General features: G+C 31.5%; 1 protein-coding gene across 1 annotated transcript; it reads right to left on the bottom strand.

Moving 5' to 3' along the window:
* Positions 1-441: 441 nt before the first annotated feature.
* On the bottom strand, positions 442-42,804 carry LOC128162622 (polycomb group protein Psc-like). The gene is made up of 10 exons (XM_052825863.1): positions 42,671-42,804; positions 22,421-22,563; positions 17,669-17,765; positions 16,723-16,778; positions 15,762-15,806; positions 11,563-11,692; positions 11,059-11,119; positions 8,585-8,683; positions 7,150-7,230; positions 442-2,942 (listed from the first exon to the last, which is right to left on the bottom strand). Exons 2-10 carry the CDS (start codon positions 22,533-22,535, stop codon positions 879-881), a joined length of 2,748 nt encoding a protein of 915 aa, XP_052681823.1. The 5' UTR covers positions 22,536-22,563; positions 42,671-42,804; the 3' UTR covers positions 442-878.
* Between the last annotated feature and the right edge of the window lie 7,689 nt (positions 42,805-50,493).

Here is a 50,493-nt window from a genome sequence, read left to right as displayed (position 1 = left end):
GGTATTGATAGTGTATTTCTTTAGAGAAATGTTCGCAATGTAAATGTATACAGGTTGAACGTGAATGGTTTCACTCGAGGGAAGACTATAAAATCCCTTCTATAAAAATTCAGAGAGAAAGAGAGAGAATGAGTTTTTTTCGTAAAAGAAATGTCAAAATGTAAAAACAAACATAAAATCAATTTTAAGAAAAGTGAAATTTAATTAAAGCCTTAAATAATAAAAAAGTAAACTAAAATAAAAATGGATCGTTAAAATTAAGGTTTTTGGATACATGTAGTATCATAGATTAAAATTAAGTCTATATGACATTTTACTGCCTTTTCCTACACGCCAAAACCCCCTAAAATCAACATTTTGATTGACAAAAGTTACACTGAGGAAATTGTCAAAACTGAAAAGAGGACCCCCCCCCACCAAAAAAAAAAATTTAAAGATCCAGCAGTATTGGTAGTATGAAATACAATACGCAACGTGATTCCCACATATATCGGACACAGAAATAAAATTCGACATACATTGTACATCAAACATAAAGACGAAATAACAAGAAATATAATATTATATATATCTCCATCTATATACATTTGTCATATATATTTACAGCAGTTCAGATAAGCTATAATCCCACACACGCAAAAAAAAAAAAAAAATAGATCACAAGAATTGGAAATTCCATAAGACGATGAAATTCCGTACTAAATCCATGGCTAACACATGAACAAAATCGACATAGGCCGAATCAGCTCTCTCGTTTGTAACAAATCCCATCCATAACAATAACACAGTTACAGAGAATCATAGAAAGAAGAAAGAGAAGAGAAAAATCAAACACAGCTGCAATCTTTCACGTACTTTCTCTAAGCAAGCACACTAAATCAGGTTCCAGCCGATGGCTCAGCTTTTATCGGATGAAGCTTTCGGGAGCCTACGGGCGGCGAGGAAGCGATCTCTTCATCATCTGTAAACGCAAACTTATCGATTTCTCCGTTTTGTAGTCCATTGGTTTTAATTGGAACTTTTATTGGGATTTTCAGCGTGGTGGTAGGCGGCGGGGGTGGTGTTTCGCTTTCATCACTGGACGAGGTTTTCTTCTTAATGCTTAAGTCCTGCGGTAGGTCTCCGTTTTGCGGAGGCGCATTGCTGGAATACATGGACGACACGTTAAGTCGTAAATTTAGATGCGAATGGGCAGTGGGCACGGTGATGGGCAGATGGGTGATGGGCGGGCCTCGGTCTGGGAACGAAAATATCCTTCCGGTAGATGAAGACATTTGGCGGGCAAGAGGTGACGTTTGAAGCATTCTAGCAGCTGCGGGGTTGAAGGTTGAGTGGGGGGAGGGGGAGGTTGGAAATGACCGATTCGTGGGTGAGGGTGATAACGAATACAGGGAAGAGGGCGACACAGACGACCCTGGTGTTAGACGCCCATTGGACGTGGTCGTCGGTAGGCGACGAGACGGCGACGAGGTTTTCCGTCTTGTCGGCGATGACGACAGTGTCCGGTTAAGAGAAGAAGGAGGAAAGGGTCTGGGTGACGTTACGGTTGGCGATAGGCCAATCGGCGACGGTATGGTTAGTCCGTTTGTGTAGCAGGTATATGAAGAATATGGCACTGTAAGTTTCAGTTTCTGTCCGTTTGACGACGAGGGCTTACTAGGTTTTTTGGCGGCGTTCGGTGGTGCTGCCGCGGCAGCAGTAGCGGGGACGTGGTTCGTGGTGTGGTTTTGCGGCGATTTACCGTTGTGGTCATTTTTGGCATTTTTTGCGCTACCGTTTGACGGAGTCTTTATAGCGGAACCGTTTTGTGATGACTTGGGTTTTGCAGAAGAGGACGACGCCGACGACGTTTTGTTTGTTTGATCGGCAGTGTTTTTATCCGTCGAATTTTTCTTTGAAGGAGAAGAAGACTTAGCAGAATCCGATTTCTTTTCGACGTTATTACTTTTCGCATTGGTGTCTTGTGTAACGCTCATCTTTGCCATTTTTTCCTTCGACGGTTTTTCACTTCCTTGCGGATCCTTTGGTGACGCTGGCCGCTTCTGGATAGCCCGTGGGTGATATATTGGGGTTGTAAGGGTCGCGCTCTTGGTAACAATCCCCTGTGAAGTGTATTTCGACGTATTCAGTTTGAGTTTCGGGATACTGCGGTTCCCGTTTGACGTTGAGTTCTCAGTCGTCGGGACGACCAAAATGGCGGCGGTCGGTTTGGAGACAGTTTGAGACGATTGCGGTTTTTCTGGTCGGTGTTTTTCCTTTTTACTGGGAGACCTAACCGGTACACACGTCGCCGGAGAGGGTGATACAGAATTCTTAGGCATAACAGGAGAAAACACCTCCGTACAAGGGGTTTTGCTGGGTTCTGATGCTATAACGTTGGTTTTATTTGATCCGGTATCGGAAGCATCACACTTTCTCTCAATATTTGAATTTTCTTGTTTTTCTGATGGCGGTTTTTCTCCGCTTTTGTTTTTGTCTTTTTCCATTGAAACGTTCACTTTTTCTTTTCGTTCAGTTTTGGCTTCTGCGCGTTTTTCTACATTATCTTTATCAACATTATCGGTAGCTGCACTGTTATCATTTGTTTGCTTTGGTGACAACAGTAACTCTGCGGACTTTTCTTTAGAGTCCGTCGTCGAGTCGATTGTACACAGTTTCTCCGTTGTATCAACCGACGGGGACTGCACTACGGTTTTACAATCCTTTTCCTGTGTAGAACCAAACGCCTCTGTTCCCTTTTCCGAGACAGTTTCTGCCGATTTGACATCTGTTTCTGGTTTAACTTCGCCGTTTGTGATGTTTTCCTTCTTTTCCGTTGGTCCCAACGTTTCCTCCTCCGTGGCTTTTTCCTCCTTTCCCAAAGTCTCCGTGCACGTGATTTCGTGTTTTGTTTTTTTGGCGGGATTTGTGTAGACGGTGTAGTACAAGCACAGAGGTCCTTTCTAAAACATGACAATAAAACACGAGTTAAGTTTCTAATATTGTCAAAAACAACAAGACTTCAAAATAAGGTTATATGGGACACCTCCATATCGTGACGTACATTCCATCGACATAAACAAAAAGAATAAAGTATAATTTTATATAATTATTTACCACCAAAAATTGATTTTTAAGAGAGCAGCGCAAGAGGTTTTAGCGTTATATACTAAAATGAAATTCATAGTTGGAATCTCCTTGGACCGTTTATAATTTTCCCTTTCCAAACATTTTTAAACATATTTTTTATCAAATATTGAAAAAAAAAATCATTCTTAGACGGTAAAAAGTATTTTGATTAATATAATGTACTTTTATCCACATCAATATCGATAAGTGTCCAATACCACCTGAAATCGATCTTTCATTTACTGATTCGATTTGCGGGGTATCTGCTCTAAATCTACCGCACCTTGCTCTCATATGCCAAAAAAAATATTTCCTTCTTACATAACCCACCAAAAAGACTAAAATTAACCACTTTACGCAAACTCTATTTTTAACGCACTCTAAGATTACCATAATCTTAAATGCATAGAATACACAAATCTGATATTGTCTTATTTTCTGTTTTTAAGAACTGCACATTTTGCATAACAAAAAAAAAGAAAATTCTATAACCTGCATAAAAAAAACCGTTAGCGCATCATGCATTAAATGAGGGGAAAGAAAATGATGCGCAAGATACCTACAGTCAACAAAGAGAAGGCTTTAATTATCTCTGTAGGCGATTTGTATATATGCGGCTACACCCTTGCAGGCACTGTAATGGTTTCCTGGTCTCATGGATAGAAACCAAAGAAAATTAAAGATCTCCGCGTAAGCTGTCTCTTTCCGTTCGTCATGCTATTAGGGCTGCATGTGTGGTGTTTCAGTGTTGTGTTAATGAGTTCATGTTGATTGTTTGAAACAATCGTCTAGAAAATGGATACGCCTCTCGATTAGAATCGTTTGAAGTGGAAATTAACAATCTCGTAGGACGTGATTGGTTGCGATGGAAACGGAATTGAAAACTAATTGTGTTACCCATACACCAATTTCCGTAAAAATACAAAGAAAGGTTTTTAAGTGAGAATTTGTTGGTTCATTTTGCTTTCCACTATGCTTGTATATTGAATAAAGCATATAATAATTTAGTGTATCATTTTGGTTATTTTCACCTTACTTATCCATTTATTTTTATTAACAGATGAAAACTATTCCAGGACATGACACTGCATTTATTGCAAGTGCAACTTACAAGTCAATCAAAACACACTTTCTTCTCATTTCTGAATTCCACAATTAAATTGATTTCATGCAAAGATTAACATATTCGTGTCATAAAATTATTATCACTTATCGGTGCAGCGACGCGTGAAACGGAATATTTGCAGCATGTAAAGATATGAGGAAACGGGAGCTTGTTATCAGAATACGTTTTACATGTGCCTGACACATAACAGATAAAAAAGCAACATTTATTCATGATTACAAACTTTTCAAATCAATCTTGCTCTCTAGTAAAGCCGGTTAAAAAATATCTTTTATCCACGATTTTGCACTCTTCTTTGATCAAGAAACAAAACACCGATTTAAATTTTTTGAAACCATGTTTTTGCAATTTGTTTTTGTCGCTTAACGAAAAAAGAATAACATACTTAAATCTCACAATTATTTCTTTAAAAAACCCCTGGAATAATTAAATCTAACTATACAAGCATGGTTACTCAGAATTGAAATTGAAGTCTTGAAGGAACAGTTTAATAAAAGTGCATGTTTCAATCTCTTTAACAACAGTTTTAATGTTCTATTTCTTTAGTCTTGGAAATGTCGAAATGTCTGCAGCTTTTAACGGAATACAACAATTCTAGAGACACTTTTAAGCACTCTTAAAACTCATGTACGACTTCAAAGAGAAAAGATTTCGCAAAATTCGTCGTCATCTTTACGCTGTCTGTCCATAGAATGATTACCTCCAGGATATTAGCTATAATAGTGCAACTGTCAATATGTCTTATTTCCCCCAGTTTGAATTTATTATCTTAAAAAACCCCTTCCTTTTTAGTACGTTACGACAGTCATTTTTTCCATTTTCTGGGAAACTATTGAGTATACAATGTGCATGTATAAACCAATTACTATATATATATATATATATATATATATATATATATATATATATATATCATGTTGTAAGAGTAAAGCTGCCAATATCTCTTAATTTTACTCTTTATTCTATTATCCTAAAATAACCCTCTTCATATTCAACACGTAGTCTTTTTCTTTTTAAATTGTTGGGAAACTTGTAGGTGAATTCATTAAAAGTACGTATTTTCACTGAAAAAAAACCAGGTAATATTTATGACAAAATATGCTTTATTAGTGCAACTGTCAGTACCTCTCATTTTATTTGTTCGTATTTTTAAATTAAAAAAAAATTCCCTTCCTATTTTAGTAATTTTGTAAAAAAAAAAAAACCCGGGAAACTTGTTCGCAAAACCATTACATCTTTTTACCGATTAACAAGGAAATTAATATTTATAACAAATAATGCCATATCAATGCAATTGTCAATGTATATATATATATATATATATATATATATATATATATATATATATATATATATATATATGTTTGGATTTTCATAGTCTTTATAAAAATCTCTTTCTATTTAATACGTACTTTAAAAAATTTGAAAGTTTTGAGTAAACCATTAACTAGTACATATTTTCATCGATATTAATGACAAAATATGCCATAAAAGTGAGACTGTCAATATCTCTCAATTCCTTCGTGTACATTTTTTAATCTTCAAAAAAAAGGAATCTATTCCTATTCGTTGCCTTTTTGTTAAATTGATGAGAGACTTTAAACCCATTGCAATTCCTCTAGTACATATTTTCACCGAAAAACAAGGTAATATTAATGATAAAACTGTAGAACAGTACAACTGTCAAGTCTATTCATTCTCTATTTGTCATTCATACACGTTACCTTAAAAATATATTCAGTCAATCAGTTTTGTCTTTTGATTACCTTTTTGTAAAAATATGTACTAGGAATAGCAATGGGTTTAAAGTTTTTCATCAATTTAAAAAAAACAAAACTAAGACGTATTCCTTTTTAAATGCTATGTAGTTGTTACTGAGAGTAACCAATTACATATTTTCACGTATAAACAAGGTAATATTTATGACAAAATATGCTTTTGATATGTTGACAACCAGTGCTCGTTTAACAACACACTTGGTCACCTCTTAAACACGCAAATAAAAACATATTTGATATTTTGTTTTGTTATTCTATTGAAATATTTATGGCATTCGCTGGCGTCCGACGTGTTTAAGACGTAAAATTAAAATGAATTTTGCTTAATAATCCATCAATTTCATTCCTTCAAAATGTTGAGCTCCTTACATGTACAAAAAATCATTCTTTGAAGAATTTGTGGTCTTGAACAAAAGCGTTGTATACAAAGAGGTGTGTATAATTTAACTTTTCTGAAATGTTTTACTTTCTTGAACAGATTTTAATTGTTTGAATGTTTACTTAACTAACTTTCTTTAGCTTACACTGCTCAGAAATGCAAAATGAGCAATTTTCTTGGTAAAATTTGTATGAATTGTGAACTATTCATGTAAATTTAATGTCAAATGAAATGAATCAAAATCAAAATAGGCAGGCTGTCAGATATTTGTTTCCTGACAAAAAAAATCACAGTAATTATCAAAAAATAAATAAATAAAAAGACCGAACCCCCCTCCCAAAAGAGAGAAATAAAACCCCGCAAAACTCCAAAACCAACAACGCATCAAAAAATCCAATTTACTAAACAGTACTATTCAAGAATCATACAGGCAAGTAACAGATATGACACTTGCGTGTTGAACTATTTTCAATTTATTTATCTCACAATTAACGTAAATTAAAAAAATGTTCTATTTTCTTCAAGTAATAAAGTATTATTTCCTAAGCTTTGTCATGTCATTATAGCTTAATGCTGAAAATTACGAAAACTGGCTAACTTTAAAGCTAGTGTCAATTAAGATTTTCTTTTTTTTATTGAATCGTAACATAAATATAAATCGTCCCATTTTCATACGCGTGCATGTGCTATGATACGCCATGTTCTCAAATGGTTGAGTTGATATAGAAACAGTACTAGTTAGTAAAAACAGATCTTACCCTTCTCCACATGTAAATGTAGGCCACGTCTATCAGCGTCAAACAGTCGCCCAGAACCTCAGATGTGTGGTAGATGTCGATCTAATATACAAAAAATAAGGACAAAACAATAAAAAAAGTTTATCAACATAACTATTATGATATTCTTGTATTTGTGACAAATGCATATTTTTGGGCTTTTTTATGCACTATTTGCATGTGTATACGCCTAATTGTAAAATGGGCGACAGTCACAAAGTGCAATGGGACTTATCTAATCTTGTAACAATTATGGACCAGAAAGTAGGCACACGAACGAAATCTAACAAATAATTATCGAGTATCAAATCTGCTGAATATGAATGCTTAAAACTCAAATATTTCTTTTGTTTTTCTCTTGTTGGCATTTGTTATAAAGAATTAAAGTGATTTTCTAGACTTGTTTAGTCAACCATTTAAATAACTAATCATCTATCGAATAACCCATTCACTTCAGAAATCGGCCCAAAAAACCCCATAAAAAGTCTTATCGATTCATCAGTGACGCACATAAATACACATTTAAGTAATGTGTCTTGGTTTTGCTTTGAGAGATATTTCAGCAACAGGATACAAAGTAAATGAATGTATAAAGTTACAAGAGATTTAATGCGGATAGCAATTATAGACACTCGAGTTATAAAATCTTAACACCATTTCCGGCATGCACATGAAAAATGAACGTATCCCACAATATGTACACAAACTTGATGCAGTTAATATTTAATCCATATTTTCGGGGAGCACTAAATTTGGTGCCAAGTAACGTGATTCACGCAGTTAAAGTGTTAAACAATATAGAAAAATAGCATGGATAATTATTAGTTAATTCCATTTGTATTAATTTAGACACTATCCACGTAATTACGTACAATGTAAATAATCATTGATACTGTTTTTCTGAACAAAATTCAGAAAAATCCACGAAAATTTATGCCTGAAAAGCACATAATATTCTTTGATTTCGTTGGTTACCCTCATCCACGAATTTACATCCCCAACGAATAATGGGACAGAGTCTATGCAAGCAAATCAGAGAAATTACATCCTAACGATTTCAAAAGTATTAAACACCCATTAAAATTGATCACAACACATTTAAGAGAACTGGATGGTCAAGACCATTTTTAAACTTTATTAATCTAAATTGGAAGAAGAACTCGGTATAAAATAACATAGTTCTGTGGTTTCATCAATATTCGCTGAACACCAATTTTCGTGGATTTTGTTGCTGATTTGAACCACGAAAGACAAGTTCACTCAAGTGCAATACTAGTACTTATACTAACACAATGTATTGATGGAGTCATTTGTCACGAATTTAAGTTTTTTTTTTTAAAAACTAGGATTTGCATTAAAATCCCAAAAATGGGATGCCCCTCAAATATTAGAAATGAAACCAATCGCAAACAATTACCTGGAAACGGTCGCTAAGGGAGAATTTCATTCTGATGAATTTCTTCAATAGACCGATGGTCACCACCGCGGGACATAAAAGATATCGGCAGTCCCCGGCCTATATAAAAAAGAAACCAACAATTTTAATAACTATACATACATGTTCATTCACTTATCAATTACTAGTATATTGTCTGCTTTTTTACTCTGAACAATGCTGCTCCTTTTGATTAAAAACTTATAGAACATAATTACCTATAGAAAAATAGAAATAGGATTTAACTATAAACCATTTCCTATATGCATGCACAATACATGCACAATTTAGAAAAATAATATTATTCTTATCACTGTAACTAAATCATACATGTTCATGTATAGCCTGTGTCATTTTAAGCTTTTATAATCATTCACCACGTACATGTAAAGGAAAATAAGACGATTTCTCTTAATAAGCAATGTCATTAAACTGTACAAAAATCCCTTATTGACCGTAAAGTTAGTTGAAATTTTCTTTTACTCAAATCATTACTTGATGTAGGCAACGCCTCTTAAGGCACTTATACAATATGATTTTGTAATTATTTAATGCAATCAGTAGAATTTTTTTGGTGTCCTTGCAATTGTATCTAAATTCATTTTCGCATGTAGTATAAAACACTGTGCCGGATAACTATGCCAGTGTCAAGGTGGCATTTTTGCAATCGCATAAGATGCAATTTCGGAAAATCTATATATGTTAAATGATAGACCATTGTCTAGAGAGTATATAACCACTTTTGTTTTTAATGTGTTTCACCTGACAGGTGAGATTTTACTTTTAAAAAATTAATATCCCATAGGAAAATGATAATTCCCATAGGATAATTGATTCTCCTACAGGAAATATCGATAATCCTATAGGGTTTTTTAAAGTCCTATAGGAATTATATTTCCTATAGGAGAATGGTATTTTCTTGTAGGAATTTGATTCAGACATGTAGTTTTCCTACAGGATATTAAGTTTTCCTATCGGATTTTATCAAATCCTATCGGAATTGAATTTCCTATAGGAAGTTATTATATTCCGATTGGAAATTTCAAATTTCCTATAGGAACATTTTTCGATATATGCAGCTTAGACGGGTGCAAAAATGCCACTTTGGCACTGGCATAATTATCCGGCACAGTGTTATAAGCCAATGAACGTCAGCATCGCAATAGAAATTTCTATTTTCCTATCTAGCTTATTAATTTTCTCATGTACATGAAAGGAAAGGCATAAACACTGTAACTTAATATTGTTAATAATGTTTTACAAATAAATGACAAAATTAATATGCGGTCCCATGTCTGCAGGTTAACCAACTTTATTTTCTATATCAATCACGTGAAGAAGAGGAAAAATCATAAGACTGGTGGTTATCGTTATGCAACATGCAAATTTATCGATATATACGGTTTTAATTAACACGTATTCAATCCATTAAAATCCAAAGTTGTCTTATAACTATACAGAAAGCTGGCCTAACACTGAAGAAAATCGCAAAATAGATAAATAGCTCAGATGCATGTATTGAATGTTTTTCGCGAATTACAATACATTGCTCATTTTTTTTTTCAAACCAATGTATTATATCCTATTTTTCACAGTAAAATAGGCAAACGAGAAAATTTAACCTGAATTGTTTGGCCTTGAAATCTTGTGATATTAGTTTTTATTTTGCAATTTCTGTACAGAATACGGTGCAAAATCGTTATGTAATGCAAGTTATTAAAATCATCGACTCAAACCAAGGTATAATTCCATTCAAATAAATTCCATTGGAAATTTTTAACAAAACTGTCAACGCCGACAACGAAAACGAACAGAACGATTTTATTTTTTTACTTAATATGCAGTAGACATGCTTTTAAAAGACCTTACACATGAAGATAAATGGAATAATGTCTAACATTTCTTTTTATGGCAATACTTTTAAACGTAAAAGAATCCACTGCAAAATTGTGAACAATTATGAAAATAAATCAGTTCTGGTGTGTGTATTCATATCAAGTATCATGTAACTGTGTGTCTGGGGCTAATTAGCTCTAGTTGTTTTCTTGTTCTTGTTTTAATTGCTTTTGTTCTGTGTTTTTCAAAAATCTTCAATGAAAAATCCTTCTCTTGCGCAATTTTCATAACAGGACACCAGTATTGAGTGACTTGGATGGTCGAGACATTTTTAAAGAAAATTTTGATCTCTTTCAGAGAAAAAGCTATGCATAAATATATATTAAAAAACTTTCAAATTTTAAAGCAAAAAAAAAAAAAAAAGAAAAAGAAATTAAAAAAAATCAAATTTTTCTTCATTAACTTTACAAAATCATCTAACAAATATTAAGGTATATCCGGTGGCTAATTTGTTGACCTTCGAGCCTCTTAATCTAAATTTGACAAGGTGATTATAGGATTACATCTGATATAACCAATCGCTTCTTATCAGGGTTTTTAGATGATTAAAATGGGTTTACCTCGTCAACCGATTTCCCTTTCTTATCTGTAGATTTCACAGGTAAAAGAGGAGGTTTCCCGCTGAAAAAAAAAATACAAACCATGTTAAATATAAAACTCAATATATTTTCAGATTTAAAAATAGAATAAAAAGGTTTTATTAACACTGAGTAAGTCACATACAAAGACTTTCAATCTGGATGTGTCAAATTTGATAAGCATTAACCTTAATGTTTATAAAGAGACAGTTACATTAGTAAATAGGCTGGATGCTCATCTAACTACCATCAGATTCGCCTTATAAATTTAAATTTGAATTTTGCCAAAAAAATGTATGATTGAGTAAAGAAGAAAAAATCCAAATATTTTAGGTTTAAAATTTGAATATTTTCCTATATATCTTTATACAAAACTCTTCATTTCAAGAAAACAAATGTAGTCTAAAAATGACTGTGAACATCCAGTACTCTGTATAAAGAAGAGTAAATGGGTAAGCAATAGAACATTCAAGTAGTTTTAGTTACTCTGAACTAAGCTGAAGAGCCAGACTGATCTGTTCGTCCTCAGCAAAGATGACCCTCTCTCTTTGAATTTCCCCATCGTCATCCAAGTAGTACTCTAATCTGTTAGGATCGTCCCATAGCTTATCCACATCTATGGTTTGAACATGAGTTATAATTTTAAAAATCATTTACAAATGGGTCTGCAAGTTCTAATTCTAACTTAGTTTGTTCTTACTATATACAAATAATAAACTATTTGACGATTTTAAGCATTTATATAAAAAGTGCAATCCATATCTATATAAAAATAGAAATACACGATAGGGGGCTTCATAAAATTCAAGGACAGCCGTGCACAATTTTATGCATGATCAGTAAACAATTATGCTTTTATTTTGCACAACAGTATCTGTTGTTTTATATATGGTACGCACTGAACTGCGTTTCATATTTCTGCAGTAAACAGGACATGGTGACGCAACAAATATAACTAAGCAAAACCTTGTTTATCCAAATGACAAGTGGTGTTAAGGCAGTGTTCAAAATCAAAAGTCTACAGGGAAAATACAAAACAGGAGCAGAGCAAACACGGGCTTCTTATACAACCAGGGCCAGGATCAGGTGCCATTGGGAAGTGAGCATCCTCTGTCAACCAGTCACAACCCGTACAAAAAAGGCCAACAATTATTACATATCATATATGAATAAATTAAGTTAAAATCTTAATCTTAGGAAGAAAGACTTTTAAAAATTTTAATCAATCTGTTAAAAAACTCGGTTCAACATAAAAACTATTGGGTGTCCTTTCGAATTAAGGTGAGCTTCCTCAGAATATTGTTATTAACTGCATCGTGACATATACAGAATAAGGAAGTGGCCTTTTAGAAAACCCGAGTTCTATCTGAACTAATATTGTTTGAGGCATATATTTTCAGATGTACTCATTACATATTTCCACTAATTCCATTAATTTTCTCATTGTGTTATTTCTATTGTTACTATTTCTAAACAGTAATACAAATAGCTTGACACACATTCCGGATGATTTTAACGGCCTATTTACTCTGAGCGGATAATAAAGTATCTAATACGAGAAATCTCACATGAAAAAAATGTCTTGTATATCTGTTTTTTTTTTACCATTTCATCATGAAGAACAAATAAAAGGTTCTGTCTTTTAATTAAGTCATTTTTGTCACCTCAACCATATAGAAATACACTTGTATTTCACTTCTTTTAATGATGTAAAAAATGAAAACCATAACATCAAGTTCTTCTTTATTTACTAATACAGAATTTTAGTTTGACCATAATATTTAATATTTAATGTTTTTATTGTATATATTTGAATAAAATGAGATAAAATTAACGAAACCATATCAGATTTACAAACTGATATAACCATCAATATAGTGCATGTGATCTTTCTTTAGTAGGAAAATAATTCCTCCTGTGGAAATTACTAGTAATTGTTTAAATGGGATATTAATTTTCAAAGGTAAATATCTCACCCGTCTGGTGAGATACACTAAAAACAATAGTGGCTTTATACTCTCTTGGCAATGGATTATCATTTGGTATATTTGGATTTCTACGAAATTGCATCTTAAGTAGGTGCAAAAATGTCACTAATTTGTTGTCCAAAACGAGTTTAAACAACATATATATATATATATATATATATAAATATATATATATATATATATATATATATATATATATATATATATATATAAATTCAAACAACATATATCTTCCAAAAACCTACAGTTTTGAATTTAACAATATATGTGGAAGATTGATAAACCTATAGTTAATAAACATGTTTTCTTTTATCTTTTAAAGCATCGAGAAATCATTTGAAAAGTATAGTTGTTTATAAGGACATTTTTGCACTTTTATATATTAAAAATGTATGTCATGATTAAATTGTGTTATTTATGAAAATGCATGCAATATTTAAGAATGGATGAACTTACTACCAAATTTCGAATGAATGGTTATTGTTCAATATACAAATTCTAGTTAGGTAGAAAATTATTTTCTTTTATCTACAAGAAATAAAATTTAAATTCTATTATTCCAAGAATCTAAAGAGTGATAAATCAGTTTTTTATGTTAAGTAAGGACATATTATGCACAGGTGTAAACTAGTTAACACATTAGTTAATGTTTTTTAAGTTATTTCAAGTTCTGCATACAAACGAAGGCAAGACAAACGCAACGCGCAAAGAAAACATATAAATGGAATAAAAACGGAGTTTAAAAAAACCCCTTAATGTTTGTTATTTAAACAGAATTTATAAAAGCAGCCAGCAATGAGTATGTTGTATTTCAACCCAACATAATGAGAGTAATTTAGAAGCAGCAATTTACATAAAGGCAAATGGAGAAAAAAGACGTTGACATACATAAATAATGGCTTGCCAAGATCTATAAATCTCCGAAACGAACTTATTTCTTTGCATGAAGGAAATGGCTTCAGATGTTTCAAATGATTAAATTTATTACAGCGACGGGAGTCAACAGAACGTACGACAGTACTTCATATAAATATAGGTAAATAGGATAGCTTCGCATTATGTTAAGGGTTTACGTCTCTAGTTTTCTATGAAAAATCTTAATGACCCTTTTTAAAATCACTTTGTCAATTACTTCTTGTAAGTTTAATGAGTATTTTTTTGATGAGCTTTGATTTGATTTTAATTTAATGAAGGGAGGGTTTTTTCCTCCTACAATAGTTATATACTGTAAGGGCTAAAATTTTTAGAAATTATCTCTGCATAAAGTACATTAGTTTTCTATGAACAATCTTAATCAACCCCCCCCCCCCCCCCATTTTTAAATTATTGCGTCAATTATTACTTGTTGGTTAAATAAGCATTATTATGATGAGCTTTGATTTGATTTTAACCTAATGAGGGAAAGGTTTTTTCCTCTTACTATAGTTATATACTGTAAGGGCTAAAAGTTTGAGATATTATCGCTGCATTAACTACACTAGTTTTTTATGAACAATCTTAATGACCCTATTTTTAGATAATTGGATCAAATAATATTTGTTGGTTTAAAAAAGCATTATTTTCAAACATTGATTAATTAAAATTATCATGATCATTATTAAACATTCCATATAATAACTCCCAAAAGTGTAATTAGAATAATATCATTAATAGTCAACGATCTACCTATTATGCGTTTATATCTTTTATCATTAGTGGATGTGGATTTTTACCATTAATGATATAGTTTTGAAACTGTGTCATTAATAGACGTTGAAGTAGTTTGCAATATAAAACATATCATTAATGGCAATGATTTTGACCAATAATGCACTCTTAAATCATGTGTAGATACTGTTTTATTTGGGGTCATTACATTGCTTAACTTAATGACCAAGATATAAAAACAAACAATATACTTTTTAGTTTTACAGGTAAAGAAACCAAGAAACTGTTACACTATTCAGGCATCAAATGAGATGCTTGAGTGTTTCGATCCATTCGCTTACTCTGTCTTTCTATATTGTTGATGTACAATTATGATATACTTGCAAATTCCTTTTAGATCGAAGAGGACAACTCCAAAATGATACGCGTAATGAAATTAAACAACAAAACTTACGAAAGAAATAATCGAGATTAACCTTACCTTTACATTCTAATACCGTACTATTTATCTGCACAGCTCATTATTCAAAAAATGCGCCAGCTCCGATTTTGATTTAGCTTAGTATTTTTTATACTGATACCCTTTTTTAAAAAAAATCCTTTAAAGGAGCATAGTCAAGATTTTGGTAAAAATGTATTTTTCTACTTTCGTTGTATACAATGCTTTTCTAATGGTCAAACAAAATTTATGTATCAGTCGTTGAGTTATAAGCGAGATAGATAGCTCACAAACCTTTGTTGTGCAAACAAAGAACACTCAAATTTTGGTCGACTATCAGAAATGTCTTCCTAAAGCATTCTAAACATTTAAAACGCAAAAAAGTATATTTTGACGAAATCATGACCAGCCCCTTTAAAGCACTTCACTGATGATTTTCAATTTTGAAAAAAAAATTAAACGGTAACCACACCCTAAGAACAATATTCTCTCATCCATTGCAATAATTCGACATGAGCAATTCCCCATTTAAATGGCTACATAAATGGCAAGTTAATCAGTTAGTTTCGTGACATGTATATACTTTGTAAAGAAAAAATAAGGATAAATACCTTTGCCTAATTCTTTATAGAAATTTCTTCTTCTTTTCATTTCATCTAAAAGTAAGATGTTGTTGGCATATTACATATGGAAAATCAGAACACCTTGAGAATCAAATTAATACTTTCACAACATATTGTAACAATAGGATCGAAATTCATTCTACGATTAAAAGGAAGAAAAAAACCCATATGGTACATGATTAAAGAGAAAAACTGTAAAACAATGAGAAAAATACTTTCAGTCACTAGCAGAACCAAAGCAATAATTGAGCCACTGAAGAAATGTTAGTCATAATCATATCCATATTTCTAACATTATTACAGTGCATTTCCTGCACAAGAAATAGCGTTATTATGGCTCGCTATCTTGGATCGCATGATTCACATAATTACAGAAGATTTAAACAATGTTTTCTGTTCTAGTCTTTTAAACATTACAGCTCGAGTATGATACACATTTCATTTTAACTTCAAAACGAAGGAAAAACAAGATCCTTTTTGTTCTTGCTCGGTTCTGAGATTAGGAAAAATACTTTAGCAATGCAATCTTCCCTTAAAGCCTTGTAATGGAAGCTCGTGTCGAGTAGAACTAGCAGAACACGGAGGTATAAATGGGAATCAATACACGCCGTGTGAAGTCATTAAATAATTCATGCGAAATGTGTGATGTATCAGTTGTCAAGTTATACGAACAGAATGATGAACGACTTGTCCCAAATTTCCGGATTATTTCTGCTGATAATCCAAAACTTATTCCGTTTTTTTCACTTACACGCTCAGTTTCTTTTTCTTGATTTGATTACAATTTGTCTTTTGCACATGTACCATCTGACTGAGTTAAAAGTGATAAAAGTCAGATATTCAACAAACGTTCATTTTTATAGCATTATTACTGATGAAAAAAATTATGATATATCTTTCAAAATATTACGGGTTATTTGAAGAATCAAAAGGAAGAAAAAATGCTTACTATGGAAAAGTCCAGGAACTAACTTGTACACCAAATCTTGAAGGGTATGATCCAGCCTGCAGACACAAAAACGTTCATAACTAACCATTAATCGCCATTTTTACTACACAGAAAATTAAAACAGTCGACTTTCATAAAAATTCAGAATATCAAACACACAAAAACATGTCTTGATCTTATTTCCAAACAAAAGAACTCAATGTTAAGTAACTTTGATTTTTCGAGGAAACAAATTAATTTAGTTGAATTTGAGTCGAGTACTTTAATGTCGCGTGAGTCTGTTTTAATGCCCAAAAAGCGTCAGAAGCGATTATCTGCAGTATTACATCAAGCGTATTTTATTTTCCAACGGACCAGATATAATTAACCGAAATTCGCCAGAAGATATTAAGCTTCCTTTGTGCATTGATTTTCTCTCTGTAAAACAATTTCTATTTAGCCGTTAGCACGGCAACAGAGTCTGCAGAAAACGGTTTTGCAACGTAAAATTAAACTGAAATAACCAGTACCTTTGCGTTAGCAGCCAGTGTGTAAATGGGTTCGTTTTGTTCTTGCTTATAATAAAAGTTTGGAGCAATATTATTTAGTTTTACATTAATCTGTATTGCATGTCCTTGCTTTTTGGTGGTTTAAAATACAATTTATACATGTTTGCTTTACATTTTTACGATTATGATGTTTACAAAAATGATTATGATAGTCATGATCATCTAATCTTGTCATAATGGTACATTTTTTTTTATCTGGCTTAAATTACTGAAAAAATCACTTCGTATTGGTTAAATAATTTTTAATAATTTCTTATCAAATTTGCTAACATTCAAAAAACATTTTCTAACCTTAAGTTTATCAAAATTTGTAAATCTTTTATAACCACAAATTTGTCGACATTATTTCATGAATTCCTTACCACGACTTTATCAACATTTGTAAATCTATTGCTTACCTAATGTTGGTGAAAGGCTTCGTTTTGTGAACTTGAACATCACAGATTGGACAAAACTTGCTGGTTTCAAGATACCGAACGATGCAGGTTTTGCAAACTGAAATATAAAGTATTAAAATAATCCATATGCCAAACTTTTTCCATTTTTGTATTTATACAATTTTGTCACTTATTTATATCTTTTTGAATGAACACTTACAAACTTTTTTTTCGATAGCCTTCAATTTCTTACCCGGCATTCGAATTTTGTAACACCTTAAGTTCAAAAAACGTCCAAACTCAAAAAACGAAAATGAGAAAAAGAGAAAAAAAACCCATTAAAAAGGCTTCCCCCCAAAACGCTAATTTTCCCAGAATATATAAGTATATCTTACATGGGATTATCATCTGAAAGCCCTCATCATATGGCGTTACGATTTATTCTTATCGATATTTCACATTCACAGTGAATTAACTCGCGTTCAACAAGGGTTAATTCAATAATTTGAGACGAGACTTCAAGACTATCCAAAAACAGCTAACATAACCGTAGATCAATATTAGCAAGCTCCAAGTACTCGTGTACTTAGTGACCTCGTCTCATACCTCAACATGCATTATATGGAATTCGCTGCATAATCACTTTACGTTTTAACCTACATTCCAACGCGAAAAGAAGCGATAATTTAAAGTTCTGCATCAATAGGCGCCGAGCAGTTTAAAAACACTCTGACGTCATAGGGGGTTGTAAATTTCACACACAAAGATTGAGAAAAAAAAATCATTTTTCTTCATCGCTTGAGAGCACTTGGGCTATTTAAGAAGTGTTATGTGCCTTATGACTCATTGTGTGTTTACGTAATTGTAAACCATCTTCAAAGCTATTATATACCCATGTCCCGCACGAATTCTTAAGGCACTGATTACGATTTATCTAAAAAGTTTGATTGCACTTGCATGTGTTATTAAACACTCAGGCGACGAAATTGGAAATGAAGGAAATGAATGTGGTAATACTCTAAGGAAACAAAATCTATAAACTATTTTATTCACATCCACTTTAAGTTTTATTTTCTAATCTGATCACAAAAGGAGGTAAATTGACAAAAATATCGATTAATGTATCATATTGACAAGCCATGGCATGCATGAAGTTAATCACATAAAATATACGGATGAAAAATATAACAAAGCCTTTCACAACGTCTCACCTAACCACCCAACTCTAATCCTTTGCCATCAACAGATTTCTTACTTATCTTTCAAAGCATTTTTGGAACGTGTTCAACGTTTAGCAGTTCACCTCGAGTTCAGAGTGAGGAATATGTACCACGGCAATGGGTGAGAGCAAACAGAATATATATCCCAAGCAACATGTCCTGTGAAAAGGGACGCCAGCGAACAGAACCAATGTGATTAATTAACACCAGGGAATGGCGTCCAACAATGGAAGAAATGAAGACTGGATTAGCATAACGCTAATATGCAAGGAAACATAAATATTTATGCTGTCCAAGTTATTATCCATTTGGTGTTGAACTTGAAAGAGTTGATTACGGTCGCTCGATGAAAACAGCACACTATCTAATTCGATCCAGAGAGTAAGTAGGCTTTGGAAAAGAAATATTGACGATGCTTAGGATGAACCGATACTTATAGATTTATGCATCGTTTATTAATTTAAAAAAAAGACCACCCCCCCCCCCCCCAAAAAAAAAACCCCAAAAAACAAAAACAAACAAAAACAATAACCGAGTTGTTTTTTTAACGAAAACTAAAAAGTATATTAATTTCATCTTTATGTTAACAAAGATAAAATCAAAACTGAATTTAAACGTTGACCGAAAAGCATAATTTGAAGTCTGTGGCTTTTTATATATATTTTTTTGAAATATCAAAATTTCACCCGGACATTGAACATATAGTTTAGATTAAGTAATACAATCGTAAACAATCCAATTATAAACATATCTATTGATTTAGTCTTAAAATGCTTTGTTCTTTCACCAAATTTTGAAGTCGAAAATGAAATACGTTAGCTTATTATAAATGCAATCAAATGTTTCGTACCAATAAAAAATATAAAAAAATTCCATTATGTTGGGTAAATTGTCCTCAAATGACTTTCTGAAGCAAGTTCGAGGTTTAGACTCTATATGGGGCAGCTACTAAGAACTATTAATTCGTTAGGTTCTTATGAAGAATTGACTGTGGTTTTATCTAGAAAATTCATAAGATCACACCAGGACTATGAATCGGTTTGCACTTTCATTTTAATGCTTATTGCACTTTTATCCATTCACTGTCATATTAAATCTTTCTTCATTCATTGTTAAGCTGACAAACAACCAGTTTGAATATTATGTGTTATTTTAATAATTTATTTTTCTTTACTTAGTTATTTTTTTTATTACAAAATACACATTATCTATATCTAATGGAAAACATTAATTAATTTTCTCAAAACAATATAATATTAGTTGTAGAAGAAAAGAGAAATGATATGCGATAAGTGAATAGAAATTGAGGCATAGTCTAAAATAACACATTAATGTAAATAATAAATAGAGTAGTTTATTTCAAAAAGTAAATATCAGCAAAGTATATTGCCTTCGAAACACATATTTTATTATATCTTTCTTCCTAGATATTATAAATTTCATTACCATTTTCTACTTAATACTTTACAATTGTTGAAATATTTAGGCAACACTTTTTTGTGATAATTGTATCAGGAATTATACGAGTTTTTAAAATATTACGGCTTGGAGAAAAATATGTTTGTTCAAAAACATTATATTTTTCTTTGAAACTAAACAATATTTCCAGGAAATGTGTTTTGAGACCACTTAAAATCGAATTGCAAAAGCTGCTTTAGATGTACGGGGGAAACAATGTGAAATCTATGCAATTTATTTATAAAAGAATATCGATTCTTTTCTAATTTAAATTCACTTAGAATGAAGAATGAAATACAGAGATATTAATACTTCTTTTAATTTTTAGAAAAATTATGAACTATTACCAGTTTGCACCTTGTTTCACATTTGTTCGACGAATATTTTCCATTCTGGATATGTATACATCAGGGTTGGTTTCAACTTAATCACCATGGCTTAATGAATCGAACCTTTTTTTTATTTATTCATTATGCTAACGATATATTTAAGAGAAACACTACTATATGATATCAAATAATTGTGGTTAAATAACTGGGAAACGAAAAGGAAACAGGAGAGAAACTAGTTACAACTAGAATACAAATTACGTTAAAGTAAAAAAAGAACCAACTAATAAAAGACAATAATTATCTTTAATTAGTAATAAACATAAACATCGTTTATTTTAGATAATAATGTAACAACGTATCGCTCTTTTAAGGAGAGCTCTTCTTTTAAGACGATTAACAAAGTCTATAACCAGCCCCACGATTATCCAGGATAATCATGTGTAACATGACGTCGTTCCTTGTAATCAAACCCTTCGTGCAATAATGGTAAATTGAGTTATGTACGCTTTCAATGCAAAATAAATAGTATAAAATAAATGTAGTCAATTTGATTCATAACTTGCAATGACTTGACAAACAATCAGATGTTTGCGATAAGGGTTCTACATAATATAATTTTACTTCGACAACTACTTATAGGATAACCATTTTTTAATAATATCGAATAATGTCTTCCAAAAGCAACGACGTTTTTACTTCGTTTATTTAACTTAATCAAAATAAAGACTTCTGTGTTTTTTTTCACTCTTCATCTTAGTATATTATAAAAAAAGATTATGTTTATAAGTCAGATAATGCTGCAGTTACTGAATAAAAAATTCAAAAAATAAATACTGTGGCTTCATCAATATTCGTTGAATACCAATTTTCGTGGATTTCGTTGTTAAGTTTATTGCAGTGATTTAAAAATTTATAAATTGAGATTAAACTTCATTTATCATCTGTAAATGTTTCGACGCCAGAGACGAGAGTTTTTTTTATAATAATCACTATACTCTTCCGTCCACATGAGATTCAACTATTCATGGCAACAGATTGGATCTGTCATAAAGACTTTGGCGTTACAAGAGGTTTAAGGTTAGTAGACTGAAGTGGAAGAGAGAAATAGCAGCTGATTTTTACAAATAATCTGTCCTGACAAAAGACACTCTAACGCTCTCTGTTTCAGAGGTTCGAATCTTATCAAGGCAAAGAAAAGCTGTGTTATCTGTAAACGATTTTGTGAATGAAATTCCGCTGCATTCGTTGCGTGGGAAATGAAAACTTTCTGCACATGCAGGCGTTCTATTTTCTGTCCTTTTGAACTACACTTGATTGCACATTTGTAGAGTTTCTTCGGCCATGATAAAACTTTAACAGAAAACATGAGATACAGGACGTTTAACGATGGACCCAAAGTTCGGCTCTATTTACCTTTCGTCTTAAAACTATTTATCTAGTGCATTGTTTGAAATATATTTTCAAAAAGATAAATTAAATTGCATATTTTAATCTCATAAAACGATTCACGTTTTGTTTTCCCCTGTGTTTTTATAAATTTATAAATGAATTATTCAAGAATGAACAAATATACTGCATTGACATGTTGAAACGTGATCTCCAGTTTTTATAGACATAACGCTTCACCAAGCAAATTAGAAAGCTATAAAAATCGTCATGACAAATAGGTTCCTATAGGCTGGTCGCCGAAAAATAACTTGTTCAGTTATGATTAAAATACATAGATTTTAACCCCCTAAAATAACACGTGGTTGTATACTTACAAGAATGGAGGCATTCAACAATGGTCGTAGCATCAATCAGGTAACCCCCACAAAGGACACAAATCAGATGAGGATTGAGGGAGGGGTTGATTTTCATGCGAGGTTTCCGGTGCATGTTTCTTCAGCTCTCTCCACCATTCCCCCTGCAATCAACACAATCAACATGCCATCCTTGTAATGTATTCATACACGAAGGTCGTCGTAGAAAAATTTAAAAATTCTAGCACTGAAATGGGATCGTAAAAGGGAAAAGCACTGATGCGTAATTGTACTACGGAAAGGGTCTCTCTCTCTCTCTCTCTCTCTCTCTCTCTCTCTCTCTCTCTCTCTCTCTCAACAAAGTTTTATGTACAGTGTATACAAAAAACCTATTTTGACTGTATAATATATGACCCTCTTTATTTTTTTTCTCTTTCACATATACAAACACGTGCAGTAGAATATAGTAAGAACGTTAAGGTACATTATTCTTAATATATTCTCTAGACATACAATAAATTCATAGAACTTTTGTTTTCCAGGATTTTATTTCTCGATATGTAGTCATTATTTTTTTTATCAACAAATTGCCATTGTGACATCTTTATTTCTTTAGTATAATATGCAGTTTGTCAGTTAGGTTCCAAATTATGACTTTTATAACATTTACAATTATAATTACGATACTTATCGTAATAATATGTAACAATCTTAATCACATCATCATTAAAGAAACAATAATTGTGATTTAAAGTTGTATTGTTATTCTAACATATCGAGAAAAAAAGATAAAACAAAGTTAATTTGAAAAAAAGTAATCATTTTGGTGAAAGTAAAATTTTCTTATAATTATATAAGTATATCATTCTTGAACGGTATTTTAATATATTTGTATATTTTCCCACAGTAAGCTTGACTTTGAACAGTTCTATTGATCAAAACCATTAAGATATAATATATTGGTACACTTTGAAAGAGTTTTGTTTTCGATTCACACAACATGAGAATCTTAGAAATTATGTCACACCCATCTAGCGATAAGGTATAATCATTTCTATTTGAACAGCTCTATCAGAAATTTAAACAGCACTTTGCAAGCATTTGATAGACGTTTTATAGTTATATGATATTGCTATTTGCCGACGCTTTTAATTTTAATTACTTTCTCACTCATGTCCTCCCGTTTTAAAAAAAAATGTTTTTCTTTCCTCGTTAATGAAGTGAAATACTGTCAAAATAGTAACTAGAAATGCAACGGTTTGATTAACAGAATAGTGAAAAAAAAGAGTACTTCTAACACTATCATAGTCATCATTTTTGTCAAGAAAAAATATAGCAATGCAACATGCAAGCATTGTAAAAAAACCCACCAAATTATATGACTGTGAATCGACCAGTTAATGTTTCAAGATAAAAATCTGTAGTTTATCAATCACAGAGCACCAAAAAATTCCAAATTACGTAACATCAAACAGTATTATTGCGCATGTGCCACAACAATGGATTATACCATTGAGTGTAAAGCAATTTAAAACGTGATTGCGACTGCAAAGCAGCATATTTCTGGAACCCTGGATAATGAAAGCATGCTAAACCGCATATCGATCATGTTAGGAGCCCCAAAGAGAATCCCCACAAGGCATTCATTTTATCATAAATGTACAGATTTTTTCCTGTCAATGTCCTTGAGATTTTTTTTATATTGTCCTACTTAGGAATTTCAAACGTTTTCACTGTGCTTTATGCCCCTTTTTATGTTATAAACAAGATATCCCCAATTTCTTACGCGACTATGAATTACAAGGAACACCACGTGAAGAATTAAATAGTTAAACAGTTGCATACATTTGACGTTTTTTAATGATGAAGATTTTAATTACGGAAAGTGCACTTGGAGTGCCTTATTCTAAGAATCGGTCTATGGTTTATGAAGGGTTTTCATGGAAGTCCTAATAGCTGAACACTGATTGATAGATAATAGTGTCAAATTTTGAAAAAAAATATTCTAAGACTACATAGCAATAAAATTAGAAAAAATAGAAATATATAATAAATAAATGACGGTGCTTTATTTTAATTTATAGAAGACTAATATTCCTTAAGGATAGCTGCCAACCTACAATAGACTCTGCAATCGTTTGGCATTGTAAAGTTGTAGTAAAATCAATTAATCTCAGCAGAATGCATCAAGAAACCATGAAAAAAGCTTTCAATTTCTAAATAGAATACCGAATTAGGTATTACTTTTGATTTTATTTGTTACACATTTCACTTGATATTTAGGAGATTGTATATAGATTGTATTTTAATTTCATGTAACTGTATAAACTTTTGCATCAATGATTCTCCATGGAAATGGTGTTATATTGCGCTAGAAAAAATAAATTAACACTACCTTGTGAGTATAAATCTTAAAAAAAAAGAGAATAACCATTTATATGAATGAACATAATTTAGCCTGGCAATTAAATTCACTGCAATATATTTTCCAAATCTTTTTAATTGCGTCACAAAAATTTAATTAGCACACACTTACACTACATTTTGCCAAAATATCATTTATTTTTGTACCCAATTTGGACTGTTTTGATATTGTCACGCCAAAGCATTCACTACTATCTTAAAAACAAATTCTTTTCTTTCCTTGAATTAATAAATGTTCTTTTTTCATATTGACAACGAAAATGTTATACTAGTATATAAAAAGCAATTAAAAAGACATCAACCCTTTTCCTAGCTTTTTTCGTTAGTAGAAGGAAGGAGCCTTATTTGATTATAACAATCACATCTATTTTCTTGATCAGATATGAAAAATTATTTAATCGATTTGCTTGTCTTTCGACTTAATTTAGACACAGTTTCCCCTAAACTTCGCTAGAATAATAACAATATTGTATGCGAGAAGATAATGAAAATAATTTGCAATTTTGTAATCATCAGGTCAAAGTTTACCATAACTCAATAGGCCGAGACGAGTAGGAATTAGTACGTTTATTTTTACCATTCTTTGACTTATCTGTACCTATTGTAACCTATAAAAAAGATGATTCATACAAAGGTATAAAAGTAAATACAACCATTACAAGGATAATGTGTCTTCTCTTCAAGATTTTCGAATTTGCATATTTATAGTATTAATGTTATTTTACTCGAGTGTTTTATAAACCTTTCGATGTATTTTGAATTTCTAATTATTGTATATATATTGGAAATTATATATATAAACAATATAAAAAAAACCCCTACAATTACAATTATCCGTTTCTCTTGAAAATCTATAATGAGAAATAGTCTTCGATTTTCTCTTAATATGCTAATGCCTCAATCGCCAAAAGCAATCGACAGTTTTCGAATTAAGCTATACAAATTGATTAAATTGGCTTAGTGTTATCATTGTACTAATTTTAAGGTATTTTGGAATACTTTGGGATATTATATATTTCTTATTGAAAATGCAACATTTTGAAGATTCAGATTGTTGATTTGATATTCCCCTAAAGGGACAAAGGAATAATTTGAATTCAGAAAAGGCATGTACGTAAAACTTTTCACTGAAGACTTAAGATATTCTCAGAATACTATTTCAGTAATAAGTGGAAGGGTCTCTAATTTTGCATAAAGGAGTAATTACGGTGTTATAATAATATAACACAGAATAATCATAATTAGAACCCTAATAAGCTAACTAAAATCTTATTTTTATATAGTTGGATTTTGGTTATTTAATACCTATAAAATGGTATACCTAGTAAATAGTACATTTAACAGACAATCATTATTGAGAATTCTCTTCCAAAATATTCAAGTTGCATGTATATTGATTGATAAAAAAACCCAACATTTCTTATATATTATAAGACTTTAATTAGGGAAGAACAAACAAAAAAGGCGATCAAAAATAGATAACTAGAAACTTTCAAAAATGCTATATTCATGTATTAAGTGATTAGCAGAAGTAAAAAATTAACCTATGATATCTTAAAAATCGTTTTTTATGTAAAAAAAAAAATATTCCGTGTGCGTCATATAATTGTATCAATAATCTTTATCTGTGAAATTGTTGATGAAATAAGTGTTGTGAAAAAATATAATTTTATATATACTAAAAGCTGTAAATCAAGTAAAAAAATCTTTGCATATGATTCATGTTAGTTAACAGAAAAGGTTTCAAAGTGTTACGTGTTATTAAGATGGATTTGATGATTACACAGCGCACTTTAACAAGACTTAAATAACGTTGTTGCATAATACTTGGTATTTGTGCATATGGGAGTTGCAATTTTATCGATCACACGCAAAACTCTATCCAAGGAGAGTTTTATTTAGTTAACATTATTAACTAAAGGCGCCTTTTTTACGGTTTTCTTGCACACTACAAAAGGATTGTATATAGGGTTTTTTTTTATTGAATTTATGCTATGGTTTTTTTCCTAATTATGTTTATCTAAAAAAGGATAGTTGACATCCTTGTAGATTTTTTTTTTAAATATCAATGTATATACATAGATATAAGCTTTGTTGAATGTAGATGTGATGTAAAGTCAATAAAATACTTTTATAAAGAGAATTAAAACGAGTTTTATTATCTGATTGTTGTTGTTTTTTTTTTTTTAACATACACAATATTATCGAAAAAGGAAGGGATAAAAACAGATTCTGCTTTTGCTCACAAAGGGGTATTTTTAGAACAATATACGCAAGCATCTCGATATCAAGTCACCTGCTGTTACATTACAATAATAGAATACTACACATTGCCTGTACTAATAATAAAACATATTTCAAATCTGCGGCCCACGTGCACCGAACGACACGACAGTTCTATTTTTACATCTTAACGCGTGTGTTTACAATAGTATAAAGCAATGGTATTTTAGTGCATTAGACCTACATTTTTATCGCAAACAAAGAGAGGTGTACATCGATCTAGGTCAGACAGAGAACATAGTAACCATTTTATAAAGCCTAAAAATAACAATACAAAATATTTTTTTCTCTGAAAAATTAATTAGACTATAAAGCTTAAAATTAAGTTAATTTTTGAAGGTCTGACAAGATGGGCCTATTACTTTTCTACAATTCTTGGGGATAATAAGCTTTTGCTGTTGTTTTTTTTCTTCTGCTTTTTGATTTTTGTTTTGTTTTGTTTTTTTGAGTTGTTTTTTGGTTTTGTTTTGTTTTAAGACGCAAAATTTCATACTCCATACACCCCCCCCCCCCCTCCCCGATGATAATGATAATAACAAAACCATTAATGACTCGCCCTAGTAGTTAAAAGCTGAGGGGTTTTATCAAACTGTTTTATTACTGCACGTTACATTTTTGCGCTACCTCGCACGTTTAAAGTATAATGCGCAAAGAAGGTCACGCTACACACATGCCTTTGCCTGCAGAAGACTTCGAGCCTCTGATAACGGTAAAGACAAACCAGGCACTAGAGCAAAGGAAAAGGGAAACATGTGTATGTAGGAAAAAAAAACATCTTGTGAGGTTTTAAATTTTGTTATACAGGAGCGATATTGACATAACGATAAAACAATTTCTTAAATAAACTATCAAAGATTAAACTGCCTGTCGATTTAGAAGTTTCAGAAACTCACAACGGAAGTAGAAAAGGCAGATTACTATTATGTCTATTAAAGCGAAAAGATCTCGTTAAAATCAGGGGGTATTTCCGACGAGATATTAAGAAAAACAAAATACGATCAATTTAGTTCGAGGAACAGGTAAAAAAAAACAATCGTTAGAAATAATATAACATTAAAAACTTACTTTTAATTCTCGGAAATAGGGATCAGAGTCAATTCAATAACAATAATATTGTGACGTGCTGTAAATAACCATTCATAAATACGACTCCCACGTTCTTGAGTGCCTCTATATCAAATATCGAGTCCCCGGCATATATACAACATTTCCTTAAATTTCGTATGCAAATCACATTAAAAAAAAATCCACCCTTATTCACCTTTTTTTTCAAGTTCTTTTCCTAACATAAAGAAAACCGCCATCAAGGTAAAAACATTTTTTTTTCTTAGAGTTAATTTTATGAATCGTGGCTTGTATTTCTCCCAGCCCTCTTTTGATCAAAGTGAGGGTTCAGTTTTGGGCTACTGATTGTATCCGGCGATCTCACGAGTCAGGTGAATACCAGAATTCTCTCTTTGTTGGGATTATAAGTTATTATTCTTTAAAGCGGGAACCCAAAGCCCCTGTGTAGCGTTACAATGAGATATCAACAGCGCATGCCTCAGTGCCTCTTCTTTTTATACCCACCAAGTATGCCCACACCGGTGAAATATACAATGTATGCTCTTCTCAGTATACACCAACAGAAGCTGTTCAGATTGCAGCTTTTCCTTAATGTAAAATTGTTTCATACGTCATATACACTTGTGTTAAAAGGGCGTGCATGATATTTTTGATGAGATTACTTTGAAACTTAAAAAAAAAAATTTCGACCGCAGATTTTTTAAGAAGAAAAAAAAATTGTACCAAAACGGTTGTGCATCAAGAGATCTTGTAATTTTTGCTAACAAGGTCTATTTAAATGCATATCGGTTATTAGTAGAAGACGTATTCTGAGACGCATTTAAGTAATCGTAGTTATACCTATAAAGTTGAATCTTTTACAATTATATACCAAATTAATTCTAGATCCGTCCATAACTATTCTATTTTTAAATCAAGGAACAAACTTTCAGTTTGATATTAGTTTTTTAAATTATTATAATTCATTAACAGTACCAATACCCCACAATTTATCTAACTGAATGTATTTATAATGCTCTATCTAATTGGAATTTAAGAAAATATGATTAGAATTATTATGTACATTCTGTGAGGTGGGCTTCAAAAGACTAAATGCTATCCTATGTTTCTTACATGATCAAATATTGTTTAAAATTATTTGAATAAATAGCCACAAATTTTAAGCAAGACTTTGAGAACAGTTTTAATAATTACTTGTTACACTGATCTGCTGGAAGATTTTCAAACTGGTAACTAAAAATGTTACTGTTTACAATTTCACAAAACACTGTGAATTCACATCTTTTTAAAATTACATCTCAATGAAGTCAGCTATTCATTTATTTTAAGCCCTAGGTGTGTTGGAAAATATAGTTTAAAAAAAAACTCTTAGCAATTCCATTTCCGCGTTTATCTCAATTTTTTTTCAAAACCGAAAACTTCTAGTACATGTATATCGGAGATGTACACAACAGTGAGTATTTTCGAAGTCAAAAATGATGTCGTCTCCTCAGTTGAAAGCAGTAAAAATGCAGTACAAAATTGGATGTAAATTATCAATTTTTCCTTACTTGTACCTGGTAAACTGTTCTAACATTTCTTAAACATCTATCATTAAACGATATAGAGGTCTTCTCTCCAACAACTTAAGCAAAATAATAATGGATTTAGTGTTTTGTCTTTTACGAAGTATTATTACTTGTATGATGTTTCAAAGGATTTAAAAAACCCATTTCCTTAATATTTGCAAATATCAAGGAAGAATGAAGCTCTAATGTTTTAAAACAACAAGAATATCAGAGCTATTTTGGTTATATTTTTTCTTTGCGATTCTAAAGATCTCTTCTTTTTCCCCAAAACAAAAAACTTAATCAAAATTAGCCAACTGCAACAAAACGGGAAATATTTTTTTAAAGCATTGTTCCTTAATGGTTCCTATCTTTGACATAAAGTTCCTCAAAATTTATTTTTATATAATCATCATTTGTATTTCCTTGTGTGTTTTTCATTTGAAATCGAAATAAATTATGCATAATCCCCTGTTGTTTCTTTCAATTACCATATTTATCATTTCTAGTAAATAGAATTGCAAGAATGAGTATTTTTCTTTATTTATTGATTTTTCTACGTACATGTAACACGTATATGTTTTATTCAAAAATGCCCATCATTCAGATATGTTTATTATAAACCTCATATTTTCCGTACCTCAAAATGCCTCGTCATTTAAGCATAATTTTGTTGGAAAATATTGAAAAAAGACAAAACTTCAAAATTTAAATAAAATGAAGTGGAAGGTGGGAACGTATAATTAAACATAACAGGTTGCTGTTTTATTGTTAATATCCTAAAATATCATACATGTATGATACCAGTATGTTCATATAGTTTATGACTTCTATTTAAGAGATAGGGCGATTTAAATTTTTGAACTTTTGCCTAATCCCAGTTTTAATTTTGTACAATAAATATATGTTCAAATCAAATGTTTAGGGGATATGGAATCATTCTTTGAGTATTTATGAGGTGATAACTACACTCGGTGGTGAACAAATCCAATAAAGCCCAAAGACCATATCATAGATGTGATCACACCTGACAGTATTTGATCACCTCATCAAATTCAAAGAATGGTTCCTTATTACAGATGTTTATCTTATTTTCAGCAAATGTACGTTTAAATTTTAAAATAGTTAATGACGAAATGCATCGAACTATATGTTAAAAACTCGTTTCGTATTCTTACAGTATCAGACACAAAGAAAGTAGGAAATTAAAGGTAAGTACTGAAATTCAAAGTTATTATACAAGTCCCAGAACTGTGCGTCTGAATAAGTAGTAGTATTAATTCCTATATATAGAAAAACCGTCATTATCATTATTGTAAGGTTATTCTATCATTATAGAATTTTCTTTAAAATCATGCATATTGGTTCTATCTGCAATTGACTCTAATGATTATCTTGCCACATGGTATATTGATATAAATACATTGTCATACTTAAACTATTTAAACCATGTCCCAAAATACCTATAATTTCTTCTAAATTAATCAAACGATCTGTGTTTAATTCTCTCCAGCACAAGAATACAACACAACCGCTTTTTAATACGCTAAATCATCATGGTGTCTTTCCCAATCGTAATTCTCCTCTTTAGAACACTTATTCGTTGCCAAGTATTTTGAGTATCCTTGGCAATGTTCCATATTGAGAGGTTGCAAAATTCATTACAAGTGGTTTTATGCATGCAGCATTTCCCACTGCTTTTTACTTCCTTGATTCGAGAAAAATAAAACTTTTTTTTCTCTTTTATTTATGATATGAATTCTGTAAAATCTGAAGTATTTTTACACGTTTAATTAAACACAGCTTACATTAATTTTTGGTGCACTGTACAATTGTAATTTGTGTGTATTTTTGATTAGATAAATTTTATATTGACATTCACGAAATAAATTCAGATATAATAACATCACAGAGCAATTTAGGGATAACCCAGCGGACATGTTCTTATCAAAAACGTTAAGTGTCATTGCTTCGTTCGTACTGACAACCCCCATCTGGTATCCTAGCATCATCAATTAAATGTCCATTCAAATTATCTCCCGGCATTCAGCAGTTAAAGTCCCCGGATGAACACGTGCTCGGAATATCGATATAAAGTGAGGCTGTAATTTATTGGGTTAAAGCCTTAGAAATACGGCGGTTGTAAGTGTGATGTTTGTTTATATTGTATATCATAATGCCCCAAACACCCAATTATTCGAATGGGTCATTGACCGCTCTCTGATATTGACTCTCTTTAGCTTGTTTACTTTAAAGTTTCTTAAGATACATTCAACTTTTACGCTACATTTGAATTCGACGTTGCGTCAAAAAATTTATGAACTATTCTACACTTAATTTTTAAAGTCTTAATTTAAAACAGCCGGTATATTGAATTTAACTTAATATGTATGTTACACAATCTTTTTATTTTTCGATTTTTGTAAAAGTATACTGATATTAGATAAAATGAAATATAATTCATTTGTTTGTCTACAAATTTTTACCTAAATAATTTAAAAGACATACATTTTAAAGTTGTTGCAGTTATTTTCATCTGTTCGATAAAAACCATTTTTCATATTGTACTTTAAATCATCCATAGGTTTATTATATGTTAATTAGCATTACACTTACATCTTTAAAAATACTTATATATTCAAAATTGATTTAAAGAAAAATTGGTGATTTGATAATCCTAAATGTAAAACATAAATTCCTTATCAAACAATAAATATACGACGCAATCGAACGTGTACGTTTTAAAAGTCTGAATTTATGGTCTAAAACCTAAACGTTAAGGACAACTTTACGAATTCCGAACTTGAGAGGCGGCCTTAAGATCAATGCAAATATTTACAAAACATTCTTTTCCTGCGAATTCCATTTCACAGTGTCCCTTAACTTTCCTGGTTTTTTTTTTCCAATTCTGATATACTATTCCTTCTCGATGTAAATTACGGGAACATATATATATATATATATATATATATATATATATATATATATATATATATATATATATATATATATATATATATATATATTTATATAAATGGGTTACTTTTTATACTATTTACACAGAGTTAGAGGTCAATACAATTGTCCAAATCAACTGAATTGCAATAGAGTTTATCTATTTACAAGCTTATTTACAAACAGATAAGATTATACGACAAACTGAAAGCTTACTGGGTTTGATATCGTTGACTTTATACTGTGTTTTTATTTTATTGTCAGTGGACATACGTATTGCAGATTTTTTAAGAAACTGAGCTTTCACGATGTGAGATAGTCGGAATAAACTTTTAATTTGCTTGTTTTGTTGCATTTAAATATTTAAAACTCTTAATTTAACGTGTATCCGTATTGTCAATAAAATTGAAATACTTCATTTCAGAATCAGATTCTGAACTAAATACATTACAAAACACCCATTTAAAATTTCAATGTGAAGATAAACATATATAAAGATATAAAGAATCATAAATTTTATTTTAATATAAGTGGGTTTAATTTATTACTTTTTATTTTCTATGCTAAAACAAAAGCGGAATTACTAACTATATTAATTACAATAAAAAGTACATTAACTTTTGCAATAAAAGTTCTCATTTCTTTGATGAAGCGTTAATATATAATTAAATTTTGTAAAATGAATCGGTTTTTAAATTGAATAACTTTGCAAGATGGGGGTCTTTCTATTATCATGTCTTAGTGAAGAAATATAATCTTTTCATACAGATCTTTATCAAATCTTAGTTTTTAAAATAATTTATTGCCCCTACATTTTCACGATTTGTGTTTACGAAGTTTTTTTTTCATCATCTATATAATTTTCAACATGTAAGAAACACAATGAAATTCATGATATCCAAAACATAAGTAGTAAGAGATTATTTATACGTTTCGGCTTTAATGAACAACCTTACATAAAATACGTAAATAGCAGTCAAGTAAAAAAAACCCACACTTAATTGTTTTCTCGATTTTATGCATAAATTATACATAAAAGTAAAAGTGCGAGAGACGAAAAAGAAAAATTTCAGTCAAGAAAGTACGTAAGGTACTAAACGACACCTAGAAGTAAAAAAAAAACACACAAGTTTCGCTGCCTCGCCATGACAGACGGATCTTATCAGATGATTCGTACAAAGCCCCCGTGTATTTATTGTGTTTCTCTCGTCCCTCGTTTCTTCACTTTATCGCTCTGAATAGTGTAATTTGTATAGTCTGAGCAAGTCGTTCTGGCGTCATGGCAAGGCACTTGAAACTAACAAGTTTTTTTTTTTCCTTTTGGAAGGAGCATGAAACTTACACGATTACCTGTGTGTTTTTTAAGTCTGTTTACGACTGTGACGATGTTAATAGGTGTAAAAACAAAATTCAGACCATTTCTTTTTTTTTTTTGGTTTAAAAAACAAAACCAAAACCATAAAAAAAAATTACCCAGAAGGTGGACATTGCTATAGAACAGAAGGCATGACCTAGTTTTATTAATGTTGTTTTATCTTATTCAGATGAAAATTATTCTACATTAAGGTAACATTACGATTTGGAGGGAAGGCTTATTGGTTTTGTAATGTGGGTTTTATACACTGTTCAAACTACAGTTTTCTCTCCATATAAGAGAATAAGACAACAACAGAATTGTTATCGATCATACTAATTTTTGACCTTTATAGGTCAAGTATACTTTTAACTAATCAAATCTACATTTATACTATTATTAGCAATGCTAATGAGATATTTTTTTTTCTCGGGGGAGGGGAGGTTCGAAAAAATGATTTCTCGAAGTAGTGCCAACTAAGACATAGTATTAAAATGTGTCAAATTTGGAAGGAATTTCAAACTTATGTTTCCCTTGATGTGGTTTTTTATGACCCATTGTCTTATGCTCCAAAGGTCACGTGATGACCCCAATGCTTGGTTGTCCCATGAACCACAATGCTCAACGAGGACATCTCATTTCATACGCTATGCTTTCAATGTTAAAACCTTTATTTTCAGGAACACTTTATGCAAATGATTTGAATATTCATGTGACATTTATTGTCTAAGATTAAACCAAAAAACACATAATTATACACATGTAAGAGGAGCATAAAGATATACTCCGTAGTCGTTGGTTCTATGACGTAACGGTATTGCAAGCTTCTGATCTTTGGAAGGAGAAGAAAAACCCGACTTCAATTATAGCTCTAGCGCTTACAGAAATTAACAAAAGAATGTGAAAATTCTTTCGATGGGGAAAAAACATGGCTTGAATTACATTTAAAAAACTAAATATATGAAATTTATGCTAATACCGGTATTTCTATGTGCCCTTGCGTTCATGTTTTTGGGGAACACATGAATTATTTTCTCCGTGACGATTCGGTGTCAAAGTTCAGATAAAATTAGGAACTCTTCCTTGTGTAAACGGAACGACGGTGCTGGTTCTAGATTTTACATCTCTGTTACGGAATTTATTGTCGTCGTATTACATTGTATAGAACAGTTCTTTGTTTCTTGGGTTTCTTTTGTTACACTGCGGGGTTAACTTTAAGCGGTGGATTAGAACGAAGTCGAAAAACAACGAAGCCTAACTGAATTTCTCGTGGAAAAAAAAACCCAAATAGAATTGTGTTAACTTGTAAAATATGATAATGTTTTATTATATATGTTTTATACAAATGTAATTAATTTCATCTTTAATTTCTTTCGTAAATGTAGGGGCATCTTTTGTACAATCGTAAAATCTCTCTCTCTCTCTCTCTCTCTCTCTCTCTCTCTCTCTCTCTCTTAAAATATCGCCAACTACCGATACTCTAAAAGTAATCATTGTCACAAGATTAATCATTTTAGTTAGACAATATATCGAGGTTCATTACGATTAAAACTTGTAATATCCGTAAAACAAGATAATTGCAATACAATTACGCTTTTTTCGGTTTTCATCAGATAAGAAATAAGAAATCAAATAAATATACATAAACATCGTAGAAAATATTGACTTTCGTAGATGTATGGCGGATCAGACCAGATCAAGTCCAGATGATTTTAAAATTTTCACAACAATTTCAAAACGAGGTTAAGCCCTAACAAGTTAAGAAATAGAGATTTAAAAAATATACTGAATAACATACATCAAAATGTACGGTTGTTGTAATAAAAAATAGTGGCACGAGTGTAATTTACGATAACAAATTGGATTTGACTACAGTACATGTACTTTGGAAACATTGATATTCGTGGGGGTAAATTTTCGTAGAATGCTTAAACTTTACGGGTTCGTTGAAACGTAATTGCGCGGTTTCTCGTATAAAAGCGTTAGGAAATGTGACTTTCCAACCCTAATTAATTAATTCGTGGAGGATGCTAATTCATGAATGAGAGGTACCCACGAATTCCACGAAAATTGAGCCACCGCGAAATCTAATGATTCCACAGTAACCCATCAGATAAATTCTTTCTCTAAAAAATCGATGATTCCTTCTTTTGCTATGAATCCTTTAGAGAATACTCAAAGAATATTAATGATTATTTATTTTCTGCTGTATACATAAAACGTATATTTACTATGAAACCTTTATTGGTAAATTCTTTGCCTCATCTTTTTAGCACTTACGTGTAATTTCTCCCCCATCCCAACAATCAAATTTGATTCTGTTCAAAAAATTGCCTACGAAAATGATGCTTTTCTTTTAAATAAAAAAGAATGTTACTGGAATATATACTTTTTTTTAAAGGACCCGTATCTTGTATCTGCAATTCTAATTAGGGCTTTTGAATAATTGTTATAATTATATAAGAATGAACTAGTTTTAGCTTTATTTTGATAATGTGTGAATGCACATGTTTTTTTTTTTATCGTTCTTACATTTCGAACTACTAATTATAGTCTTGAGCGCTTCTTCTTGAGAGATGAACACTTTACTTCAAATTAATCAAATAAAACTTTCGGATTGCTAACCTACATATGAATGTAAAGAATATACTTCAGTTATACGAACTCTTTTACTTGTCATAATTTGTCCATTGCCAATAGTAAACGCATGGGACAATGCAATTCTATGGACTCCATCTGAAGTTATTGCATTAATTTTAATCGATCAATTTTCTAATTCTTAAAATAATTACCTTTATGTTATTGTTTTTATGTATAAAAGACTGGTGGGGATTAGTTGATGAGAGAAAAAGTGATACAATGTACACGAAATCCTTTTTTACGATTAAGTTGATGTTTTCTCTGATATGTCGGTACAACTTTTTATTGTTGTCATATTATTAATTTAAAAACTACACTGGGTAGTTGTAAATACAAAATTAAATATTGTAATATGACAATCAACTTCGGATTTAAGCCCACCTAGTTAATTCAAAACTTACAATATGGTGTTGTGACGTAATTTCTTTCGAAATAAACATTAAAATTAAGCATAACCTTGTTGGTATTTCCTTTTATAATGTTGTTATCAAACAGCATTGCGCAATATGATAAATTGTCAGCTTTATTGCTTCACAGGTCATGAGTTCAAAACCCGCTGGGGCTTTTTACGCAATTTTTACATTTCAGAATATTTTGAAAATGTCTTTAATGGTCAAATATTACACAGATTGAGAATTTTTAAACAGTGAGTTAAGTATATTTTGAACATGATGCACTTTTCTTTATATCTCAAAATGTTTAACACCACTTGAAGTGATAGAAAGGTGAGAGTTGCAAGTATTTCTTCTGTTCTCGACACAATTTATCAAAACATGAATAAAACGAACGCTGCTGTGTCAATTATCGTCCGTGCAAATCTTGAAGAAGTAACAGTTCTCGAATTTTAGAACAGGCATCGGTTGGAAATGCTCGGAATAATAAATAAAACCTCTCGCTGTAGCTATTTGATCACGTACAGGGCGTCTCCTATCGTACATCGCCACTATAGTTCGGAGGTTCAGTCCAGTGTGTGTCAACAAGAACAAGTCAACAAACTCCTCCTATACCCTCAAGGGGGTTTCACTAAATAGAGAAAAATGTCCAAAAAAAATCGACTGCTTCCAAATATGCAGTTTAAAAAAGAAGAAATAAAAGAAAAAAGAAACAGTGATAAATCAGGTAAAGGTTAAATATCGAACAGGCAGTCTTATAATAAAAAAAAAAAAATAACGGATATAAAAAAAAGATTCTGAGATATTTCCAATGGATTACGTTTGGCTTTTCTGTGCCGTTCTAGTGAAGACCTTTTCATGGGGTGGTTTATATACGATTCGCTAGAACAAGACTGCTTTCCCATTTTTACACACGGCTTTTAATATAAAATCTCTGACATAAAATCAATGAGCCGGCAGAGATTAGCACTCGCATCCGAGGTTACCCGAGGACATGTCCGGGAATGAATCGATTTTCAGTTTCCGCTTCGACGTCGACGTTCGGCGCATGTGCACTGTGTCGTGTCAAGTCAAATTCTAAAGTTCTGCGTCGGCGGAAGTGGGTGTTGTGTATCCAGGGTTCTTTATAGATTATAGCATGCAGAATATAGATTAATGCATTCATTGAGCTCAGATAGACGCAGGGCACATGTTGATTGAAAATCGATACACGTTAATTTTTTTTTGGCCCAACTGCGTTATAACTTGGGGAGAAAATTAAACAACTCTGTAGTGTCAAAACGAATCTAAGGACAACCAAGTTTCAGGGGGAAAAGCGTTCGTTACGCGCTTTTCAAGGCTGGGTTTAATTAACTCTTTTGCATTAGGAAAAATCCCCTATGTACCGAGAGCTAAACCGAGAGAACAATGCAAAAACAATAACCTGCCAATGGAAAACGTTTCTAGCTTCCCCTAAGACACTCCAGGGAATCGAATTCCACGGGAAAAGAAACTTTTTTTTATGGCGGAAATATTGACATTTTCACATGATAAAACAAAACTTGACTCAATGTTTCGAAATGTAGAATTTAATTACCAATGTATTGCGTAACACTGCAACAGAAGATTTTTTTAGTCTAGCATTTCATTTTTTTTTAGTCTTACATTTCATTTTTCTTTTTATCATAATAGTAGTAAATGTTTTACAAGAGCAATTATATTGGTTAGTTTTACAAATTACTGAGAACTCTCAGATTCATGTCAGAGAATTCTGCCGGTGAAGAAATAATTTTTTTAATTTAGTGTTTTTCATAAAAAGAGATCCAATATTGAATGTCATTCTCGTAAATCCCAAAGATTATCCTAAATGTAATCGAGATCAAAAACAACATGATAAAAATCTCTGTACTGTAACAAAAAATGAAACCATTTGAATAAAATAACAATTCAGGAAATGGAAATTTTGTGGCTTTTAGTTCTTCTTGGTATTCTAATAAGAGAAATAAAAGAACAAATCATTGTCCCAGAGAGAGAGAGAGAGAGAGAGAGAGAGAGAGAGAGAGATAAAATAAATAAAGCATTGTCCCAGAGAGAGAGAGAGAGAGAGAGAGAGAGAGAGAGAGAGAGAGAGAGAGAGAGAGAGAGAATATCCCTTGGGATTCGTTTGGGATAACGTTAACGTTAATGTTATTTTCTGATTAACGATATTATAGAGTACATAATTTGCATAAACCAGTAAGGTTCATAGAATGTGTTTTACATGGTAAAGTTGATACGAATGTAAACGAATATATATATATATATATATATATATATATATATATATATATATATATATATATATATATATATATATATATATATATATATATATCACTCACGAGCGAAAATAATACTGGGCTGTACTCTTAAAAGAGCCTCAGTCTTCTAATCAAACCTCCCAATATATACAAGAGCACCCCCCCCCTTTGTTCTATTAAGACTATTTGTCATATTAATACAGAAAGTGTTTCGTTATACATCTGTTAATTGTAATTATTTTATTTTCAGTCATTACATGTTACCTTTTTTTTAATTTTAAAAAACAAAATCTTAAGTTCTACATAATTAACTCAGATTTAACTTTTTCACTTTCTATTTAACAATTCGCATATTTTTCTTGCTATTGGCGCGTGGACACGTGCATATCATGTGCGTTTTATTAACAAAAGACTATAAATTCATAATAACTGCATGCATGCACTCGATTTTACAAGTATTCGTAGTTTGGGGAAAACATGCATATAATTCCGTGTGTTCAAGGAACAAACAACCTATATATCTCGGTGAGAGGCGGAAGTTGAACTTGTCGGATGCATATCAAATAACGCAGTTCCTTGTTCATAAACATATCGACTGTCATCGGCATTCAATGTTACGTAATGCACACACGATGTCAATTCATCCTGTATATTTTTCAAGTTTACAATTTAAGTTGACACACAAACATGTAAAAAAAATTTTTTTTTTAAACTTGAAAGTTAAATATTATATATCGTATCCTTATGAGAATTCCTGCACAACTTGACTTTTTTTTCAAGCTAGCTGTATTGATTTTTTCGCGGGGCATAGTTTTGTTTTGTCATACTTTTAATATCTTACGTTATTTTGTGTTCAGAGTTTTTATTACAATACTATCCTAAAGATATTGAATGAATTATTACTCGGTAAGTAAGTCAACAGCTTAAAATGCAGTTATATTGAAGGTTGAATTTGTGACGAATAGCTCTTGTGGGCGTTAAACGGCGCGCGCTCACTTATGCATCTAATGCAAAAGGCACGTGCTCTCTCTCTCTCTCTCTCTCTCTCTCTCTCTCTCTCTCTCTCTCTCTCTCTCTCTCATACTTACTTACATGTATATACGCGTGTGCGTTCAAAGGTTATAATTTCAGGCTTAATATACACGTATATATGAAAAAAAAATACAATAAATAAGGGCAATTAATGATTTTAATAAGTAAATTTTTTCTAAAAAGTTCAATTAAGTAAACCCGTCCTTCCCCCCTACCCCCTATGACGTTGGGGAAGTTAAATGAAAATTGACCCCCCCCCCCTCTCCCGGACATTCCCACACCCTCCAAAAAAAGTCTATCACTGCAGTGATAAGGCACATATTGGGAAAATCCTGGAGAATCGTTAACAAAATCCTAGGAAAAATAAATCACTCTCTGCATTCTTTCGAACAGATAAACAGCCCATTAGAAAGAGAAAATTTGCACAGCTTAAAAATCCTTGCCAATTTCCTCGCACCAATTCAAAATAGCGAAAACCCAGCCGCGATCATCAACTTGCGACTTTGCAGCAAAATCTATTAAAAGATGCGCAGATATCGCGCTGGAAAAGACATCGTAAAATTGCAATGAAAACCCCCCCTTTTTAACCCTATATTATATTTTTCTCTCTTCCCGTTCAGTTTCTTCCTTGCTCGCCTGAAGACCACTGTGTCGACGCTCTGCTGTCGGAATTTTTATTCCAATATCTCAAATAAACGAAAATCGATTCAGAAAGCACCAGAGACTTGGTAATCATAAAGCACTGGCACCGAGAGAAGAAAAAAAATAATCGGCGGCTGCTTTACAATGAAAGGGCTTATATGCGGAATCCATGGATATTGAATACATAATCACGTAAAAACAAGTATAACCGTCAAATACAGATGTAAATCTTTGAAACATTAACTCTTTTGGGATGATTTCGCCATAAAATTTTCAAAGCCATCCTTTTTTCCTTCCAAGAGGCATTTTTTTTAAATTTTCCATAGCAATGATGTAATCTTTCTTTCTTTTTCAAAATTGAAACTTTCTAGTTCTTTCTCATATATTGAATTCTACAAAATATTTTTTTTTCAGAAAGAGAATGGCAGTTGTAGTAGCATGTGCAAGTTTGCCTTATTGAATAATAAGTATACGAAAGTGGGATCTAATGGACGGAAAAGAAATTATAAGTGATGTAATATCATACTCATATTTTCGGTTTTTCTATTACATGTGTAGGTGACCTAAGTGACTGGCTTGGACTATGATTGGCCAGATTTTTTTATACGCCTTATATTTTTTAAGAGCAAAGTAAGTAACTAAAAAGTTCGTATGTACTTACATCGCAAGAACAAGTTCATAACTTACTCCAGTTATAAGTGGCTTTTCCTAGGAAATGCGAGAAAAAATTATGTGTAACACGATTTTTTAATTTTCCGTTCTTAACTTATTAATAACCGTAAAATGAAAACTAAAGTTATATACCAGGCACTAGTAAATTTTCATTTGATTAATTAAGTATAACGCAATTAAAAGTATCCGCATATTTTTAAATTTCATTATATTCAACAGAAAGAAAAAAAAAAGGTTTTAATTGATCGATTTATTTTTGGTAAAGGAAAGATTTCCCTATTTTAAAAAAGAAATTAGCATGTGTATGTATTTTTCCATTACAAATCGTAGTACACACTTTTAATTCCGAGAGCTAGCGTAGAGATTAAATTATTTAGGTCGCATTCGGCACAGCATGCATTTCTCACCATGAATTGACATGCCATTATCTCAAACGCGTGTTTAAATTCCACGTCGAATGAGTCTCCCCCTTTATCGCAGGGAGAGAAAAACCTTTACACGTGTGTTGCATGTCTGTGATCTGATTACACGCTGGTGTGCAATCGACAGAAATAATCGGTGTGTCGGCCTGACCAACATTTTCTGTGTGCGTGTGTGTATTGAGTAAACTATCGTCTGCTCGGCGAGGGGGCGGAGCCTCGATATGGCAGCCTGCCAGCGAATTTACATATAGCTGATAAATTAATTACCAATTTACTTTCAACAGAATCGAGTAAAACTTTTCAATGAACGAAATTAATTTAAGGCAAATTTCATTGAAATAAATTTCGTAAAACTAAACTGATAGAACTATCTCTTGAATCAGACGAGAAAGAAATGACTGTGTAAATATGTTGGCCTTGTCACCGTCGGCCATGTTGGATCTAGTCGGCAAGTAAATATCTTTAATGTCGATGAATTTAGCATTCAATTTTCCAGGCTTAGAGATTGAATTCTACCAGATACTGTGAAAACAAAATTTTAAAACAAATCAGAAATTTACCTACCTTTAACAGTCACGAGTTCTCTGCGTGAATTCTCTCACAGTCTTTACACTTCTCTAGGGTTCTATATCGTCGGTACATGAAAAAAAAATCCGTCTGATAACTCAGTAGGGTCACGTGACTCCGAGTAATTTATAAGGTTTTTGCTTTGAGGGGCTGGTTGAATTCTCATTTTAGCTGAAGAGAATGTTGAAGCGTTGACATGGAGAATAGCAGCGATAGTTTTGAGCCTGAATTTTTTCTAATGAAAAATTAATTCGTATTATATGAAGTTTTCGTTGATTATTATTATTTTTTTTAATCTTTTAGTTTACAGAAAGAAATGACAGCCTTTTCACACACAATGGCCATTCATTCAATAGATCGGTGCAATGTTCTCGCATTTTCTCGTAAATTTTTAAACGAGCTACACATTACCCTTGTGAAAATGACAAAAGGTGTCATTAGATGTATAAACGTACATACTTGAAGACATGGCGGGTTAAAGCGAATTTGCGTTATAAACACGTGACGGAAATATGTTGCTAGACTCTCGGAAGGAACCCTTCAGTTTAGGCATGTAATTATTCCCCGTACCTGCTCTGCCTATATCAATTTTTAGATGAGAAAAAAAAAACCCACTGCTAAATATTAATTGCAAAAAATTTCTAACGATGATTACGAAAAAAAACTAATTAAGGATCAAAATTCAATTTCCGAAATTGTTGTCAAATATTATTAAAGGAAAGTTTAATTGATTTCTTAAAAAATTCTATTTATATATTTTCTATACTTTTTTGGGTCTAGCTCCAATAAATAGTTTACATGTATGTATTTGAGTGGGCCGGGTTGATTTCGTGGAACAAAAATGGGTTAATTGTTTAAAGCAATATGGGTTTTAACAAATTCGCACAAAGCCCCATTATATGGCCATTATGTCACACAACATACACATATACACAAATACACACATGCAAGGCCATGCTTGTCTGTCATTGTTGCAAATCTCATATATATATGTGTGCACCAGTAAACTTTATCAGTGTGCGTTTGAGAGAGAGAAAGAGAGAGAGAGAGAGAGAGAGAGAGAGAGAGAGAGAGAGAGAGAGAGATTCATGTTGTTTGTATATAAATTCTTTCTCTCTGTCTGCCATCGTATGGATCTTTTCTCCGAAACTTTGCAGCTTGATATCCATTACCAAGACGATATCTAGATATCATCTACAAACAATACCATTGATATTATCCTTGTTCTTTCTAGCATTTTAGACTCTAAGTCGCTGAAATTTTGAAATGTTTATTTATATCATATTTTATATTTCAATCATTTGTTCATTTCAATCACTTGAACAAATTATTGAAGGGGTTTTAATGGTATTAAGATAAATGACGTTTGTTGCTTCTACTTAATTGATAAATTAAAAAAAGAAGATCGAGCACCCGACTTTTAAGAGAATTTAATCGAACATTTACTACCTTGTAATTCAGAGTGGCTTTAACAAAATCTGAAGTTCGTTGTAGTAGAAAATGAAAATTGGTATTATTATAAATTACCTGTCATAAAAATATAAAAATAGTTTTGCTCTGTAGAGAACATAAATACGGTGTACTAAGTCTACATTTGAGTACAATATTTACTGAGTATTATACTAAATAAATTTCGTTTAACGTCTCTCTCTCTCTCTCTCTCTCTCTCTCTCTCTCTCTCTCTCTCTCTCTCATACAACTTTTACTTTCCATAAAATTCCCTCGAAATTCAAATCGACATCTACGCCATGAATCGTTACAAAAATAATTTCTATTGTAAGTTTAGCCAATTACATGTACAGATACCGTACAAATCCGAGAATTCTGATTTTTGTAGTAAGCATGCACCAGGCGAAGAAAAGTGGGGGGGGGGGGGTGACTTGAAAGAAGAAAGAAAAAAAATGTGAAAATAATTACACGTAGACAGGTAAGTCCAAACAAAATCGAGGGGATAAAGATCAGCCTGCTTTTGACACCTTTTGATTTATACTTATAAAACCTTCCTATGATTTTACATGCTCTCGCCGACAGATTCGCCACTCGTAACATGCATTAAGAAAGGCCCGCGGGGTCCGAAGGCCTTTTGCACACAGTTGTTGACATTGCGAGAGTGAAAGAGATTAGTCCCGTGTTCCAATAGATGACAACTCCATTTAATCGGGTATATACACTTCTACACCCATTCAAAAGCCTGGCCAAGGATTTTCCACAGTTCATTGCTTGGTAAGAGTATAAGAAGATTGGGGGGGGGGGGGTGGTTGTTATTTCATGTACAACTTGATTTTGGCCAAAAAAACTAGTTGAGATATAATACACATGAAATGCCAAAAAAACTACATGTAGTTGAGATATAATACACATGGAATTAAATAAATATTGTGTCTCTTAAATCTAAAGCCGTAATTAAAAAAATTATCAGATTGCGAATACGTTGTCATCTTGAATGAAATTTATTATTCTTAATGGTTGTTTTTTTTTTTTTCGTAGAAAATGATGATTCCATCGTATTAGTATTCCATTTAAAAAAAAAAACTTTGAAAAGTACGTCGCATTTACGATCCCTATTGGGTGACTTACAGGAGCCATAACTTTTCTGCGCTAAAATTTTTTGTTTACAAACTTTCGGTTTTTTGGGGGTTTTTTTCATATCTTGCAGCGTAAATGCTATTTTGCTTTGCACATTGTTCAAGATATTAAATACATACAGAAGTGAGAGAGAGAGAGAGAGAGAGAGAGAGAGAGAGAGAGAGAGAGAGAGAGAGAGAGAGAGAGAGATTAAGCCGTGCATTGTAGTATGCGGCAACAAGGCTGCTTATCTCAGTTTGCAAACACGTTGTTAGGGTATATATATAATATACCTTGGTTGAGGTCATTAGACCATTAAACCTCGATGAGGTTGACCCCAAAAACCACAAGCACAACCACCAACAGCCAAAGAGACTTGCCGCAAAAAAAAAGCATTCTATGTGTGATCTAATCTAGACACTGGTTCGGTGGAAATTATTTCCAAATGGATTCACATGAATGGGCCTTCATATCATGTTCACGTTGTGGCAACACGGGTTCTTGGTATTTGTTTACTGTTCTTCAATGAAATGCTTTTTAAACTCCGAATTCAAATTAATTTTTTTTTATACCAAAAATGAAGGATTTTTTTTCAGTCGTTTCATGATCTATTATTTGCCTTCTGCAATAGAAAAACCTACACCTGAGAAATGCGCCTACGTATGCAAATTATGATATACCAAAATTTAATCTTTTCAGACATCTTTTTTTTTCTAATTTATTGCCGAAACACTATCCTGATGCGATATGATACGACGAGAATAAAAACGTCCAATAAAATAGGGAAAATTATTATATGATATATGAGAGAGTTTTGCGAGTATAATTTTATTTTAAGTTTCTGTATTTAACAACAATGTTAAAACCATATAAAAAAAAAAAACCCCACGAAAAACAGCTGCTATTTGGATTATTTGTGGAGAAAAAAAAAGAAACCCACCCAAAATACACCAAGGACGACATTATCGTTTTCCATATCAAATATCTCAATGTGTTATATATAAATAATATTCATGAGGAAGAGTTATTCGACCTGATTTTATTATTCCTAATTACACCGATATACAATTGGAATTCCAATACTTCGCTCAAGGTGTAGACATCTGTTTAATTCTGCCATATTACTTGCATTGTTATTACTTTATTTGCAATAGAAATCAAAGTTATGCAAAACATTTCTTGAATTTAAAAACAGAATTCAAAAGACAGAAATTAGGAAGAATCTGCTTACCTGTATATGTTAACAAATTAAAAATTAATTGCAAGGGGAAAAAATCTCTATATACCAGTGCAATATTAACTTTCATAGAAATAATTGGAGATCCTATTTTTATATGGAACCTTGAGAAATAGTAATTAATCAAAATTTCTAGTTGCATTAAGACTATCACGTGGACACACCAATTGTCTTGTGAACAAAACGCACTTCCGTTTTGTTTGAAATAATGCTTCATGGTATTTCAGTATAATGTCAATGTGTCACACTATCATAAATATACGTTCTTATCATCCATGTATAGTTAATGAATTAAGAGGGATGGATGGATGTGGCCATTGTTGTACTTTATTAATCTCCTACATTAGAAGAGTGCTTTAAAAATATAAAGATAAAAATTACGAATTTCAAAAGGCTAAAATATTTGGAATTTTTCTTGATTCCAGAATAATTTATGGGTAAAAAAAAGAAGTTGTGAAAATATGTAACTTAAAGATCTTAACAGATCAATAGATCAATTGATTGATTATTCAGCATCCTTAAGATAACATTGTAGGTTAGAAATCTTTACGCGCCAAAAAGTGGAATGAGTCCAAAAATATGTTTATGTATCCTATTGTTTGAACTCCGTTCTCAATATCCCAAGACTGATATAAATCATTAGAAATACAAGATCAAAGCATTATTTTCATTATATGAATCACGTTTCGTTCATTTGCACTCCAAACGGAAGTGAGGCATAATCAATCTCAATGATCACAGATTAATAAAATTAATTTCAGTGACACAAGACTGTACAGTTTTTTTTTTAAAAATGTTGTCAACTTGGAGTGCATATACATGTTTCCAAGTTTCAAAAACAGCAAAACAATTTACAACGTATGGTGAAAATGAGAAAGAAGGAGAGAAAAAAAACCCGTTATTCTTTCGTGCATGCATACATTTTAAAAAAAAAAATAAAATCCCCTAAAGTCTCCAATTAAACTTTTCATAATAAACAATTTTCAGATAGATAATAATTTTTAATTATCTGAGACGATATATATATATATATATATATATAGAGAGAGAGAGAGAGAGAGAGAGAGAGAGAGAGAGAGAGAGAGAGAGAATTCAAAACAAAACAGAATAATAAGTTAATAGCGGATTTAAATCTACTATATCAAAAACTGATGTCCCCATATGATGTTCATATGATGCATTTTCGTAAGAACACGTGACTGTCTATATATATAAATTCATTGACAAATTATGAATAACTTCCTATCCTGAATAAAAAAAACATTGATCACCATTAATTACAAACCTGCTTAAAATTTTAAAGGTTTCATTTCATTGATAAATTTTAAAGCAAAAATGGAAATGTTACAAGTTCGCGACGAGCCAAACTTGACTTGAATATTTAATAAGATATTTATCTTTAAACAAATTCAATTCAATTCAATGGTTTATTGACATCACCATGTTGGCATACAGTCAAAATGAAATCAAATGACAGACAAAAGAAAATTGTAACATAAAGGCTACAGCATGCAAGACAGTTTTATACAATACTTCATAGTCCCTGAAACTGTTTTCTCTGCATAAAACATTTATCCAAGTAGATACAAAGACGTATTGTAGTATTATAATCACATGGATTAACAATTTCTTTTATGGGATCAATACCACAGTACAATTTATCATTGAAAATATCACAATAATGAAATCGAAGATTGTCATACACAGGACAGTAAAGTGCAAAATGTTTTTCATTTTCGACTAATAAAAAACAAATAATAAACAAATGGATTGAACCATTCTGTGTCATGGATTCAAATATTCATCATTGAGCATTTGACTTAATAAATTAAAAAAAAAATAGTAAAATTGTTTGTCATTTATCACAGAGTCGGTCAAGGTCAAAAAAGGAGGAGGAAAAATCAGATTATAGAACATAAAAAACAAAAGAAAACCATAAACAAACCCCCCCCCCCCCCCCCCCCCAAGCACCATAATCCCCCTTTTAAAAAAAAGCAAACCACAACTGCATTGCTTTTATTATTTATTACATGTATAATTCTTTATTTAATTCATACTCTTTTAGATACTATATTCTCCCTATATTCACTTCAGTATTGATCGTAATGAATTTTCTGTTGAAAAATATCTTCAAATTCTATTTAACCCTCCCTAAGAATTTGAACGGACATTATTGTGATATGGGAAAACATTTAAATATGAAAACTGTAATCTTTTTTTCTCTGCTTAATCATAGTTCATAGCATAAAAATCACATGATTATAAAAAAGTAAGGTTAAACTAATGGCTAATTTATTGACCACATAACATCTTTCATGAAAGGATTTTGTTTCTTTTATTCTCGGTCCTCTACAGCTCAAAACTTTTATCAAAATCGGCAATGGATAGTTATAATTAAGACATTTAGATGATATGCACTTCTCAATTTGACAGTTACAATTTATACATTGCTGATTAATTACGTTAGTCATGACCATACAAATTTTGCTTTGTTCGTTAGCTGGCAATAAATAATTTTAATGTTCATAAATGAATAATTCTTATCCATCTTTATCTTTTTTTGCAGCTCATTTTTCAAACTTGAAAAATCGTTAAAAAATTGATTAAGCTTTTAGGGTGTTTTTTTTTCATCATAAACTATAAGATGAAAAATCAGGGGAAAAGCCCACTCTACATTTAAGATGTTATTTTAAGAATATATTTTTAAACGAATTTTTATATCACTTTAATAATTCTTGCAAAGTTGGGGTATTATTCTTAATGGACAAAGTAAGAATCAGTATTTATTACTGAAAGAATTCAGGAGTTATCTGACTCATATAATTAAGCGCATCGTTAGTACATGTATCAATTATAGAATTTATAAACATGTTTATGATAAAAATGTTTATGTTACCATCATAAAAAAAGATATACAAAATTCGAAACATCATGTTCGTTTTCATATGCCCATTCCTATTCTTCTACGAGGTTCCCAAATAACACCGTTGAAAGAAATGTATCAATTATATAACGTGACTGTATGCAACTATTCTAGTTATTTTAAAATTTTCACACTATCTAAATAATGAAACATATTCATATATATATATAGGGATTGTTCCTATAATATTCATTTGATAAATGAACAAATTGTACATATTTGTAATTTCAGCATCGCTTTTGCAATGTCAATCTTTTTTTTGCGTTAACCATTATCTATATCTATAGTAGATTATGTGAATACATTCTTCTTTTATATGTCTTCAAGTTGTCTAACAAACAAAAATAATCAACCAAATTTATGCTTGATAAATAACATCAAGCCTCACTATCCATGTAACTACCACTGACCCGCATTTTTTTTTGTCTTTGTTTTTTTAATTGATGATAGTTACAAAGGAATTGGAACATTCCACAAAAATGTATAACTTTTGCCTGGTTTCCAAATCGGATTGATTTTTTTTTTTCAATAAAAATATGTTGAACAGGATAATTAATCTCAGCCAGGTGATATCGATCCAGTAATACCTCTACATTCCACAAGTAAAGCGCTTATCGCTAGCGTAGTTGAGTGTATTCTACATTTGTAAAAAAGCGATTGCCGGAGATATACCGAAGCAAAATGGAATCTAGCGTACTGGATGGTCCTGCACATTTTATAAGTATCATGTATACTCACCCTCTTTAGACGAAGGGCTCTGTATAAGATATAAGAATATGTTAAAAATTTTACAACTATTAAAGTATTTGGAATTTGGGTTTTTTTTATATTCAAAGATAGTTTATGGCCAAAAAAATAACATTTGAAAGTTAAGGGCAGATCTGAAAAGTAATTTGTTGTTCACTCTTCACAGCCTTCTTAAGAAATTACAAAACAACCACAATTATTATCTAGAAAAATGTTTGCACATATTTCCCTAAGGACACAAATATCTACAAATACTTCAACAAAAGAAATGAAAAGTATTGAAAAAAATCTTTAACGCTTATTCCGATAAAGGACGAGCTTTAGGGTCCTGAACAAAATAAAATGCAC

Source organism: Crassostrea angulata, chromosome 9 (assembly GCF_025612915.1).
Source record: "Crassostrea angulata isolate pt1a10 chromosome 9, ASM2561291v2, whole genome shotgun sequence".
Taxonomy (NCBI): domain Eukaryota; kingdom Metazoa; phylum Mollusca; class Bivalvia; order Ostreida; family Ostreidae; genus Magallana; species Magallana angulata.
The sequence above is the reverse complement of the archived record's forward strand: the minus strand, read 5'-3'. Positions and strand labels throughout refer to the sequence as shown.

Bases quoted from the DNA above. Each gene is read 5' to 3' on its own strand.
- LOC128162622 (XM_052825863.1), bottom strand. From the start codon at position 22,535: ATGCACCGGAAACCTCGCATGAAAATCAACCCCTCCCTCAATCCTCAT. The intron at 11,120-11,562 runs GTAACTAAAACT...TTTTTTTTTCAG, and splicing joins GCTCTTCAGCTTAGTTCAGA to CGGGAAACCTCCTCTTTTAC. The intron at 8,684-11,058 runs GTAAACCCATTT...TTTTTTATATAG, and splicing joins AAGGGAAATCGGTTGACGAG to GCCGGGGACTGCCGATATCT.